Here is a 72,089-nt window from a genome sequence, read left to right as displayed (position 1 = left end):
TTCCCCCTATACCCAATGATAGTCACCTAATAGAACGACCCTGTTTTTTATCAAACCCATCGGGTCTCCTAGTTAAATTTATCGAATGCGATAAAAAATCTGTTACCTCAGCCATGCAGAAAATAAAATCCGGCTCCCCGGCTGACACTTTTCCCGCTAAATATTTCTCCATAATAGCACCCACTGTCCTTGACAGTCTGATTGCACTTTTCAACCAATCTTTGGCTGACGCGGTTTTCCCTTCTGTCTGGAAGGTAGCTAGTGTCAGACCAATTCTAAAGAAACCAACAGCTGACCCCAAGGTGCTTCTGAACTATCGTCCCATTTCATTGCTCCCATATTTTGGAAAAATACTGGAATCCAATATAAATCAGCAACTGTTAGGCCATCTGGAGAGGTATGAACTTCTGGACCCCTCTCAATCCGGTTTTTGAGCAGCAAATAGTACAGAAACGGCATTGGTTGACGTAACCGACAACATCAGACTAACCCTTGACAAACACCAATCTGCTATACTGGTCCTGCTCGACCTTTCTGCGGCTTTCGACACCATCTCCCATAAGATTCTTGAGCAAAGATTATGGGAGGTTGGTGTCAGGGGAAATGCTCTGAAGTGGTTCATCAGCTACCTATCCAAGCGCTCCACTACTGTCCAGTTGGGAAACTTTGTTTCCTGTGCGAGGCCAGTAAAAATGGGAGTTCCTCAGGGCTCCATTTTAAGTCAGACTCTTTTCAACCTTTATATGACCCCTTTAGCTGAAGTAATTAGGTCACACGGGTTTGATGTCATATCCTATGCGGATGACACGCAGATTCTGGTCACTTTTGGTCCCGACCCAAGTGATACTAAAAAGCATTTTTTTTTTTTTTTAATTTCTTTATTAGATAGAGATCACGGGTACAAAAGGGAAAAAAAAAAAAAATGAAGAAATAAAAAGAAAAAGAAAACATAACCCAACATTCCATTAGTTATACAATGCAGGTTCAATTCAGTAAATTTGAATTACAATAATATTCGGCAGATTACAGTTGAGACGGCTGATATATCTAATATCCAAAAGAAAAGGAAGTAATTCCATTATATCGTCCATTGCAGAGAAAAAGAAAACAGTTAGTTAATAAAAGACACCAAATAACTCAAGACCATCCTACTTGTCCATATATGTACATACAGCACCCCAAATTAACTGTCCCAAAGCCATTTTCCGCTTCCCCTTAACACTATATAGGTTATATTCAATATTATACGTAAACAAGAAGCGAGTTCTCCACATCTCAAATGGGGGGGCTTCACTTTGTAACCACACTGAGGCAATACAAATCCTTAACACTGCGGCTGCCATAAATATCAGGTACCTGACTTCCTTACCAGAGTCTGTACGTACTCCATCTACATCTATACCCAGTAAGATCTCACTGATTGACACTTGTATAGTGACACCTAGAATCTCGGATAAGAACCCATTTATATATCTGAGCACTTCCGATAGTTTAACACAAGTGGCAAAGATATGTACTACATCAGCGTGTAAAGTATTACACCTAAAACACTTTCCATCAGGATCTCCTCCCCACTTTGCGATTTTATCGGGCGTTCGATAAAGATAGAACAGAGTCTTATAGTGTTGTGCCTTAAGATTAGCCGACATAAATAGACGGCACGCCAGTTCAATCGATAGTTCCAACGGTATTTCAGAGCACTCCAGTCTTTCTTCCCACCTCATACGATGAGTTTCCAGGTCGTTAGGCATTGTCTCGATAATTATATTATATAATACTCCTATACGGGAACACTTTTTATTTGCCTCAATAAGGGGGTTAGACACAATCACAGTTTTCAATTTAGCAAGATACTCACGCAACTGTAAATACTTAAAAAAATGCGCAGTGGGTAACAGGTATTGTTTCTTCAATTGGGAGAAAGATTTTAGCCCATCTGGTGTATAAACATCCCCCACTTTTGTTAAGCCTCTTAAACGCCAGTTAACTACTATATAATCCCAACATATATTGGGATGCAATACCGATGCAATTAAAGGGGTATAGAAAGACACATTTTGAATATTATATAGCTTCCTTATTACTTTCCAAACCTTATATGCGGCAGCTATCACCTTAAACCTTGTACGTTTGTAGTAGTTCCAGTCTATGTTAATAAAAAGACAGTTCTTAGCATCAGTCCCTAGAAGCAAAGAGTATATAGAAGGTTGTAGTGCATACTCCACCGGTCCCTGGCCAATTAATAAAATATTCATTCGCTGCAACATACAAACATAATAATACAAAAGGAAATCAGGGACTGCCCAACCACCCAAGTGATACTAAAAAGCATTTTAAGGACTGTCTTATCAGTGTTGACGAATGGATGAGATTAAACCACCTTCAGCTAAACGGGGCCAAATCAGAGATCGTGCTTTTTGGAAAAGCCAGCAATTATTGGTCACAGGACTGGTGGCCTTCTGAGCTCGGAATCTATCCTGTTCCAAAGAAAACAGTCCGAAATCTGGGCTTTCATATAGATGATTGCCTATCCATGCGCAGCTATGTTAAGCACATTATAGGTACCTGTTTTGGTGTCATGCGCAGTCTCAGAAAGGTTTTTAGATGGCTCCCTATGGAGGCGCGTAAACCCCTGACACAAGGACTGATTACAAACAGAATAGATTATGGCAATGCGCTATTGCTATCTATAAATGAAGACCTCACCGACAAACTGCAGGTTCTACAGAACACTGCTGCAAGACTGGTTCTGGACTGCCCTTATAGATCTCCTTCGGCGGCCTGTTTGAATACCCTCCATTGGCTCCCGATCAAAAAACGAATCCGCTTTAAAGTATTATGTCTTACACATAAGTCCATTTATGGAATTGGTCCAAAATACTGGCGAAAAAAGTTGCAATGGTATCACCCGTCTAGAAGGCTACGTTCTAGTGATGCGGCATTGCTATCTCCGCTAAGAATCAACACCGTCAGACAAGGAGGTCGTTCTTTTTCCTTTCTTGCACGTCTCTCTGTAATAAACTGCCTTTCCATCTGCGTACCATAAAAGAACATGGTAGATTTCGTAAAGAGCTGAAAACCTGGCTCTATGTCAATTAGCCTGGTCTTTGCCCACTTGAGCAGTCTGCAGCGCCATGAGACTCTTGTTGAGTGATATGTGCGCTATATAAATTTTCCTTTGATTTGATTTGAAGAGCAATATTATTCGTGCCCCTGAGATGAATAATCCAATTCATCCACCCTTTATATGAGGCCTTATGAGTATCTTTCCAATTCTTGAATACCATTTTTGTGGCAGACGTGAATAAAAGGTCTAATAGGGCTTTATCAGCATCATTAAGCATGTCAACCATTAGAAAACCAGTTGTTAAAGTGGGGAATTCTCTTTTGAACTCACAATTGAATAACTTTGAGAGAAAATCAAAAACTTTGTCCCAAAAGGTCAACAAAGCTTTACAATGTAATATAAGATGGGCTAAGTCACCAGTTTCTTTATTACAATTCCAATTCAATTCAATTCAGCTTTATTCGGTACAAATTAATGTCCATAAAAGCATACACAATCACAAATACAAAATATGAACGACTTTTAGCAGACTTAATCACACATCACTAAACACTATGGTTAGTTAAAACAATAATTTACACCTTTAAAATTACATAACTACATCTAAAAACACATACTTTTCCTCAAATTGATGCATTTGTTTAAAAAAGTAGCAGTATAAAAACAGATGTCCGCAGATTGTAAGTTAAAAATCAATTTCATTGCATGCTCAACCATACGTGTACCATATTTAACAAACATGGGTTTAAGCAAGACAATACGGAAATTAGAGTACAGCTTGCAGAATAATATAAAGTGCATTGTGCTCTGCTTGGAAATCCCGTCACATCTACAAGGACCTACGGGGTATTTTCTCATTACAGGATGGGCCACCAGATGATGCACTGTTCCAAATCTCAATCTGGTCAGCACAAATGTATGTGTCGGCCTGGTGACAAGGGTTAAATAGACAGGAAATCCATCCATGGACAAATATCTGTTATAAAACATAACAGTGGACAAAGTACCAGCAATAACTGTTCTCTTCCTCTCAGCAAAAGCTAGGAAGACCCTTTTTAACTCGACCTTGGGGATCAATAAAACAGCGTTCGGATCAGTTACAATATTCAGGTTAAAAATATCCGAAAAACACACAATAATGTATTTAATCCAGGGTATTGCTATAGCTTTATCTAAACGCATACAATCCTGGATAATAGACCTAGTAAAGGACTTTTCCTCATTCAGCCAAATAGACCGCCAAACCATCAGAGGTCTAAATGACAAAAGGTCGGATAGATAGTTCACAGTTAATTCTTGGTGACATAACGCATTAGAAGCCGAAGTGGGTAAACATAAAACTTTTTTAAGGAAAGAATTCTGTTCCAGTTGCAATTCATGTACGCAACTGTAACCCCAAATTCCAGCCCCATATAATGCAATTGATACACATCTAGCCTGATATATTTTTGTCATATCTCTGGTCCTACGGTCCCCAATTTTCTGGGCAAATCTAAAAATTCCATGTGCATTTCTAGCCATTTTATTGCGTATATTATTAAATTCATGTGTCCACTTTTTGTCATCAGAAAAAGTTATACCTAAATAACAGAATTTGTCCACCTGCTGTACTTTTAACTTGTCAATAAAAAACCCTTTCGCTACATGTTTAAATTTCTTTGGGCCACAGATCATAGTGTACGTTTTGCTTTTGTTAATAACTAATTTTTTGTCGTCGATAAAGGAAGCAAAACTATCCATTAATCGTTGTAACCCTATCGGAGTTCTTGACAACAATACAGCATCGTCGGCGTATAGTAACACCGGTACTGGAACACCATTGATCATGGGAGCATCTGCGGGTACTTCCTTTAAAATTGCATCAATACTGTTTATAAATAAAATAAATAAAAGAGGAGCTAAAACACAACCCTGCCTTATACCTCGTTTTACACTAAAGTTCCGGGTACATTCTCCCTTCCTACCAAAACGTACACATGTTTTTAATCTCTCATACATCCTGGCAAGAAAATAAATTATGCCCTTTGGCGCCCCTATTTTCAACAGGGTCGGCCACAAAATAGAGTGGTCGACCATGTCGAAAGCGCTGCTTAGATCAGCAAAGCACATATATATATGGCCAAATTTGGCTTCACTATATTTCCCGATCAATAATTCTAAATTAATGCATTGATCGAGCGTACCCCTGCCTTTCCTAAAACCATATTGGCTATCTGCCAAAATACAATCTTGTTCTACCCATTCTTCCAATCTAACCAGCATAATCCTACTCATAACTTTTACGGAAGCATCCAGTAATGAAACTGGTCGGTAATTTTTTGCCTCAGACCTGGATCCTTTCTTATATATTGGTACAATTATAGACTCCTCCCACGTTGACGGAGGGTCTGTACAAACCGCGGCGTTAAAAACAACAGCCAACAAAGGTCCCCACACTTCTGGCGCATCCTTATATACATCACTTGGAACCCCGTCCGGGCCTTGGGCCTTTCCTCCCTTACTTGCCCTAATCCCCCTTTCCACTTCTTCCACAGTAATATCGAGTGGTAAAATAGGCCAGCTATCTGACCCAACATTACTATTTTTATCTGAATCGAAAATAGTTGAGAAATGGGTAATCCAGCCTTGGCAGGAGACATTTGCTGTTAACTCAGGTATATTTGTCTCCTTAAGGAATGGGGAGTTGACTGTTGCCCAAAATAATACAGAATTAAAGAGTTCTGCCGCTTGGTTAAGAGAGTCCCACGCCTGAAGCTGTAGAACCGTCTTCCTTGCTTTAATAGCATTTTTATATTCTAGCCTCAGAGTAGTTACTAATTTTTTATCCCTAGGTCTTGTTGCTAGGGCCTGCTTAAGATCGGTCAGGGCAGCAGAACAGGTTTTGTCAAACCAGACACAGCCAGGTTTTATACCACCCCTGCTACCACTTGTGAACTTTGCGTTAATGGCATTGTTGATTCCTGTAAAACTAGATAAGACCCGCTCATGATCTAATCTATTTTCTAAAATAAAAACAATGTCTGCTAAATTCTTCATAATAATGGATTCAGTCAGTTCGGATGCTTTTGCACCTATCCACCTCAACCTTACCCCATTAGCCCGGTGGGCTTCAATATTTCTAACCGTGGACCCTATCTCTCTATCATTCTCCTCCCACAAAGTCATGGACACAATAATACAGTTGTGATCACTAGTGTCCATTATTTCCATTTCCAGTGGGGCAAAACAATCGGCAATACTAGAGGATACCAACACATGATCAATTACAGACTTGGAGCGCCAATTCCTAAATGTGGGGATAGGTGAACCATTACTATCCCTGCAGCAATCCAAAATTTCCAGGTCAAGGCACCCCATTAAAGTATTCACATTTTCCCCATACATATCATGACCAAAGTGTGGGACCTCCCATCCGGCATTATTTGTAACCCCACAGGCCTTTGTAGATAGTAATTCACATAATGAGGCATTGAAATCCCCATACCAGATAATATCAAATACTACATTGGAGTCCAAACTTAGGTTATCAATAGCATTGGCCAATTCGGTTATTATTCTGCCCCTGGTGCTATCAAAAATGTTGTTATAGTAATTGATCAGGAGGATGTTACGACTTTTGCCTTCACGGATCCAGATCATCTGTACTAGATCACCCACCGGCACATACTTTATCACCAGCATCTGACGGTGGACCGATACAAGGGTGAGTAAGCCCCCCTTAGCTCTTCCCGGACCCTCTCCATATGCTGGTAGGTTATATGAAACAAACCCCTCAAAATCAATGTTATCTTTGCACCAGGTTTCCTGAAAACATAAGATATCGTACCTATTAATAAAGGATTGCCAACCAGGGTCTCTGCTTTTAGATTTCAGACCAGCTACGTTCCAGCACACCATCCTGGAACATATACCTATTCTGGTGGCAATCCCACTAGTGGAACCTCGGGCATTTCCCTCCGTATTGCCAGCCTCATTGGTTTGGCCCATTTCACATGCATTCATACCACCCTCTTGAATGTTCTCAGCCTCATTCTGGTTAGGCGCAAATCCAGGGACCAAGGTTGTTATTACAGGTATGCAATCGTCCCTACAAACATCCCTATCGGGACCCTCTTCCCTTACTGAACATATCTCCGTCTCTTTTATGCGTCAATCATTAGAGTCCAGAGTACTAAGTGCAAGAAATCTATTCTGTGTAGGGATATCAAAATAAGGTTTAAAAGTGAGCGGATAAGTAGAAATTCTAGTATTGTCCCTCCGGTTAACATTAAGGTGATTATAAAAGTAGCCTAGTGCTCGGGCACATACATTGCCATCTGAGATTGGGAGAGATGCCGCTCTTAGGAGAACGGTAGTGACATGCTGTGGGTGTTTAAAATTAATAATTACACAGTCCCCCTTTGAGCTTTTCCTATCGCTCCCGATCCATTTGACTCTCCTGGTAGTCAAAATATTATCAGAGAAATTCAATGGGAAGCCACATTGTCTATTTAGCCACGACAGACATTTGTTTTTTAAGGAATCATGGGTTTCTTGGTGACCCGTGCTATCAAGCGGCGGCACATTGGTAAGTACCACCACATAAGGAGCACACTCAGGTGGGAGATTAACAGCGCCCTTATTATAAGTTTCCTCCCACCTATTTATATTATCTATAGCAGGCAAAGCCTTGCTAGTTAAGTGCGTGCTCATTTGGGGTGTTACAGAGTTAACACTATCATTCCCTTTATTCCCTGTGGCTTTCTTAGAAGGGTCTCCCTGTGCATGACTCTTATGTTGGTTGCTAGTAGTGTCAGTTACAGCAATTGTGACAGTAGTAGCAGCAGACACCTCTCCTGGTTTGTCTAAAGCCTTACTAAGCAAACCACCCAATCTAACAACTTCTTTTGTTAATTCCTCTATTTTTAAAACCAGTGGATCTATAATGCCTCTAATCTTGATACCAATAATCTCCTCTAGGTCAGTTACAATATTATCCTCAACTCCCACCTTATTAAATTTACTCGGTACATTAGTTTCCGCGACTTTATCTGGTGAGACTGCTCGTTTCCGCCCATTACGCAGTGTCCCCTTTTTGATAGGAAATTTCCTACATGTTCTAACTGCCCGTACTTTTGGAGTCGGTAGACTTTGTTCCACCATACCAGGGCAGTCATCTGTTCTTAACTCATTGGGGGTAGTTTGTTCGGGCTCGAGATGTCCCATCTCTATTAACTCTACCGCTTCCGGGATAATAGTATCAGAGTGATTGTTCGTATCCTCCATGCTAGGGGTTGATAAACCTCTTACAGGGCTCTCTAAATGCGAAGTACTACTTTTCCCAAGCGACTGGCGCCTCTCAGAGTTTATCTTGCTAACCTTCTGGACCAAATAATTATCCATAGTGCGTGGCCCCAAAGAGGGTTTAGATCTAGACATATTATCAATCGTCACACCCCCGTCAAAGAGCTTACTGAATTGATATAACGTTAATTACTCATATATTTAAAAACTTTAAAACAATAGCTACGTCTTGGCAACCAACTCAATATCACCCCCAGTACTTTGTGTACCACATATGAACAGAACCAGCGTCTCTGGCCCAGCCCAGTCTCTTCTGGCCTCTGAGGGCCACAGAGGGCCCGCCCTTTGCCCGGGCTTAGCACGGGGCCGCCCGCGCGCGTCCCGCGACGCGGAGGAAGCCTCACAGTTTTAAGCGCCTCCGGACGCGCAGGGAAGCGGAAGCGGGAAATGCCGCTAGGGACTCTGGGGGCTGTAGTCCCCAACACGGCGTCCAGCACGGTCAATGGCGGCCCAGATGAAGATCTCAGCGTTTCCGGGCCCCGGGTGATGGAGAGTGCTCAGCGGAGCGTCCTTCAGCCAGGTAAGCTACTTCGTAATGCCCCCGCTCCACCGAGGGAGCCTCACAGTTTTAAGCGCCTCCGGGCGCGCAGGGAAGCGGAAGCGGGAAATGCCGCTAGGGACTCTGGGGGCTGTAGTCCCCAACACGGCGTCCAGCACGGTCAATGGCGGCCCAGATGAAGATCTCAGCGTTTCCGGGCCCCGGGTGATGCAGAGTGCGCAGCGGAGCGTCCTTCAGCCAGGTAAGCTACTTCGTAATGCCCCCGCTCCACCGAGGGAGCCTCACAGTTTTAAGCGCCTCCGGGCGCGCAGGGAAGCGGAAGCGGGAAATGCCGCTAGGGACTCTGGGGGCTGTAGTCCCCAACACGGCGTCCAGCACGGTCAATGGCGGCCCAGATGAAGATCTCAGCGTTTCCGGGCCCCGGGTGAGGCAGAGTGCGCAGCGGAGTGTCCTTCAGCCAGGTAAGCTACTTCGTAATGCCCCAATTCCATCAAATCGGATCGTCCCGAAGATGTTGGGAGTGCAACCGAGCCAGCGTCCAAAATGCCTTGTTAGAAGCCCAAATTTTGTTTGAGACAATACTGGGGAAATCTTGTTACGGGTTGTAGAGCTCCACACTCTAGGCCAAATAGATTCGGGCAATGGGTTAGAGTGCATCTCCCAGATAGCCACAAGCTTTTTGTTGAGATTCGAAACTTTGGGGCGAAGAAGGTTGTAAATATTATTAATCTGTGACACAAAAATTGGTAAGGATGATGTCAGTTATGTAGCTTGGCTTTGGTTAGTGCCATTCTAACTTTTAAGAAGTTTCAAAATTCAATGTTGTCTAAGTTGTATCTGAGGATTGAAGTTACGCAAACGTAATGGGATATGATGAGTGTTCTAGCTGATAGGGGAAGAATATACCCTCATTGATCCAATTATCAAAATTTAAGCTTTTCCCTTTATATAAGATATTACGATTATACCAAATAGATTCCATCTTGGATTCCTTAATGCTTGATTCGAGATTCTTATCTACCTTTAGTAGTGCTATTTTTGAAAATAGATTTGGAACTCATTTGGTACAATTGATTAGAAGTGAGCAAAACCAGGGGATTAAGATTCTCAAGAATAGATTTTTCAACTACCAACCACACCGGGGTATAGTTAATAGGAGGCGAAATCCAATAGGAACCCTGCTTTGCCAGAAATGCTGATTGATATATTTTAAAGTCGGCTAAGTTAACTCCACCTAAGGATTTATCTAGTCTCAGTTTTTACAAACCAATTCGAGCTTTCTTGCCTTGCCATAGAAATTTTGAGAGAAGGATATCTAGTTTGTGGTGAAAGTCTACTGTCAGGGTAAGCTGTAGCATAGAAATAAGATAATTAATTATGGGCGTAATCATCATCTTTATCATTTCTATTCTCCCCCACCATGTGATAAATTTTGGGGACCACTAATCAAGTAGTTTCGTAACCTTTTCCAAAGTTATCTTTTCATTATGATGGAGTGAATCAATTATATTACTACCAAATTCAATACCTTAATAATTTATATATCCCGATTGCAACGCCAGGACGGAGTTGCCTACAATTTCTTTGGTGCAATGAACATTTAAAGGTTTTACCTCCCATTTGTCTCTATTAAGCTTGTATCCTGAGTGTACAGAGTATTCCTCGATTGTAAGCATCAAAGCTTTAATTGAAGAACCCGGATCTTCAGTTATTATTAAAATATCATCCACGTAGGCAGCCAGTTTAACATGAATACTATTGAACGCTACCCCCTTTATATCTGTGTTCATCTTAATGTCTTGAATTAAGGGTTCCAACGCTAAAAGAAAAAGAGATGGTGAAAGAGGGAAGCCTTGTCTGGTGCCTTGTTGTAGAGTAAATGATTCCGAGAGCAAGCCGTTAATCGCTATACGAGCCGAAGGCGATGTATATAGGGCCATGACCATATTTATATAAGATTCCCCCAAGTTAAACGAATACATGCATTGTTTTAAAAAAAGACCATGAAACCTTGTCGAAGGCCTTTTCAGCGTCCAGGGTAATTGCTATTGTAGGATCTTGTTTAATCGCAGCATTTTCCAAAACATAACAAGTGAGTGTTGTCATTGGACAACGATTTTTAAGAAAACCAACTTGAGAATTACTCATTAAATGTGGAAGAACAGTATTAAGTCTAGTGTCTAAAAGTTTTGCGTACATTTTACAGTCAACATTGATGAGAGCTATTGGTCTGTAGTTCTTTGGTAATAGAGAATCCTTCCCTTCTTTAGGTATAACTATTATGTTAGCTTTTGTCATGGAGTCAGTCGTTCATCCTTTATTAGCTATATTATCAAACACTCTCAGCATAGTTGACTGCAATTGTTCTGAAAAAGTTTTATACGAAGTGGCAGTAAATCCATCAGGACCCGGAGCCTTGTTATCTTTTAAAGATTTCATCAAATTCGTCACTTCCAGTGCACTGATTGGTTTTCCTAGAGCTAATTTACCTGATTCGTTTAATTGGGGCAAATTCAGTCTGTTCAAATGTTGGGTACATTCATCTAATTTTAAAGTCTTGTTAGTTTTTATACAAATCCTCATAGAAGGTTTTAAAGGTGTTCAATATATCTTTTTGTTTAGTATGAGTTTGGTTATTAGTATCTTTTTTTTTTTTTTTTTATTTTTTTTTTTAAATTTTTTATTGAAACAATAAGTCAGTTACAAGCATGGGCCTACAACCACCAGGGCCGGCCGCTAGATTCAGAAAGGATCGTACATTGGTTAAGGCAGTAGGCGACTCCTGGGGCCCAGCCCCGTAAATGGCTCAGGATAGCTCGAAAGAAGCAGGAGACATACATTTAACATAAATAACAACTAAAAACAAAAGGCGAGGCATAAGGGCAAAAAGCGTGGGTCAGGCTACATCCGGGGGACTTTACTCCAAATCTTCAATTAGCTATCAACAGGAGGGAGTACTGAAAGATCGGGGGGGGGTAACGGGAGAGGAACATCTATATTCGATTATTACAACCAGTTGCAAGGAACCATCAAGGGTCAGGGGGACAAGGCAATATCGGTGTCCACTAGGGGGGGCGTACAGATACCCCCACGATACGCGTTCCATTGCCCCCAAATTCTACCCCATGCCCCGGGTTTACCGCGGGCCACATACACAGTCTTCTCCCTGAACATACACCAGTCCATGTTCTCCTTCCATACTGACACGGTGGGTGGCCGCTGGGAGCCCCAAAGCTGCGCAATATCCCTCTTGGCAATCATGTATCCCAGGGCCGCCCACCGAGTCTGAGCCGCGTTATAATCATTGGGCTCCCACACATTCAAGACACAGCGACGCACCTCCGGCAGCAGCGCAACCCCGGTGACTTGTCCCATGACCCCATGAACCCGCCGCCAGTATTCCGCCACCTCCCGGCACTCCCAAAGGATATGGAGAAAGGTGGCACTGAGCCCACACCCCCGCTTACAGAGCCCATCTTCCGAGAATCCCATCGAGACCAGACGGGGGCCCGTCACATACACCCGGTGGAGAATCTTTAGCTGGACCAGGCGGAGACGGGCTGGAATGGCTACTTCCTTGGGGGACGATAGTGCGGACTGCCAGTCCTCGTCGTCTAATTCCACCCCGTCCCCCGTCCACGTCTCCCGAAGGCGCACCAAGAGGTCAGCCCGATTATTAATAAGTTTTTTATAGATTAAAGAGATAGTACTGTCGGGGACATGACCATCGAGTATGCGGTCCTCGAGGGGCGAAGAGGCAGGGATCTTGGTCCCCTCCCCAAAGACAGAGAGCAGGGCGTGCCGAACCTGGGCGTATCGGAAGAACTCCTTTTCCGTGAGTTCGTATTCGCTCTGGAGCGCCGCGAAGGTCTTAACCGCGCCCTTCATCCATAAGTCTCCCACTCTACTGATGCCAATCGTGTCCCAACGGTCAAACCCCTTCGTTGTCCAGAGGCTTCCCAGTCGGTCGGAGGCAAATAAAGGAGTAGCACATGTTAGTCGCTCACTCCAGCCCATGGCTACATTGGCCGCCCTCCAGATCCGTACCGCGATCTTAGTAGGGCCCGTCAGGGTCCGTCCAGCCGAGCGGGAGTAAAGCGCCCTGTTATAGTTCCCACCGGGGAGCAAGAATTTATCCATCTCATACGCCGGATTCAAGCCGGGCGCATACGTGGCATGGTTAATGGCCGATAACTGCGAGGCCCAATAATACCTGCGAATGTCGGGAAGCGCGATGCCCCCATCGTACCAGGGGAGAGTAAGCTTGGCCAGGGCGATACGCGCCCGTCCGTCCCACACCAGTCTCCTCTGCAGGCTCTCCACCTCCCGAAAGTAGGCCACTGGAATGATGTCGAAGGAGTTCTGAAGTGCATAGAGGAATCTGGGAAGGGACATCATTTTAAACAATGCTGCCCGACCCAGTGGGGACAAGGGCAGCCTACACCACCGCGCCGTGTCTTCCCTCAAACGCCGAAGTGGAAGCAGGAGATTGTGCTCATAGCGAGCCACCGGGTCCAACGAGACGTGTATCCCCAGGTATTTAAAGCCGGACAGAGATATTTGAATCGGAAGCCGAGGCGGCAGGAGAGGGGGGCCACCGGAGATAGGATAGACACAGGATTTAGACCAGTTAATCGTGAGACCCGAATTTCTCCCGTAGGAAGTCAGAACATCGAAGAGAACGTTAAGCGACTGCCGCGGCGAGGTAAGATACAGGAGAATATCGTCCGCATATAACGAGACCCGATCCTCAAAGCCCGGGGCCCACCGGATCCCCCTGATCGAGGGCTCCCAGCGGAGCCAAGCAGCGAGTGGCTCCAGGGCGAGAGCAAAGAGCAGAGGGGACAACGGGCACCCCTGCCTCGTACCCCTACCGAGAGCGAAGGGCCGAGAGACCCGCCCATTAACCACCACCTGAGCCATGGGTCCCGTGTAGAGAAGCTTCACCCAGCCAAGAAACCCCTCCCCAAAGCCGAATCTGGTCAAGGCAGCCCAGAGAAATGGCCACTCGATGGTGTCGAAGGCCATCGTGGCATCTAAAGAAACCAGCACGGCCGGTTCGGAGAGGTATTCTGCCCTGGCGAGGGCGCCATGGAGACGCCGCAAGTTGAGGGCGGTGTTGCGATGCGGGATGAAGCCGCATTGATCAGGATGAATCAGATCGCAGATGACGCCCAACAAACGATTGGCAAGGACTTTAGCCAGGATTTTAGGCTCTGCATTTAGCAGTGAGATAGGCCTGTAGGAGGCACAGCGGTCCCGCGGCTTACCTTCCTTGGGGATCACGACTATCGTGGCCAGTCGCTGGTCGAGCGGAAGGGAACCGGCCTCAAGGGACTCCTGAAACATACGACGGAGGAAGGGCGCTAGTTTATCCGGGCGCAACTTATATAATTCGATAGGGAGACCGTTGGGACCCATGGCCTTGCCCGAGCGAAGGGATCGAATCGCAGTCGCTATTTCATCTACCGACAAGGGAGCGTCCAGCCGCTCACGGTCCTCGGCGGACAGGCCGGGCAAAGCAATGTCCCTCAGTAGAAGGCAAGAGTCTTCCTCATCCCTATCAGTCACCGGGGAGTACACGGTCCGGAGGTGGTCGGCAAAACATTCCACAATCTCACCAGGCTCAGTCACACACACTCCATCCGAGACACGCAACTCCGGGACCACACGATTCACTCTCTCCTTCTTGTCCAGCCACGCAATCAGCTTTCCCGCCTTGTCCCCGGCATCATACAATCGACCCTGCTGCTCCCTATACATAGTTTTGGCAGCGTCAGTGACAAGAGATCTGTATTCAAACTGTTTCAGGCTGAGGGCGTGGAGCCCGTCCGGAGTGGCACCCGCCTCCAAGGCCGACTCCAGCCCCGAGATGTCAGTCTCCAGCGTCACCACCGCCTCACTCCTGAGCTTCTTAGCCACCACTATCTGGGAGAGGGCGTGTCCGCGGATTACGGTTTTAAAGGCTTCCCACAGAGACATTGCAGACAACACCGACCCCTCGTTTTCAAGAAAGTATTGGTCCATAGCCTTAACCAGACTATCGCGAGTCGTAGGGTCTCGCAGGTACCACGGGTTAATGGGAGCGATCCGCCCTGCAGACCGCGACTCGGTGTCAAAGAGCAGCCACAGCGGGGAATGATCGGAGATACCCCTCGCCAGGTGCCTGACCTCTCGAATTCGACCCGTCTGCGCCGCGGGCATAAGGAAATAGTCTAACCTAGAAAGACTCCCATGTGCCCCAGAGTGAAAGGTGTATTGACATTGGGTCGGATGCATTAATCGCCAACTATCCACCAGGCCGAAGGTCTCCAACAGACCACCTAGCCAAGCCTGGGCAGCGGGGAGGGCCCTGGGTGGGTGACGATCCAGGTCACCCGAGACCACCGAGTTAAAGTCCCCGCCCATAAGCAAAAGACTGCCCGGAAGTTCAAGCAGCATTCGACCCAAGTCCGCGAAGGTGGAGTTCTGGAGGCCCGGGGGGACGTAAACTGAGACCAGGGCAAGGGGATGCCCCTCCCACCTCCCAGTCAGACAAACATAACGCCCTCTGTCATCTGAGACTACCCTGGTGATCTCCAACGGAAGTGAGGATCGCAGGAGAATGCCCACCCCCCTGGAGCCAGTTGTGAAACCAGAGTGAGCCATGAGGCGGTATCCCCCCCTGTTCATTGCATGGCAGACATTACCAACCAGATGCGTCTCCTGGATAAACACCACATCAGGAGTCAGACGACGCAGATACTGCAGTACTACACCCCGTTTGATACGGTCCCCCAACCCATTGACGTTCCATGACATCAGCTTCAACCCGTCCCCCCCCCATCCCCTCCAATAGATCAAAGGTCCCCCCGCAAGTAGCACAAGTCCCAAAAGTGGAAGAAAATCAATACCTCGCCCTGCAAACAAAAAACACACGACAAAACAACCCCTCCTTCCCCCCCACCCCCCCCAACACCCAACTCCCCCCACCCTGCACCCCTGCGGGCCAAACCCCCCCCCCAACTTGCAGTGTGCCTGTCGCCCAACTAACCCCAGTCTACAAAAAGACCCCGGAGGAGGAAAGGGACCCGTCCCCGCCCGCCCCCCGTACAGGTCCTAGCAAAACACACTGAACCAAAGAAGTACAACCCAGCTGAGCAGTGCAAAATGGCAAAATCAAGGACCAAGAGTCACTCCAAAGGGGACCCGTCACCGTTGGCACCTGCAGAGGGCCCGGGACGGCCACCTCTGTCCGGTAGCGAGTCCAGCCAGTCACTCACGGCCACAGGAGAGTCAAAGAAGGCAGTCCGATCCTCATGTTCCACTCGGAGTTTGGCAGGGTAGAGCATAGAGTACTTTAGGCCCAGCTCACGAAGACGACGTTTCACCCCCTGGAATCCCATCCGCTGTTTCTGGACAAGTTGAGTAAAGTCCGGATAAAAGTTAATGGATGAGTTCTCATGTCGAACCGGGCCATGGACACGTGAGGCCTGCAGAATCGCATCCCGGTCTCTGTAGTAAAACAGTTTGGCCACGATAGGCCTCGGGGGGGCCCCCGGCCGTGGCCGCCCGCCCGGAACTCGATGAGCCCGCTCAACGGCAAAGAATTTACTCAAGCCCGCAGGGGTCAGCTGTTGGAGGATGAGTTCCTCGACCAGGAGGTCAACCGGGCGGTCGTCGGAGGACTCCGGTACGCCGATGACACGGATGTTGTTGCGTCGGGCCCGTCCCTCGAAGTCCTCCAGCCGCCGGGCCATCTGATCATTGACCACCTTGATGTCACCAAGCGCGGCCTGCAGGCCCGACACATCCGCACCAAGGGTGGAGGTCCGCGCATCGAGAGTTTGAACCCTCTCGTTTGTTTTGGAGAGATCCGCCCGTATTAAATTGACATCAATCGCCACCGTATCGATCTTGCGGGCCAGGGCCTCGTATTGCGTGGCGATGGTCTCCCTGATGCCATCAATGGCGCCCATGATATCCTGTAGGGAAAGTTCCGAAGAGACGGATGTGCCCCCACCGGCGGCGTCTGAGGGGGGACCGGCCGTTCCAGGGGAGCCTCTGCCCTGAGTGTAGCGGTCCATGTTGTTGGTCTGGACCGATCCCCCACGGAGGGAGGCCTTAGTCTTACGCCCCTCGGGGCCCCCCTTGCCCCCCATGTGGTCACAGACTCCGAGGGGGACCGCCGATCAAAAGTAGCTGAGGTACAGGCCCTGGAAACCAGCGCCTCACCCGAGGCAACAATATGGCGGTGCGGGGGGACCCAAGGCGATAGGCACTCTAGTGGCAGGTGGAGACAAAGCCTTGTGCAGAGGTCGAGGAAACACCCCGCCACCTCAAGCGCTCCACCGGCCAGCCCCCTGAGGTCTGAAAGTGAAACCGAAAGTGGTCGAGCGGCCCCTGGCACCGAGCCGCAGCCGCTGTTGTTCAATTGCGACACGGCTCCACGGTTCACCTTCGCCCCGGGCACCTCCGTCGGGTGGGTCCCAAAAGTTCAAACAACGATAACTCAGGATTCCCAGGTCCGATTAAATTTCTGAAAAGAGATACGTGCTCAGCCGGTCGTCATCTCCCAGATTCCATAAACCACGTCAGGATATTGTCAGGATAAATTCCGAGGAGCAGCGAGGGTCCGGGGAGCCCTGTGCTCACGCGACCATCTTGGATGCGCGCTAGGCTCCTCCTCGGTTATTAGTATCTTTGATAGACGAAATAAAGTTTTGGTTCTGTTTAAGCTTAAAATAGGAAACCAGCAATTTACCTGCTTTATTGGCTTCACAAAGTTTAAGGACTTTGGATTTGTTAACCCATACACCCACGCGTTCACTCAGAATTTTATTATATTCATATTTCTTTTGCGTTAAGAGGTTGAGAATATTAGTATCTTTTAACGAAGTGGCATGTGCGGACTCTAGGGATTTAATTTCACGTTCTAGTCGAAGTCGGTATTTAGTTTTTTATTTATTCTTGTTTTTATTTCAATAATTATCCCCCTGATGGTTGCCTTAAGTGCATCCCAAAGGGTGTTTACTTTGGTTTCTGGAAGATCATTATGCTTAAGATAGTTTGTAATTGCCTCTTCAATTTTCTTTTTATCTTTAGGATCAGATAGAACATCATTAATAAAATGCCATCTTTTGGGTGAGGGTTCATTATGACTGCCAGCTAATTTAACACTGATACATGAATGATCAGACACTAACTTGGGCGAGTTTTCCGAGTGTTCAATTAGATGTGTAAATGGACCCTATACAAGAATATAATCTATTCTAGTATATGAGTTATGTGGGGCAGAATAGAAAGTATAGTCTCTGGAGTCTGGGTGTCGAAGGCGCCAGGTATCTTTGAGGTTAAATTTAGAACATATGTTACGGACAATACTGTGCGACCTTGTGACATGATATTGACGTGAAGATTGTCTATCAATTATCGGATCTTACGGGATGTTGAAGTCTCCACCAACTATGATGAGATCGTCCTGGGGTAGACTTTCTATAGTGTTCAAAATTCCCTCCCAAAAGTATGGGTCATCTATGTTAGGGCCGTATTATGTTGACAACATGAATAAGATCCTCTCCTTTCTTTAGATGAGTAACCAATAATCTACCATCGCTATCATGTGATTGTGATACTAGGGAAATATTTGCTTTTCTCGCTATTAAAGTAATCACACCCTTTTTTTTATGATCCTCTGGTGAACATGCAACTTGTGAAATCCAATTTTGATTAATGAAAGCAACATCTTCCCCAGATAAATTGGTTTCTTGCTAAATAATCAAAAAGTTTGACGTTTAATTGGATGAATAAGTCCTTTGACATTTAGAGAGACAATGTGGAGATCTTCTGCAATATTCTGTGACCTATTGTGAGCCATCATATTTACAGTTGAAGGCTAAATGTAGTAAACACATGAGTTATATAAAGTGTGTTGAAAACAACATAACGGATAAACTGTTTACAAAATACCCATTAGCGGCATACAGATACCTTATATTGATTACCAATATTATAAAAACCCTAACCGTATTCATCAAATAAGCAGCACATATGCGCTAGCTAAACCTTTCATAAAACGGTTTACATCCAAGTTCATTGAGGAAATCAGGCAGTATGAGACACTTAACATGGGAACCTTGTTTGGCTACAAAAGTACCAAAATAGTTGCTCCCTTTATACTCTAGGTAGCTAAGCCCTATTGAAGACATCTGTGAAGAGTGAGAGCTGCTAGGGCATGAACATTTGTAAAAAGTGCAAGTGATGCCTTCCTGTTCCAGGACTTTGGTGGGGTTTAAGCCTCTGAGCATCCGAAGTATCGCTTCTTTAGTAAAAGGTGTCATGAGCAGCTCTGTCAGTTGCGCAAAGTTCGTGCAGGGCTGTGGTGTGTGAATATCGGTCTATTGTATAGGTCTGTGTGCTCTGCTGGATGCATTCTCCGATTAGAAGAAAAGGCTGGAATGCTTGATGCTTTCCATCCTCTGATACCTGTGCTACCTCGCCTCATCTTTCATCACTGAGACCTAAGCAAGGGCATGCAACCTGTTGGCAACAATCTTTTCACCTTATTTTCACCCTCATGTTTGCATATTCCTGACTTTGCTAATATAAAAGTAACTCAGTTGTTTTCTATAGCATGTTTTTGAGCTCTCAGCGAAGTCAATGTTTGATGAACGAAGGTGCGTGCAGCTCTCTGCTTATCTTCTGTCTATTGTAATTCCTGTGTGAGTTTGAATAATAAGGCTTCCCCTGTACTGTTGAGGTGGGTGGCTACCTTTATAGAAAGTTTCCACACACTACTGACTTCTTGCTAGCCTCCTCTGTACTTTTGAGGACGATGTAATCTCTGATCTAGTTTCTGTCTGATAGCAAAGGGTCCATGAGGAAGGAGCAATTCAGTTTCATGTGTCTTCCATCTTCGCCCCATCACAGTGTGCCAAGTCCCAGCCACCGGGCCATGATCAAAGAGTGTCTGTGGACCTTGATCTACAAAGTCAAGCAAAATGAATGTGTTGGTACACTACCAAATAATCCTAGCATGTCTTTTGTGCTACTGGAAAGTTGGAGCCCCAGAAGTGAAAAATGTGCCACATATCAGTCAACTAGTCATTATTTTGCCTCAGTGGATACTGCTGGAGTGTCTTCCCTTCCTAGCTCCCGCATTCATTTGTATCGACCTATACTGCTTGGGATTCAAGACCATGTTAATTATTGCCAATAATCAATTAGCCTGAAGAAAAGGCTGATGTTTCTTGTTTCTGGTTAGGGTCACACTCATCAGAATATGGTTGACCATCCCAGGTCCCCTTGACAACTACCCAGCACCATCTTTGCCCCTTTTAATCACTGTTTTTATGAATGAGTGGTGGGAACTCCCCAGTATTCCCCCTTCCATAATGTTCCTTGAGGCCTCGATGTATTGCTTTGGGAAGAAGTGGGACAGCAGCTTTCCTTGATATTTCTCTGTAAGATGTGTCTCTTGGCAAAGCATATGTCAGCATTCAGGGTAGACATCTCTTGCAGGATAATCTGACCCTCTGCCTTAAGTTTTGGCCAACACACCAGTAGATTTAAAGGAGCTCTCGTTACCTGGCTATGGCTGGATGCCTACACATACTGCTTACCTTCCAATTCGAATATTATCTAAAGTAGTGACTCCATCTGTATTTGATACCTTTTCTCTGTGGTAGTCCTAGTCTTTCTGTTTCGCAAGGGTTAGTGCAGAAAGTTCTTGGAACAGCTGCATTTGCATGCCATAGTTTGTTTTGTTCTTCTTCATCATCTTTTTGCTGAGGAAGTGGATTGTCATCACAATATCTGTGGCAGAGTTTCTGCTTGATCATCTGTGCTACTCTGCATGCTGTATGAGCCTGATCTGGTCGCCCTCCAACTCTTTCCAGAATGGTGTTAAATACGTGTGAGACATTAGCTTGTAATGTCCCTCTTAAACATGTTGGGCTTCTCGGTTGCAGAGTGTTCCTTTATGACAAGTTTTCTAAATCATAACATTTGCATTTAAGAATCATATGATATTCTTCTAGCTGGAGCATCCATGCCTGTAGACACTCATTAATTCATTTGTCCACCTACGTTCTCCTCCAATTCATTTATTCAGTTGCCCCATTCTAAGACCTCTTTGCAAATCTACAGGTTTTGCTGGGGGTCACTTTTCACTATATTGATCTTTTATGGTAGGCCCAGGACAACTTAGATAAATAGGCCTTTGGTTCTCTTTCTGTCTCCACCCTAGGCAAATTTCTCTGAAGTTTCCAATGCATCAGTTCTTTTGGCCTTTCCCAGGGGAGCCACTTTGCTAGTTAATTTCTTGTTCGCACCCAGGTATAGCATATTCTTGATGGGTGGGGGAATCTCATCCCCTGTTGCAGAGGTCAAAAGAGTGTGTGGTGCTAGCAGGGGAAGGGCTTGTCCCACAAGTATACGTGATTACTATGATCTGTCTTACCCTGTTGTATGCCTTTAGTGAGGCTGCACTTCAAGTGAGTGTGACTAAAAACAGCTAGAAAGGTGAAGCCGAGACCCTTAGAGGCTGTAGGTGTGTGTAGCAGGGAGTCATTAACTAGGAATTGCAACCTCTTTTCCCTCCTACTACCTTCAGATTCTGCTCTTACTTGGGTGTCTGGCAGTACGGCCCACAATGCAGTCAAAAGTTTAGCCAGGGCTTCTGACCTTTGGGCCTCTTCATCACACTAATATTGTTGCTTCCAAAGCAGTCCAGAGTTGCGACAGTGGACTGCCTGAGCACACATATCCAGATTTAGCCTACCCATCAGAGATCTTTCAATCTCAGAGTGGCATTTGCTTTTGTAATGGGGCTATAATTGATCAGAGTTTGGTCGCAACATCTACTGGGCACTACCCCTGGGGTCAGTACTCACAGGTCTACTTGCTAGTCAGTTCATCCTTTAGCAGCGCCCACTGCGCTCCCCCCGCTCGGAGTTAGCACTGCACAGCGTGTATGCCATGGTGTCATTGGTGATGCCTGGGATGACAAGGTCTGCATCTTATCGTGCACGACCACATCTCCCAGTATTGCATTTTATAGAGCCACATCCATAATTCTCTCATTCTTTTCCCCTTGGTTTCTAGAATTCCATGGTGGGGCTGGGGTTGTCTTTCTCTCTAAGTAGTTTTTCAAAGCTATCTAATAACCCATTACTTATCCTACATATGCAGCACCCAGTGTTTGACTTGCGATGGCTTATAGCTTTCGGTCTCTGGTTGGCGAAGTCTATCTCCTAATGGAATCATTTGATTGCTCCTTTCCGAAAGCTATCTCCCACAATGATACAATCCCCTACCTTTTTATCTCCTAAACACTCCACTATCCAATTCAAGGGTGAAATCTGAACTGCAGTAAACTGATACTAGTGTTGATGGAAAGCTATTAAACCCTTGTTTTATTTGTATCGAAACTCACATCTACAGAGTCACCAGGATCACGAGCAATGTAGGTTTTCATCCTGTTTACCTTTAGAGCCATGTAACTACCCTGAATTTATGCCTGACAGTATGTAGTTGATTTAGCATAAAGACTTCACACTATTGAACGTGGCCTCATCTGATAATACCAAAATTGATGTTGCTTTCTTCTGGCTGTAGCATTTGTTGACCTAGGGAGATTCTGTCTGTTTCCCCCCCCGCCCCCCCTCCCTGTATGAAATTTGTTGTGTATTTTCCTTTCACTTTGGACGGGGAGTGTCCCAAAGAGATAAAAGGGTTCTTGGAACAATCAACACGTTGATGACCCCTCTTCTCCCAACCCTTGAAATCCTTAGTTTGCCAATTCTGCAGATCTTGCAAGATTGCTCCACAAAATTATGTTTACTCTGTCCCCAACGGCCCTTGGATATTGGGTTTGAGAGGAATCCCTAGGGAGTTTATTGCTGGGCAGTTAATTGCTATCTTGCTCCATCAGAGGGGGACCATTGTCCTCCCCTTGTCTTTAAAGTTTAGATTAGGAGCTTCAAACGTAGTCATATTAGCTGTCAAACCGTAGACTGCCTCATAGCCCCAGTTGGAGTGTGGGCAGTAATTCTTGAGGCTCAGTTAAGGAAATTGAGATATTAGCAAATGACGTCAATTTGAAAAAGGTATTAATCAATTTTAGAAATTGAGTTCCATGTTGACGGGTGGAACCTGTGGTCACACAGTAACCACAATTGTAGTCAGGGTAAATCACGAGCACACCCTATATTAACCTGTGCACACCGTCTGGAAGCTTGGCACAGAGCAGTCAGGCTTAACTTAAGAGACAATATGTAAAGTATTTGTGCAACACTTCAAACATTAATACAGTGAAAATAGCACAAAATGACTCCACACCAGGCTAGAAAAATAGAACTCCAATTTTATAAATAAAACAAGACCAAAACAACAAAAATCCAATAAGTAGAAGCCAATATAATCATTTTTAAAGATTAAATACGAAAATATTGCTTGGAAGCAATAAGCACCTATTTCGGATATCTGGTCGCACCAGTCCTGGACAAAGCCAAAAGTTCAGGCTGACCACCATGGAGCACGAGCCGGATACAGGGATCTCGCAAGGCCCGCTGAACAAAAGTACCTTGATCCTGGTTGCAACAGCGAAGGTGCTGGGTGCAGCCGAGCAATGTGTCGGTGTCTATCCCGCAGTCAAGGTGATGTGTCCATTTTCTCCAAGCAACAGTAGCAATGGGCTGGTTCTGAAGATGATGCAATGGTTCCGAGATGCTATGGTTCTGAAGATGATGCACCGGGTTTCTCCACACAGTCAAGGTGATTCGTTGATCGTCTCTCTGCACTGCACAGAGTGAGGGTCTCCTTCGTCAGCCTGCCTCACCACCGCATCCTCCATTGCGCCTCCATTGCGCCTGCTTTCACAACTGAAACACTATCCTGGTGGTGGATGGTAAGGCTTTACTTATCGGGCCGAGTATAGGATGGTATGTAGAGTATTGGTCCCCATACATCTCTGCTCCACCACGTAGGCGGGATCCGATCTATCCCCATACAACCAACCGTTCAGTATCAGTAAGTGCGAGGCCATTAAACCTTTCTGTTTTTTATTTCAAATACTTTATTAAATTTCCATAATCAATAAAATATACTTCGTAAGCATATACAAAACTGCACTCATGGCACGATGCTTCAACTGGGCAGCGCATAAAACTTAACAAAAATACATAAGGAAAATGAACTTTGTCAAAAAATAAACAGAAATTATTAACATAGAGCACCAATAAAAAATAGAATATTGTGCAGTTACAGATGTACATATTGAATTTATGAATAATGATAGTAATACAAAATATAAGAAGAAAGAAAGACAAAAGAAAGAGAAAGAAGAAGAAAAAGAAATAGAGATCAGGGTTTATAGAAAACAATGGAGAAGTCTACTGCTTCAGCTGGCTATTATGACCAAATCCATACATAAGAAAAAGATTTCTACAACAACCACATATAGTGAACTCCACGTAATGTGATCCAAATAATAATTATGTATCATTAAGAAAAATGTATACTGTGTGTGAAAGAATAACTGCAATAGAACTTTCTAGAGAAGTTACCCCTGAAAAGATCACGGTGGTTTATGTTTGGCAAAGTAAATATCTAAAGAATTCCACATGACTCTGGACCAGGGTTTCCATGGAGAATTCTCTATTTAGTCTGGACTAAGGGCGCGGACGCGCGCAGCGCTGCTCAAGTTCTGGGGCCGCTGCTAGGTGTTTACTCTGACTCTGGCGGTATCTCCTTCCTGTTTTTCCAGCTTGTGAAAACAAAACTTTTTGTAATAGCCATTCTTGCTCATAAGAATTTTAATATTGCTTGTTTTGCACATTCATGACAGACGCTATATTTGCACATATGTTTTAAAAATATTAAAGCTGTATACACTTACCTAACTGTTGTTCCGCCCTGTCTAGCTGCCCCTGACCCCGTTCCGTCACGGCTGGTGCCGATTGAGCGGAGGGTCGTTGGGGCTGGTACTCATTTCCGGTTGCCGCCGGAACCTGCAGGTTAGCATTTCAGCCTCGCACGCCCCTCTCTCTATTTAGTCTGGACTAAGGGCGCGGACGCGCGCCAGCAGCGCGCCAAAGGCAAGCCCGTCTGCGCCCGTCCACGCCTGACCACAGCCAGGAGCCAGGTACTGTGGTATATTTGGATAGTATTCCGCATTAGCGCCCTTATTACTTCTCTGTTCTATCTCTCTATCTCCACCATTTTAGCGCGCTGTTAGAGATATGGGTCTTATTCAATATACGAGCCAAGAGATTCAAGATTTATATTCCTATGCAGGCAGTTATACAGGCACATGGGAAACCGATCCGTCTAAGGTCCAGGACATATGGCGTTCTTCTGCACCTTTTGGTTGCAGGACCCTAAAATGTCCTCATCATTTCGGTAAACAAAACACGCCCCTTAGGGCGATTTACTTAAATGCTCGCTCTATTCCCAAACACTCAACTGAGGTATGGGATATATTAGATTCAAATAACCCTGACATATGTTTCATTACTGAAACCTGGCTCCACGCAGATGCTGGCCCAGATATATATGTCGCCTTTCCCTCGCAATATAAAATCATTCGAGTCGACAGGAAAGGAAAAAGAGGGGGTGGTATATTAGTTGCTCACAAAGACACCTTAGCAATTACAATCCTGGATAATAAAATGAATGCCCAAATGGAAATATGCGCAGTTAAGATTACTGGCCTTTCTAATGGTATTTGGAGAGCGGCTTTGGTCTATCGACCTCCCGGTGTTAAAGGTAACTTTTCTAATCAAATACTAGAATTCATTGCACCTAACGTATTAGCCTCGGATAACTTTCTCCTGATTGGCGACTTTAATCACCATGCAGAGGCGCTACTAAACTCTGATACGGATAAATTAATTACCAATATGAGTTCGCTAGGTCTTGCACAGCTGGTCGATGGCTCTACTCACCAGGCTGGGCATACACTAGACCTCCTGTTCACAAATATACCTGACATTGTTATGGAACCCCCAGAAGCACTGATCTGGACTGACCATTACCGACTGAAATTCGCTATCTCCACGGCCTTAACAGGGAAAAATAATCTGGAAAATGAAACTGTTCTGCGCAGATCCTGGCGTAAGATCACCCCCCATCTTTTTCAAGAACTTTTTGGCTCAGATCAAAAAGTTTTAGAAATTAGCACTAATCAAAGGGCGTTAAATTTGAATAAAGATATTCTGACCACTCTTGATAAAATTGCCTCTTTCAAAAAGGTCAACCCTAAGGCCAAAACCGCCCCTTGGTTTACTGATCAATTAAAAACTTGTGTAGAAGGGCCGAAAGATTATGGCGGAAAAACAGAAGCCCTGCAAATGAGGAAAGTTATAAAAAAACTGCATCATCTGTATATGAATGAAATAAAACAGGGTAAAAGATCCTATCTGGTGAACCGAATAACTAGGGCAGAGAACTCTTCAAGAGAACTCTTTCACATTTTAAAAGATTTCACTACCTCTGCAAATCTACCTACCATACCCGTATCTCAAGATTGGGCCGACTCGCTGTCAAATTTTTTCGTGGAAACAATTATGACTATTCATAAGACTTTTCCCCCTATACCCAATGATAGTCACCTAATAGAACGACCCTGTTTTTTATCAAACCCATCGGGTCTCCTAGTTAAATTTATCGAATGCGATAAAAAATCTGTTACCTCAGCCATGCAGAAAATAAAATCCGGCTCCCCGGCTGACACTTTTCCCGCTAAATATTTCTCCATAATAGCACCCACTGTCCTTGACAGTCTGATTGCACTTTTCAACCAATCTTTGGCTGACGCGGTTTTCCCTTCTGTCTGGAAGGTAGCTAGTGTCAGACCAATTCTAAAGAAACCAACAGCTGACCCCAAGGTGCTTCTGAACTATCGTCCCATTTCATTGCTCCCATATTTTGGAAAAATACTGGAATCCATTATAAATCAGCAACTGTTAGGCCATCTGGAGAGGTATGAACTTCTGGACCCCTCTCAATCCGGTTTTTGAGCAGCAAATAGTACAGAAACGGCATTGGTTGAGGTAACCGACAACATCAGACTAACCCTTGACAAACACCAATCTGCTATACTGGTCCTGCTCGACCTTTCTGCGGCTTTCGACACCATCTCCCATAAGATTCTTGAGCAAAGATTATGGGAGGTTGGTGTCAGGTGAAATGCTCTGAAGTGGTTCATCAGCTACCTATCCAAGCGCTCCACTACTGTCCAGTTGGGAAACTTTGTTTCCTGTGCGAGGCCAGTAAAAATGGGAGTTCCTCATGGCTCCATTTTAAGTCAGACTCTTTTCAACCTTTATATGACCCCTTTAGCTGAAGTAATTAGGTCACACGGGTTTGATGTCATATCCTATGCGGATGACACGCAGATTCTGGTCACTTTAGGTCCCGACCCAAGTGATACTAAAAAGCATTTTAAGGACTGTCTTATCAGTGTTGACGAATGGATGAGATTAAACCACCTTCAGCTAAACGGGGCCAAATCAGAGATCGTGCTTTTTGGAAAAGCCAGCAATTATTGGTCACAGGACTGGTGGCCTTCTGAGCTCGGAATCTGTCCTGTTCCAAAGAAAACAGTCCGAAATCTGGGCTTTCATATAGATGATTGCCTATCCATGCGCAGCTATGTTAAGCACATTATAGGTACCTGTTTTGGTGTCATGCGCAGTCTCAGAAAGGTTTTTAGATGGCTCCCTATGGAGGCGCGTAAACCCCTGACACAAGGACTGATTACAAACAGAATAGATTATGGCAATGCGCTATTGCTATCTATAAATGAAGACCTCACCGACAAACTGCAGGTTCTACAGAACACTGCTGCAAGACTGGTTCTGGACTGCCCTTATAGATCTCCTTCGGCGGCCTGTTTGAATACCCTCCATTGGCTCCCGATCAAAAAACGAATCCGCTTTAAAGTATTATGTCTTACACATAAGTTCATTTATGGAATTGGTACAAAATACTGGCGAAAAAAGTTGCAATGGTATCACCCGTCTAGAAGGCTACGTTCTAGTGATGCGGCATTGCTATCTCCGCTAAGAATCAACACCGTCAGACAAGGAGGTCGTTCGTTTTCCTTTCTTGCACGTCTCTCTGGAATAAACTGCCTTTCCATCTGCGTACCATAAAAGAACATGGTAGATTTCGTAAAGAGCTGAAAACCTGGCTCTATGTCAATTAGCCTGGTCTTTGCCCACTTGAGCAGTCTGCAGCGCCATGAGACTCTTGTTGAGTGATATGTGCGCTATATAAATTTTCCTTTGATTTGATTTGAAGAGCAATATTATTCGTGCCCCTGAGATGAATAATCCAATTCATCCACCCTTTATATGAGGCCTTATGAGTATCTTTCCAATTCTTGAATACCATTTTTGTGGCAGACGTGAATAAAAGGTCTAATAGGGCTTTATCAGCATCATTAAGCATGTCAACCATTAGAAAACCAGTTGTTAAAGTGGGGAATTCTCTTTTGAACTCACAATTGAATAACTTTGAGAGAAAATCAAAAACTTTGTCCCAAAAGGTCAACACAGCTTTACAATGTAATATAAGATGGGCTAAGTCACCAGTTTCTTTATTACAATTCCATCAAATCGGATCGTCCCGAAGATGTTGGGAGTGCAACCGAGCCAGCGTCCAAAATGCCTTGTTAGAAGCCCAAATTTTGTTTGAGACAATACTGGTGAAATCTTGTTACGGGTTGTAGAGCTCCACACTCGAGGCCAAATAGATTCGGGCAATGGGTTAGAGTGCATCTCCCAGATAGCCACAAGCTTTTTGTTGAGATTCGAAACTTTGGGGCGAAGAAGGTTGTAAATATTATTAATCTGTGACACAAAAATTGGTAAGGATGATGTCAGTTATGTAGCTTGGCTTTGGTTAGTGCCATTCTAACTTTTAAGAAGTTTCAAAATTCAATGTTGTCTAAGTTGTATCTGGATTGAAGTTACGCAAACGTAATGGGATATGATGAGTGTTCTAGCTGATAGGGGAAGAATATACCCTCATTGATCCAATTATCAAAATTTAAGCTTTTCCCTTTATATAAGATATTACGATTATACCAAATAGATTCCATCTTGGATTCCTTAATGCTTGATTCGAGATTCTTATCTACCTTTAGTAGTGCTATTTTTGAAAATAGATTTGGAACTAATTTGGTACAATTGATTAGAAGTGAGCAAAACCAGGGGATTAAGATTCTCAAGAATAGATTTTTCAACTACCAACCACACCGGGGTATAGTTAATAGGAGGCGAAATCCAATAGGAACCCTGCTTTGCCAGAAATGCTGATTGATATATTTTAAAGTCGGCTAAGTTAACTCCACCTAAGGATTTATCTAGTCTCAGTTTTTACAAACCAATTCGAGCTTTCTTGCCTTGCCATAGAAATTTTGAGAGAAGGATATCTAGTTTGTGGTGAAAGTCTACTGTCAGGGTAAGCTGTAGCATAGAAATAAGATAATTAATTATGGGCGTAATCATCATCTTTATCATTTCTATTCTCCCCCACCATGTGATAAATTTTGGGGACCACTAATCAAGTAGTTTCGTAACCTGTTCCAAAGTTATCTTTTCATTATGATGGAGTGAATCAATTATATTACTACCAAATTCAATACCTTAATAATTTATATATCCCGATTGCAACGCCAGGACGGAGTTGCCTACAATTTCTTTGGTACAATGAACATTTAAAGGTTTTACCTCCCATTTGTCTCTATTAAGCTTGTATCCTGAGTGTACAGAGTATTCCTCGATTGTAAGCATCAAAGCTTTAATTGAAGAACCTGGATCTTCAGTTATTATTAAAATATCATCCACGTAGGCAGCCAGTTTAACATGAATACTATTGAACGCTACCCCCTTTATATTTGTGTTCATCTTAATGTCTTGAATTAAGGGTTCCAACGCTAAAAGAAAAAGAGATGGTGAAAGAGGGAAGCCTTGTCTGGTGCCTTGTTGTAGAGTAAATGATTCCGAGAGCAAGCCGTTAATCGCTATACGAGCCGAAGGCGATGTATATAGGGCCATGACCATATTTATATAAGATTCCCCCAAGTTAAACGAATACATGCATTGTTTTAAAAAAAGACCATGAAACCTTGTCGAAGGCCTTTTCAGCGTCCAGGGTAATTGCTATTGTAGGATCTTGTTTAATCGCAGCATTTTCCAAAACATAACATAACAAGTGAGTGTTGTCATTGGACAACGATTTTTAAGAAAACCAACTTGAGAATTACTTATTAAATGTGGAAGAACAGTATTCAGTCTAGTGTCGAAAAGTTTTGCGTACATTTTACAGTCAACATTGATGAGAGCCCGGGTCTGATGCGTATGGGATATGCCGTGGATGGACTGTGTAAGCGTGGGTGTGGTTTGTTAGGGACCTTCATCCATATTTTGTGGGAATGCCCGGAGGTGGCGCGATTCTGGCGTGGTGTACATGCGGTGTTGCAAGCGGTCACGCATGTGGCGCTGTTTCCCGAGGCTAGGAGATGTCTGCTAAATGTGTGGGAGCCGACTGATTATACGGTGCCGCAGACGTGGTGGGTGACTCTGGGATATAAGGTGGCCAAGCGTGACATAGCACAATTGTGGGGCTCCCAGAGGTCACCAACGGTTTCGGTGTGGAAGGACAACATGGATTGGTGTATGTTTCGGGAGAAGGTAGTGTATGTGGCGAGAGGTAAGCCTGGGAAATGGGTGAAGGTGTGGGGCCCCTGGAACTCCTATCGTGGCGGGATTTGTACCCCGCCGCTGACGCCTGACTTGGCAGTGGCCCAGTCTCCCTAGTCTGCTTGTCACCTTGGTTCTGGGCATTGTGTCTACTTTGTTTCTGTCCCGGCCTGTCCCCCCCCCCTATTCTTGTGGATCGATAGGGTCCTCCCCAGGGGAGCTCATAATGCTGCTTTGACTTTTGCTGCCTTGTGGATTTGTTTGTGGTTTCTTATAAAAAATGGAACCGCCATTTGGGGGGTCCGGACGGTGTGGCCGCCAACGCTTCCCTCGACTTCTGGGACCTTTATCACTTGCCGCTTGTGTTTAATGACTGTATTTTATGCTCTCACTGTTTGCTAGCGGCCGGCCTGAAGGTTGTAGGCCCAACTTTGTATATCTTTTGCATTCTGTAATAAAGGTTTCAAAAAAAAAAAAAAAAAAAAACATTGATGAGAGCTATTGGTCTGTAGTTCTTTGGTAATAGAGATCCTTCCCTTCTTTAGGTATAACTATTATGTTAGCTTTTGTCATGGAGTCAGTCGTTCATCCTTTATTAGCTATATTATCAAACACTCTCAGCATAGTTGACTGCAATTGTTCTGAAAAAGTTTTATACGAAGTGGCAGTAAATCCATCAGGACCCGGAGCCTTGTTATCTTTTAAAGATTTAATCAAATTCGTCACTTCCAGTGCACTGATTGGTTTTCCTAGAGCTAATTTACCTGATTCGTTTAATTGGGGCAAATTCAGTCTGTTCAAATGTTGGGTACATTCATCTAATTTTAAAGTCTTGTTAGTTTTTATACAAATCCTCATAGAAGGTTTTAAAGGTGTTCAATATATCTTTTTGTTTAGTATGAGTTTGGTTATTAGTATCTTTGATAGACGAAATAAAGTTTTGGTTCTGTTTAAGCTTAAGATAGGAAACCAGCAATTTACCTGCTTTATTGGCTTCACAAAGTTTAAGGACTTTGGATTTGTTAACCCATACACCCACGCGTTCACTCAGAATTTTATTATATTCATATTTCTTTTGCGTTAAGAGGTTGAGAATATTAGTATCTTTTAACGAAGTGGCATGTGCGGACTCTAGGGATTTAATTTCACGTTCTAGTCGAAGTCGGTATTTAGTTTTTTATTTATTCTTGTTTTTATTTCAATAATTATCCCCCTGATGGTTGCCTTAAGTGCATCCCAAAGGGTGTTTACTTTGGTTTCTGGAAGATCATTATGCTTAAGATAGTTTGTAATTGCCTCTTCAATTTTCTTTTTATCTTTAGGATCAGATAGAACATCATTAATAAAATGCCATCTTTTGAGTGAGGGTTCATTATGACTGCCAGCTAATTTAACACTGATACATGAATGATCAGACACTAACTTGGGCGAGATATCCGAGTGTTCAATTAGATGTGTAAATGGACCGTATACAAGAATATAATCTATTCTAGCATATGAGTTATGTGGGGCAGAATAGAAAGTATAGTCTCTGGAGTCTGGGTGTCGAAGGCGCCAGGTATCTTTGAGGTTAAATTTAGAACATATGTTACGGACAATACTGTGCGACCTTGTGACTTGATATTGACATGAAGATTGTCTATCAATTATCGGATCTTACGAGATGTTGAAGTCTCCACCAACTATGATGAGATCGTCCTGGGGTAGACTTTCTATAGTGTTCAAAATTCCCTCCCAAAAGTATGGGTCATCTATGTTAGGGCCGTATTATGTTGACAACATGAATAAGATCCTCTCCTTTCTTTAGATGAGTAACCAATAATCTACCATCGCTATCATGTGATTGTGATACTAGGGAAATATTTGCTTTTCTCGCTATTAAAGTAATCACACCCTTTTTTTTATGATCCTCTGGTGAACATGCAACTTGTGAAATCCAATTTTGATGAATGAAAGCAACATCTTCCCCAGATAAATTGGTTTCTTGCAAAAGTATAATGTCCCCTTTAGTTTTGGCTAAATAATCAAAAAGTTTGACGTTTAATTGGATGAATAAGTCCTTTGACATTTAGAGAGACAATGTGGAGATCTTCTGCAATATTCTGTGACCTATTGTGAGCCATCATATTTACAGTTGAAGGCTAAATGTAGTAAACACATGAGTTATATAAAGTGTGTTGAAAACAACATAACGGATAAACTGTTTACAAAATACCCATTAGCGGCATACAGATACCTTATATTGATTACCAATATTATAAAAACCCTAACCGTATTCATCAAATAAGCAGCACATATGCGCTAGCTAAACCTTTCATAAAACGGTTTACATCCAAGTTCATTGAGGAAATCAGGCAGTATGAGACACTTAACATGGGAACCTTGTTTGGCTACAAAAGTACCAAAATAGTTGCTCCCTTTATACTCTAGGTAGCTAAGCCCTATTAAAGACATCTGTGAAGAGTGAGAGCTGCTAGGGCATGAACATTTGTAAAAAGTTCAAGTGATGCCTTCCTGTTCCAGGACTTTGGTGGGGTTTAAGCCTCTGAGCATCCGAAGTATCGCTTCTTTAGTAAATGGTGTCATGAGCAGCTCTGTCAGTTGCGCAAAGTTCGTGCAGGGCTGTGGTGTGTGAATATCGGTCTATTGTATAGGTCTGTGTGCTCTGCTGGATGCATTCTCTGATTAGAAGAAAAGACTGGAATGCTTGATGCTTTCCATCCTCTGATACCTGTGCTACCTCGCCTCATCTTTCATCACTGAGACCTAAGCAAGGGCATGCAACCTGTTGGCAACAATCTTTTCACCTTATTTTCACCCTCATGTTTGCATATTCCTGACTTTGCTAATATAAAAGTAACTCAGTTGTTTTCTATAGCATGTTTTTGAGCTCTCAGCGAAGTCAATGTTTGATGAACGAAGGTGCGTGCAGCTCTCTGCTTATCTTCTGTCTATTGTAATTCCTGTGTGAGTTTGAATAATAAGGCTTCCCCTGTACTCTTGAGGTGGGTGGCTACCTTTATAGAAAGTTTCCACACACTACTGACTTCTTGCTAGCCTCCTCTGTACTTTTGAGGACGATGTAATCTCTGATCTAGTTTCTGTCTGATAGCAAAGGGTCCATGAGGAAGGAGCAATTCAGTTTCATGTGTCTTCCATCTTCGCCCCATCACAGTGTGCCAAGTCCCAGCCACCGGGCCATGATCAAAAATTGTCTGTGGACCTTGATCTACAAAGTCAAGCAAAATGAATAAGTGTTGGTACACTACCAAATAATCCTACCATGTCTTTTGTGCTACTGGAAAGTTGGAGCCCCAGGAGTGAAAAATGTGCCACATATCAGTCAACTAGTCATTATTTTGCCTCAGTGGATACTGCTGGAGTGTCTTCCCTTCCTAGCTCCCGCATTCATTTGTATCGACCTATACTGCTTGGGATTCAAGACAATGTTAATTATTGCCAATAATCAATTAGCCTGAAGAAAAGGCTGATGTTTCTTGTTTCTGGTTAGGGTCACACTCATCAGAATATGGTTGACCATCCCAGGTCCCCTTGGCAACTACCCAGCACCATCTTTGCCCTTTTTAATCACTGTTTTTATGAATGAGTGGTGGGAACTCCCCAGTATTCCCCCTTCCATAATGTTCCTTGAGGCCTCTATGTATTGCTTTGGGAAGAAGTGGGACAGCAGCTTTCCTTGATATTTCTCTGTAAGATGTGTCTCTTGGCAAAGCATATGTCAGCATTCAGGGTAGACATCTCTTGCAGGATAATCTGACCCTCTGCCTTAAGTTTTGGCCAACACACCAGTAGATTTAAAGGAGCTCTCGTTACCTGGCTATGGCTTGATGCCTACACATACTGCTTACCTTCCAATTCGAATATTATCTAAAGTAGTGACTCCATCTGTATTTGATACCTTTTCTCTGTGGTAGTCTTAGTCTTTCTGTTTCGCAAGGGTTAGTGCAGAAAGTTCTTGAAACAGCTGCATTTGCATGCCATAGTTTGTTTTGTTCTTCTTCATCATCTTTTTGCTGAGGAAGTGGCTTGTCATCACAATATCTGTGGCAGAGTTTCTGCTTGATCATCTGTGCTACTCTGCATGCTGTATGAGCCTGATCTGGTCGCCCTCCAACTCTTTCCAGAATGGTGTTAAATACGTGTGAGACATTAGCTTGTAATGTCCCTCTTAAACATGTTGGGCTTCTCGGTTGCAGAGTGTTCCTTTATGACAAGTTTTCTAAATCATAACATTTGCATTTAAGAATCATATGATATTCTTCTAGCTGGAGCATCCATGCCTGTAGGCACTCATTCATTCATTTGTCCACCTACGTTCTCCTCCAATGCATTTATTCAGTTGCCCCATTCTAAGACCTCTTTGCAAATCTACAGGTCTTGCTGGGGGTCACTTTTCACTATATTGATCTTTTATGGTAGGCCCAGGACAACTTAGATAAATAGGCCTTTGGTTCTCTTTCTGTCTCCACCCTAGGCAAATTTCTCTGAAGTTTCCAATGCATCAGTTCTTTTGGCCTTTCCCAGGGGAGCCACTTTGCTAGTTAATTTCTTGTTCGCACCCAGGTATAGCATATTCTTGATGGGTGGGGGAATCTCATACCCTGTTGCAGAGGTCAAAAGAGTGTGTGGTGCTAGCAGGGGAAGGGCTTGTCCCACAAGTATACGTGATTACTATGATCTGTCTTACCCTGTTGTATGCCTTTAGTGAGGCTGCACTTCAAGTGAGTGTGACTAAAAACAGCTAGAAAGGTGAAGCCGAGACCCTTAGAGGCTGTAGGTGTGTGTAGCAGGGAGTCATTAACTAGGAATTGCAACCTCTTTTCCCTCCTACTACCTTCAGATTCTACTCTTACTTGGGTGTCTGGCAGTACGGCCCACAATGCAGTCAAAAGTTTAGCCAGGGCTTCTGACCTTTGGGCCTCTTCATCACACTAATATTGTTGCTTCCAAAGCAGTCCAGAGTTGCGACAGTGGACTGCCTGAGCACACATATCCAGATTTAGCCTACCCATCAGAGATCTTTCAATCTCAGAGTGGCATTTGCTTTTGTAATGGGGCTATAATTGATCAGAGTTTGGTCGCAACATCTACTGGGCACTACCCCTGGGGTCAGTACTCACAGGCCTACTTGCTAGTCAGTTCATCCTTTAGCAGCGCCCACTGCGCTCCCCCCGCTCGGAGTTAGCACTGCACAGCGTGTATGCCATAGTGTCATTGGTGATGCCTGGGATGACAAGGTCTGCATCTTATCGTGCACGACCACATCTCCCAGTATTGCATTTTATTGAGCCACATCCATAATTCTCTCATTCTTTTCCCCTTGGTTTCTAGAATTCCATGGTGGGGCTAGGGTTGTCTTTCTCTCTAAGTAGTTTTTCAAAGCTATCTAATAACCCATTACTTATCCTACATATGCAGCACCCAGTGTTTGACTTGCGATGGCTTATAGCTTTCGGTCTCTGGTTGGCGAAGTCTATCTCCTAATGGAATCATTTGATTGCTCCTTTCCGAAAGCTATCTCCCACAATGATACAATCCCCTACCTTTTTATCTCCTAAACACTCCACTATCCAATTCAAGGGTGAAATCTGAACTGCAGTAAACTGATACTAGTGTTGATGGAAAGCTATTAAACCCTTGTTTTATTTGTATCGAAACTCACATCTACAGAGTCACCAGGATCACGAGCAATGTAGGTTTTCATCCTGTTTACCTTTAGAGCCATGTAACTACCCTGAATTTATGCCTGACAGTATGTAGTTGATTTAGCATAAAGACTACACACTATTGAACGTGGCCTCATCTGATAATACCAAAATTGATGTTGCTTTCTTCTGGCTGTAGCATTTGTTGACCTAGGGAGATTCTGTCTGTTTCCCCCCCCCCCCCCCCCTCCCTGTATGAAATTTGTTGTGTATTTTCCTTTCACTTTGGATGGGGAGTGTCCCAAAGAGATAAAAGGGTTCTTGGAACAATCAACACGTTGATGACCCCTCTTCTCCCAACCCTTGAAATCCTTAGTTTGCCAATTCTGCAGATCTTGCAAGATTGCTCCACAAAATTATGTTTACTCTGTCCCCAACGGCCCTTGGATATTGGGTTTGAGAAGAATTCCTAGGGAGTTTATTGCTGGGCAGTTAATTGCTATCTTGCTCCATCAGAGGGGGACCATTGTCCTCCCCTTGTCTTTAAAGTTTAGATTAGGAGCTTCAAACGTAGTCATATTAGCTGTCAAACCGTAGACTGCCTCATAGTCCCAGTTGGAGTGTGGGCAGTAATTCTTGAGGCTCAGTTAAGGAAATTGAGATATTAGCAAATGACGTCAATTTGAAAAAGGTATTAATCAATTTTAGAAATTGAGTTCCATGTTGACGGGTGGAACCTGTGGTCACACAGTAACCACAATTGTAGTCAGGGTAAATCACGAGCACACCCTATATTAACCTGTGCACACCGTCTGGTAGCTTGGCACAGAGCAGTCAGGCTTAACTTAAGAGACAATATGTAAAGTATTTGTGCACACTTCAAACAGTAATACAGTGAAAATAGCTCAAAATGACTCCACACCAGGCTAGAAAAATAGAACTCCAATTTTATAAATAAAACAAGACCAAAACAACAAAAATCATCCAATAAGTAGAAGTTAATATAATCATTTTTAAAGATTAAATACGAAAATATTGCTTGGAAGCAATAAGCACCTATTTCGGATATCTGGTCGCACCAGTCCTGGACAAAGCCAAAAGTTCAGGCTGACCACCATGGAGCACGAGCCGGATACAGGGATCTCGCAAGGCCCGCTGAACAAAAGTACCTTGATCCTGGTTGCAACAGCGAAGGTGCTGGGTGCAGCCGAGCAATGTGTCGGTGTCTATCCCGCAGTCAAGGTGATGTGTCCATTTTCTCCAAGCAACAGTAGCAATGGGCTGGTTCTGAAGATGATGCAATGGTTCCGAGATGCTATGGTTCTGAAGATGATGCACCGGGTTTCTCCACACAGTCAAGGTGATTCGTTGATCGTCTCTCTGCACTTGCAGTGATGTGGTGTTTCTGATGTGGGTTGTTCAGATGTCGATGCTCTGGTTCCAAGTGAGATTTGCCAGTCCTGTTCTCGCAACAATGGCGATGTGGCGAGTCTGCTCTCAGTGCAGAGGATGCGTTGGTTCCGCTGCAGCAAGCATCTTACGCCACTTCCAGTAGTCCAGGTGCAGAAGCCCTAGTGGATGTCTGTTATGTCCTTGAGACTTCAGATCAGGAGGCTAGTCAGCTAGACCTCGGAGTCACTCCGGGTTCAGGTGATGTAGGTCCAGTCTTTACCCAGTCTGAAAGAGCAGCAGGGCAATTCAGCAAGATGCCTGTCCAGCAGAGTGGCAGTCCGTTAGCACAGCAGTTCTTCTTCCTGGCAGAGTGGTTCCAGGTTCAGAAATGTAGTGGGTTGATGGTGTTAGAGGTCCTGTACATATTCCCAGTTGTGCCTTGAAAGTGGGAGTGACTTCAAAGAGGGATATTTGAAGTGCATAGAGGTCCTCCTTTCCCCTGGCCTAGACTCAGTATAGGAGTGGGAGGAGTGCAGCCATTTGTGTGTGGACAGGACACAGTCTATTCAGGTGTAAGTGTTAGGCTGTGTAGGTGAGTTTTGCATGGTACAGCTTACAAACTACGCACAATGCTGCACATTACCCAGGATCTTACATAAAATGCGGTTTTTACAACAAACAACAATCAAAACACAACTTGTGCATTGCAGTTCTACTTCTTCCTTTCCATATTAAGTGGTGTCCAGTATGTCCTGGCTTATCTAAACATTGTACTCAACCACATTTAACAGTTTCACAATATAAGCAGTTATATCGCATCGCATCTGGGTGTTCCAGCAGGTACACTGTCAATGGTGACCAGAAGTCCTTAGGTCTGGAGGCCACAGGCAATTCCTCAGCATATATTTCCATCTGTTCTTTACAATGCACAAGATCCCTAACCCATTTTACCACAGTTGGGACCGTTCTAACCCCCCTCCCCCTGCCCAATGCATTGCAAGTTCACTTTTCGCCTGTTGCATGGCTTAAGCCTTTTTACCAGTCCCAGCAAGCAGATTTCAGGTGTACACTCAACTTTATCCAGCATCATGGCTGCTAATGCTTGCGTTACACGCTGCCAGAAGTCGTTTATAGCTTTACAATCCCAGGCAAAGTGCAAAAGATCCGCCCCATCCATGTTATGTTATCTTAGCTTGTAAAGCGCGACAGCTGCCCCAGCAAGGGGGCGTCCCGGTGCTAATGCAGGAAAGACAAACACAGCAGAGAGCAAACCGGAAACTAGGGGGCAGGGAAAAGGTAGGTCTTGATGGCATTTCTAAATGCCAAGTAGTTGTCAAGGCCACGGATCTGCACAGTGAGTGAGTTCCAAAGGGTGGCGGCTCTGTAACGAAAGGAGCAGCCACCAGCTTGAGCTCTACGGGGTTGGGGAACCACCATCAAATGCTGACCCTGTGAGCGGAGACATCGCGAGGGGACATAAGGCAACAGGAGATCAGCCGGAATGGGAGGCGTGGCCAGCTTCAAATCCTTGAAGGCGATGCATAAGGCTTTGAATTCAATGCGTCTGGCCACCGGTAACCAGCGCAGACGGCGGATAGCATTAGACACAGAGCGTAATTTGCGAAGACCTAAAAGTATTCTAGCGGCTGCATTCTGTGCCCTTTGCAACCTCAGGACCTCCGCCTTGTTGGACCCTAAATAAAGGGAGCAGGCATAGTCGAGTCTTGACAGAACCATCGCCTGAATGATGACCTGATGCATTGAGGCGTCAAAAAGGCCCAACAGGGGTCTAAGCCCCCGGAGGAGTCCAAAACATGTTCCGGACGGTTTTTTAGTTTGGACTTGATAGTTTAAGGAGGAGTCAAGCCATACCCCAAGGTTTTTTACTACCTGTTTAGGGGAGGGGGGTTTACCAAGACTGGTTGGCCACCAGAGATCACTCCCCCGACCATGGTCCCTACCCACTAACAATACCTCAGATTTGTTAGAGTTCTGTTGGAGGCAGTTGCTGTTCATCCACTCGGCCACTGCCGCAAGGTCGCCCATCCCACATCTCACGCATCTAGCATCTTCCCTGAATCCATATTTCGGCAGTTTCACAGGAGTATGATACAGTTGGTTCAAAAATTTAGAATGGATTATTCGAAGGTTGCAGTTAGCAGTAAGGTGCCCAGTCAATGCACATGTTTCCCAGTCCTCCCAGACCATAACCTCAGCCAGCTTGCTGTTCCACTTATCAAGGGAGGCAGAGCTAGACATATCGATTTCTCTTTGGGAGGCATTGTATAATCTAGTGATCAGCCCCTTACCGCCCACCCCCGGTTATCACAACTTGTAATGCTTTTAGCATCAGCGGATCGCTGGAGAACTCAGGATGTAATGTTCTGACAGCCATGCGTAATCTAGTATAAACAAACCTTGCATCGACTTGTATGATTGCCCAGCTATAAATCATCCAGGGATAGAAACTGCCCACTAATATACACGTCCCATAATTTAGTAATTCCTGCATTTTGCATAATGCTGAGTGCCCCATGTTCCTGTGCCACTGAGATATCTGGATGTGCAGCAATTGGCATAGCTGGCGTGTATAGACACCCCCTTCCTGCGCGATCACCCAGAGCCCGTCATGCTCTAACAGTGCATTTGACCGTGTCTATTACTTTCCTAGTCCCCTCTGTTCTATTGTGCGAGACCATGGCAGTCAAAGGAACTGAATAGGCAATATCCTCCTTCACGGCTAGATGCGGTAGATAGCGTTGTGGGAAGTACCAATAGTGCTCGAATTGCGCTTGCACGCACAGGTAATACAATCGCAAATCCGGGGCCTCAAACCCCCTCCCACTTTTGAATAGCAGCATTAGGGTTTCCCAGCCACATATCGGCTGATTACCCACCCACACCAATGCCAACAAACATGACTGAAGAGTATTAAATACTGCCCTGTTCAGAATTATTGGGATATTCACAAACAGATATTGCAATTTGGGGAAAATTGTCATCTTCACAACGGCTATTCTGTCTGCTAAAGACAATGAAAGACATGTCCACCTCGCAACTTGAGCCGTTATTTTGGGAATCGCTCGCCCATAGTTCATTCCGGCCACCGTATCAGGATCTCTGTGCACCCAGATACCCATGTATCTAACCGGTTCATTCGACCAAGCCAGGGAGAACATCAGCTCAAGCTCCTTAGTGCATTCTGTTACAGGAAAAACCGGACATATTCACATAATAGTGACACCATATGTATCGCAGGCTCCCTAACATATACCAACATATCGTCAGCATACAATGATATGGCAAGCGGGCGCTGCCGGAAACCCAATGCGCTATTGGCCTGGCACTGCTAGATCTTACATGCCAGTAGTTCCAGCGCCAAGGAGAACAACATCGGGGAGAGAGGACAGCCCTGCCTGGTACCCCTACATATTTCGATTGGAGGCGTGACCACTCCGTTGATATGTATCCTGGCCACCGGGCTTGTGTACAGGAGGCACACCCACTTAAATCAAGCATTGGCATAGCCAATAGTTCTCGCTTTTGGGACCTTATAAGTGTTTAGCCATGTAACACTTGATGTTGTTTAATCAAGGATATTGTGCTGGATAACTAAACACTTATAATGTCCCAAAGGCGAGACCTATCGGCTATGCTTTGGGGGGCCTTATAAGTGTTTAGGTAGAGCTATTGACTTTGCCAATGTTTCTAAGCTGTGCAGTAGAGAAGTGTGGCTGCTGTGCAGCATAGTGAGAAGTTGTAATTAAAAAGTGTAAGAAGCACTGAGTGATGCTGTGCTGTCGTTGAGTGATGCTGTGCTGGCCCCGAGTTATGCTGTGGTGGCGTTGAGTGATGCTGTGCTGGCCCTGAGTGATGGTTTGGTGGTCCTGGGTGATGCTGTGGTGGTGCTGACTGATGCTGTGGTGGTGCTGATTGATGCTGTTGCGATGCTGATTGATGCTGTGGTAACATATAGTGATGCTGTGGTCGTACTGAGTGATGCTGTGGTGAAGGTGAGTGATGCTGTGGTGGCCCTGAGTGATGATGTGGTGGTGCTGACTGATGCTGTGGTGGTGCTGAGTGATGCTGTGGTGGCCCTGAGTGATGCTGTGGTGGCCCTGAGTGATGCTGTGGTGGTGCTGACAGATGCTGTGGTGGCCCTGACTGATGCTGTGATGGGGCTGACTGATGCTGTGTTGATGCTGTGTTGATGCTGTTGCGCTTTAGAGTGATGCTGTGGTGGTACTGAGTGAAGTTGTGGTGTCCCTGAGTGATGCTGTGGTGGTGCTGAGTGTTGTTGTGGTGTAGGATAGTGATGCTGTGGTGGCCCTGAATGATGCTGTGGTGGTGCAGACTGATGCTGTGGTGGTGCTGAGCGATGCTGTGCTGGCCCTGAGTGATGATGTGGTGGTGCTGAGTGGTGGTGCTGACTGATGCTGTGGTGACGCTGAGTGATATTGTTGTGTCCCTGAGTGATGCTGTGGTGGTGCTGGGTGATGCTGTGGTGGTGCTGAGTGATGCTGTGGTGGTGCTTAGTGATCCTGTGGTGTTGCTGAGTGATAATGTGGTGTCGCTGAGTGATGCTGTGGTGGTGCTGAGTGATGCTGTGGTGGTGCTGAGTGTTGCTGTGGTGGTTCTGAGTGTTGCAGTGGTGGCGTAAAGCAATTCTGTGGTGGCGCTGAGTGATGCTGTCGTGGCCCTGAGTGATGCTGTGGTGGTGCTGACAGATGTTGTGGTGGCCCTGACTGATGCTGTGATGGGGCTGACTGATGCTGTGTTGATGCTGTGTTGATGCTGTTGCGCTTTAGAGTGATGCTGTGGTGGTACTGAGTGAAGTTGTGGTGTCCCTGAGTGATGCTGTGGTGGTGCTGAGTGTTGTTGTGGTGTAGGATAGTGATGCTGTGGTGACCCTGAATGATGCTGTGGTGGTGCAGACTGATGCTGTGGTGGTGCTGAGCGATGCTGTGCTGGCCCTGAGTGATGATGTGGTGGTGCTGAGTGGTGGTGCTGACTGATGCTGTGGTGACGCTGAGTGATATTGTTGTGTCCCTGAGTGATGCTGTGGTGGTGCTGGGTGATGCTGTGGTGGTGCTGAGTGATGCTGTGGTGGTGCTTAGTGATCCTGTGGTGTTGCTGAGTGATCCTGTGGTGTTGTTGAGTGATGCAGTGTTGGCCCTGAGTGATAATGTGGTGTCGCTGAGTGATGCTGTGGTGGTGCTGAGTGATGCTGTGGTGGTGCTGAGTGTTGCTGTGGTGGTGCTGAGTGTTGCAGTGGTGGCGTAAAGCAATTCTGTGGTGGCGCTGGGTGATGCTGTTGTGGGCTTGAGTGATGCTGTGTTGGTGCTTAGTGTTGCTGTAGTTGCACTGAGTGATGTTGTTGTGGTGCTGATTGATGTTGTGGTTTCCCCGGAGTGATGCTGTGGTGGCGCTGAGTGATGCTGTGGTGGCCCTGAGTGATGTTGTGGTGGCCATGAGTGATGTTGTGGTGGTGCTGAGTGATGCTGTGGTGGCGCTAAGTGATGCTGTGGTAGCACTGAGTGATGCTGTGGTAGCCCTGAGTGATGCTGTGGTAGCGCTGAGTGATGCTGTGGTAGCGCTGAGTGATGCTGTTGTGGTATTGAGTGATACTGTGGTGTTCCTGAGTGAGGCTGTTGTGGTGCTGAGTGATGCTGTGGTGGTGCTTGAGTGATGCTGTGGTGAAGGTGAGTGATGCTGTGGTGGCCCTGAGTGATACTGTGGTGGCCCTGAGTGATGATGTGGTGGCCCTGAGTGATGATGTGGTGGCGCTGACTGTTGCTGTGGTGGTGCTGAGTGATGCTGTGGTGACCCTGAGTGATGCTGTGGTGGTGTTGAGTGACGCTATGGTGGTGCTGAGTGATGCTGTGGTGGTGCTGACTGATGCTGTGTTGATGCTGATTGATGCTGTTGCGCTTTAGAGTGATGCTGTGGTGGTACTGAGTGATGTTGTGGTGGTACTGAGTGATGTTGTGGTGGCCCTGAGTGATGCTGTGGTGGTGCTGAGTGTTGTTGTGGTGTAGGATAGTGATGCTGTGGTGACCCTGAGTGATGCTGTGGTTGTGCAGACTGATGCTGTGGTGGTGCTGAGCGATGCTGTGCTGGCCCTGAGTGATGCTGTGGTGGTGCTGACTGATGCTGTGGTGATGCTGAGTGATATTGTTGTGTCCCTGAGTGATGCTGTGGTGGTGCTGGGCGATGCTGTGGTGGTGCTGGGTGATGCTGTGGTAGTGCTGGGTGATTCTGTGGTGTTGCTGAATGATGCAGTGTTGGCCCTGAGTGATAACGTGGTGTCGCTGAGTGATGCTGTGGTGGTGCTGAGTGTTGCTGTGGTGTCGCTGAGTGTTGCTGTGGTGGCGCTGAGTGTTGCTGTGGTGTTGCTGAGTGTTGCTGTGGTGGTGCTGAGTGTTGCTGTGGGGGCGCTGAGTGTTGTGGTGTTGGCGCTGAGTGTTGCTGTGGTGGCATAAAGCAATGCTGTGGTGGCGCTGGGTGATGCTGTTGTGGCCCTGAGCGATATTGTTGTGGGCTTGAGTGACGCTGTGTTGCTGTAGTTGCGCTGAGTGATGTTGTTGTGGCGCTGTGTTGCTGTGGTGGCGCTGAGTGTTGCTGTGGTGGCGCTGAGTGTTGCTGTGGTGGCGCTGAGTGTTGCTGTGGTGGCGCTGAGTGTTGTTGTGGTGGCGCTGAGTGTTGCTGTGGTGGCATGAAGCAATGCTGTGGTGGCGCTGAGTAATACTGTTGTGGCCCTGAGCGATATTGTTGTGGGCCTGAGTGACGCTGTGTTGCTGTAGTTGCGCTGAGTGATGTTGTTGTGGCGCTGATTGATGTTGTGGTTCCCCCGGAGTGATGCTGTGGTGGCGCTGAGTGATGCTGTGGTGGCCCTGAGTGATGCTGTGGTGGCCCTGAGTGATGCTGTGGTGGCCCTGAGTGATGTTGTGGTGGTGCTGAGTGTTGCTGTGGTGTCGCTAAGTGTTGCTGTGGTGGCGCTGAGTGTTGCTGTGATGGCGCTGAGTGTTGCTGTGGTGACGCTGAGTGTTGCTGTGGTGGCGCTGAGTGTTGTTGTGGTGGCGCTGAGTGTTGCTGTGGTGGCATAAAGCAATGCTGTGGTGGCGCTGAGTGAAACTGTTGTGGCCCTGAGCGATATTGTTGTGGGCTTGAGTGACGCTGTGTTGCTGTAGTTGCAATGAGTGATGTTGTGGTTCCCCCTGAGTGATGCTGTGGTGGTGCTGACTGATGCTGTGGTGATGCTGAGTGATATTGTTGTGTCCCTGAGTGATGCTGTGGTGGTGCTGGGTGATGCTGTGGTGATGCTGGGTGATCCTGTGGTGTTGCTGAGTGATGCAGTGTTGGCCCTGAGTGATAACGTGGTGTCGCTGAGTGATGCTGTGGTGGTGCTGAGTGTTGCTGTGGTGTCGCTGAGTGTTGCTGTGGTGGCGCTGAGTGTTGCAGTGGTGGCGCTGAGTGTTGCTGTGGTGGCGCTGAGTGTTGCTGTGGTGGCGCTGAGTGTTGTTGTGTTGGCGCTGAGTGTTGCTGTGGTGGCATAAAGCAATGCTGTGGTGGCGCTGAGTGATACTGTTGTGGCCCTGAGCGATATTGTTGTGGGCTTGAGTGACGCTGTGTTGCTGTAGTTGCGCTGAGTGATGTTGTTGTGGCGCTGTGTTGCTGTGGTGTCGCTGAGTGTTGCTGTGGTGGCGCTGAGTGTTGCTGTGGTGGCGCTGAGTGTTGCTGTGGTGGCGCTGAGTGTTGCTGTGGTGGCGCTGAGTGTTGCTGTGGTGGCGCTGAGTGTTGTTGTGTTGGCGCTGAGTGTTGCTGTGGTGGCATAAAGCAATGCTGTGGTGGCGCTGAGTGATACTGTTGTGGCCCTGAGCGATATTGTTGTGGGCTTGAGTGACGCTGTGTTGCTGTAGTTGCGCTGAGTGATGTTGTTGTGGCGCTGTGTTGCTGTGGTGTCGCTGAGTGTTGCTGTGGTGGCGCTGAGTGTTGCTGTGGTGGCGCTGAGTGTTGTTGTGTTGGCGCTGAGTGTTGCTGTGGTGGCATAAAGCAATGCTGTGGTGGCGCTGAGTGATACTGTTGTGGCCCTGAGCGATATTGTTGTGGGCTTGAGTGACGCTGTGTTGCTGTAGTTGCGCTGAGTGATGTTGTTGTGGCGCTGTGTTGCTGTGGTGGCGCTGAGTGTTGCTGTGGTGGCGCTGAGTGTTGCTGTGGTGGCGCTGAGTGTTGTTGTGGTGGCGCTGAGTGTTGCTGTGGTGGCATGAAGCAATGCTGTGGTGGCGCTGAGTAATACTGTTGTGGCCCTGAGCGATATTGTTGTGGGCCTGAGTGACGCTGTGTTGCTGTAGTTGCGCTGAGTGATGTTGTTGTGGCGCTGATTGATGTTGTGGTTCCCCCGGAGTGATGCTGTGGTGGCGCTGAGTGATGCTGTGGTGGCCCTGAGTGATGCTGTGGTGGCCCTGAGTGATGCTGTGGTGGCCCTGAGTGATGTTGTGGTGGTGCTGAGTGTTGCTGTGGTGTCGCTAAGTGTTGCTGTGGTGGCGCTGAGTGTTGCTGTGGTGGCGCTGAGTGTTGCTGTGGTGGCGCGGAGTGTTGCTGTGGTGGCGCTGAGTGTTGTTGTGGTGGCGCTGAGTGTTGCTGTGGTGACATAAAGCGATGCTGTGGTGGCGCTGAGTGAAACTGTTGTGGCCCTGAGCGATATTGTTGTGGGCTTGAGTGACGCTGTGTTGCTGTAGTTGCAATGAGTGATGTTGTGGTTCCCCCTGAGTGATGCTGTGGTGGTGCTGACTGATGCTGTGGTGATGCTGAGTGATATTGTTGTGTCCCCGAGTGATGCTGTGGTGGTGCTGGGGATGCTGTGGTGATGCTGGGTGATGCTGTGGTGGTGCTGGGTGATCCTGTGGTGTTGCTGAGTGATGCAGTGTTGGCCCTGAGTGATAACGTGGTGTCGCTGAGTGATGCTGTGGTGGTGCTGAGTGTTGCTGTGGTGTCGCTGAGTGTTGCAGTGGTGGCGCTGAGTGTTGCTGTGGTGGCGCTGAGTGTTGTTGTGCTGGCGCTGAGTGTTGCTGTGGTGGCATAAAGCAATGCTGTGGTGGCGCTGAGTGATACTGTTGTGGCCCTGAGCGATATTGTTGTGGGCTTGAGTGACGCTGTGTTGCTGTAGTTGCGCTGAGTGATGTTGTTGTGGCGCTGTGTTGCTGTGGTGTCGCTGAGTGTTGCTGTGGTGGCGCTGAGTGTTGCTGTGGTGGCGCTGAGTGTTGCTGTGGTGGCGCTGAGTGTTGCTGTGGTGGCGCTGAGTGTTGCTGTGATGGCGCTGAGTGTTGCTGTGGTGGCGCTGAGTGTTGTTGTGGTGGCGCTGAGTGTTGCTGTGGTGGCATAAAGCAATGCTGTGGTGGCGCTGAGTAATACTGTTGTGGCCCTGAGCGATATTGTTGTGGGCCTGAGTGACGCTGTGTTGCTGTAGTTGCGCTGAGTGATGTTGTTGTGGCGCTGATTGATGTTGTGGTTCCCCCGGAGTGATGCTGTGGTGGCGCTGAGTGATGCTGTGGTGGCCCTGAGTGATGCTGTGGTGGCGCTGAGTGATGTTGTGGTGGTGCTGAGTGTTGCTGTGGTGTCGCTGAGTGTTGCTGTGGTGGCGCTGAGTGTTGCTGTGGTGGCGCTGAGTGTTGCTGTGGTGGCGCTGAGTGTTGCTGTGGTGGCGCTGAGTGTTGCTGTGGTGGCGCTGAGTCTTGTTGTGGTGGTTGCTGAGTGTTGCTGTGGTGGCATAAAGCAATGCTGTGGTGGCGCTGAGTTATACTGTTGTGGCCCTGAGCGATATTGTTGTGGGCTTGAGTGACGCTGTGTTGCTGTAGTTGCGCTGAGTGATGTTGTGGTTCCCCCGGAGTGATGCTGTGGTGGCGCTGAGTGATGCTGTGGTGGCCCTGAGTGATGTTGTGGTGGTGCTGAGTGATGCTGTGGTAGCGTTGTGATGCTGTGGTGGCGTTGAGTGATGCTGTGGTAGTGCTGAGTGATGCTGTGGTAGTGCTGAGTGATGCTGTGGTGGTACTGAGTGATACTGTGGTGTTCCTGAGTGAGGCTGTTGTGGTGCTGAGTGATGCTGTGGTGTTCCTGAGTGATGATTTAATTGTTTCTGAGTGGTATAGGTGAGGTGCAAAGCAGAAAGAGTTCGCTGTCAGATTGGAGGGCCGTGTAGGGAGTTTGCTGGGTTACTGTTGTTGGGGAGCGGGGGCATACTTGGACCAGGACGGCTGGCGAGTGGCATGCTACTTTAATACAATATGGAGTTTTGTGCAACATGTGAGTTTGAACTGATTTAGAGTTCATGCGCAAACAGCCTACAGCTCTTGAGTTTTAACGCAGTGTTTTCACTCTTCCTCGGGAAAGTACCCCCATGCGCAAATACATGATTTAAGATCAAAAAGGTTGCTTAATATATGACTGCAAGGAAGACAGCCACATGCTTTAAGACCGCTCTTTTGTAGCTAATGGTAGAGTAATTCATCACAGGGGTGAGAGGCTCTCACGAGACGAATAGGCCTCATCAGCTGTAAGTAACTGGAGAACACAAGCATATGGCACTTCAAAGTCAGAAAGCATGTTGTTTATGTACAAAAGACCACCAATAACTCATGCAAAAAATCATATTTGTATCTTGGTGTCTGGTTCCCGCACACATTAGATAATGACATACCAGACAATAACGGAAATATTTTTCCGGCCTCAAGTTATAAAATATTTTGCATCTCAGACGGGCGAAAGTACAAATGGCATATTTATCAACATAAAAAGGGAAGAAAGTGCTAGATAAAGTTGACGGTGGACAGAATGTTTGATTAAATACCCATGCCATGGAATTCTGATAGTGCTCTCCAAGTGCGCTTTACTCTGATGTCAAAAGTTGTGCTCAGCTTTGTGATTGCTAGAGGTATTTCCACTGCTGCTATTTTTCATGTAAATCGCAGGACAGACCACTATTCAAATTATGTAGCAATCACCCCTCCTAAGCGGGCCATTAGACCTATCAAGCAGAGTGCAGCAGAATTATTTGCTGACATGTAAAGATACTCTAGCGCCTCAATTTCTGAGGATGCTTGTCTAGGCGCTTGCCGGGAGTCGTATGCTCTCAAAAAAGGTACTGAACTGCTCAGATAAACAAACGTGGAAAGATGGGGGCAACGGAGTTCCCAACACGGAGAAATGCTGGGCGGGAGGGGATTCGAAAAGCAGCACCCTGGAGAAGGGGCGAGGGTGTGGCGTAACGGCCAAAGCAGCCGCCTTTGGATCTGAGTAACTGCTTTCGAGTCTCGGTGTCAACTCAACATGCTGTGACTCTGGGCAATCACATTATCGTGCCTAAAAATACAAAAATGAATGGCTTATGTAATGTAATTGTATAGTGTAACTGGTGCTCATGTAAAGCGTGCTAATACCTTCGTGCCGAATACCCGCTATAAACTACTGCAAAAAAATAAAGTGTTGGTGTGAGTGGGACTATGAGACAGACGTCCCAGTGCTTAATAAGCTTGGGGTTTACCGTACAGATCGAAGTATTCCACAATTAATTTATGGTACTTTGTAGTTGTGAAATAAAATCCAGGCTTGTTTGAAACGTTCGATGTGCCGATCAATACGTGGTGCTGACTGTAGTGAGAAAGACAGTAGAAATGAAACAGTGAAGACGATCCCGTAGCTGCCTCGCTTTTGCTTTCACTGGCGCCAGGTGCTAACATGGAATGTTTTCAAGCGGCCTTGTATGTCTTACGCTCACACGCGTTCTTACAGACACAGCCACACAAGGATAACGTGGTTGGGGTGCTAGTTGGTAGTGGTGGTGGCAGTACTGATGATGTTGGGAACAGTGGTAGTAATGAAGCTGCAGTGAAGTGCGGAGTAGAGCTCTGAAGGACAGAAGGGCAGAGCAGAATCGAGGACTGCTGAATACCAGTTGAGCTGCCCCGCACGCAGGTCAAAGGAGCTACTCGGAAATCGTAATTGAAAAGAAATGAGCTGCATCAACGAGGGCAGAGCAGAAGCCGGGGCTGCTCTTTACCACCATGGAAAAAACAGAAGAAGCGGGGTCCAGCAGGAGACCTAAAAAAAATCAGCTTGTGCCTCGCGCTGAAAGTAAAAAGCAGCAGGGGAGGGGATAGAGGAGGGAGCCTGAGCCTGTTTCCCTTGCGGGAGCAAGCGAGTTAATTACAAACATATGGTTGGAAAGCTCGCTCCCGCAAGGGAATCGCCAAACGTGCACGTGTTGCCATTCAAAGCAATGCAACGCGTGCACGTTTTTTGCCCGCAAAGCTGTGCCGATTACTAAAGGTCTTTTTCCTATGCAGTGCATGTTCGCTGCGTAGGCGAGACCTAAAAAAGGGCTGTATCTCCATATGCTGCAAGAAAACAAACATATACCCCCAGTGTATTGAATCAAAGGCTTTCGCTGCGTCCAGTAGTACTGCCACGGCTGGAAGCTCGAGGTCTAACTGATGCAGCACTGCAAAAATAATACGCAGATTATGTGTGGTAGATCTTTTTGGCACAAATCCCGATTGAAACGGCAGAACCAGATTTGGGACCAGAGGTTGAAGTCTATTGGCAATAATTTTCGCCAACATTTATGTGTCTTTATTTATTAATGACAGCGGCCTGTATGATTCACATCGAATAGCTTCCTTGTCTGGCTTCAACAGCATTACAATGAGCGCTTCCCGCAGGGTAGGGCGTAGTACACCCTTTTCATATGCTTCATCAAATACCTCAAGTAGTCTCGGGGCCAGAGTATCCACATAAGTTTTGTAAAACTCACTGGGCATCCCATCCAACCCTGCCGCTTTGCCAGACGGGAGCGACATTATAGCCTCCTTGACATCCTCGACCGTCCAAGGCTGTGTCAAATATTCTCGCTGACCCTGGGACAGCCAGCCCAGCGCGATATCTTCTAAATAATTTGAGATCTCGCAATCTTGAACAGTTGACCTATGCCCTTATAGGTTAGAGAAGAACTTGATAAACACTTGATTAATCTCTGGAGTGATATTGTGTGCTACAGAATCACTGGCCATTATTTCAACGATATGCTCCTGCACCCTCAGCAATGTCAATTTATTCGCCAGAGATCTACTTGGCCTACCCCTCCCCATACAGATGCGCTCTGCACCTCCTAGATCTGTGCTGCACCTCCTGCTCGGCAACCTGATTATGCTCTGACACCAACTCCCTAATTTGGGCTAGCAGTGCGTGTGAGGGACCCTGTTCATACTTACGTTCCAGTGCACAAATCCTGTCAGCTATGTCCAGAAGTCTATTCCTCAGTGATTTTAAAATGCCTGTCTGTGCCCTAATACATTCACCCTGTATAGTGACTTTGAAAGCCTCCCACAGTGTACTAGCTTCATTTACCGTGCCTTCATTCTCCAGAAATAAATTCGTGATAACTGCCCCGATCGTGGTACGGTAGGGACGGCGGCTGCAGCCTCCACTGAAAGTCGGCTGCTTATGAGTAGGTATAGCCAACTCCAGATAGTCAGATTGTGTTTTAGCTAGGTGCTTCACTGACACTGTCCATAAACACATCTTTGGAGACTAGCCAGTAGTCCAGTCTGGACCACGATCCATGCACAGTCGACAAATGTACCCTTCCTCACAGCTGGGTTCCGGCACCGCCATGCATCCACCAACCCCTCTGCCTCCATTATTTCCCCAATCACAAGTGCAGCCTGTTTCCCGTGCCATGCCGTGTTAGCCGAGCAGTCAAGCTGCGGATCAAGATATACATTCAGGTCACCACCCCATATCACTGCGGAGGGAGGGAAAGCCGCAATGCGCCTCCAAACATCATTATAGAATGTGGGATCATCTAAGTTAGGCCCATACGTGTTTACAAATAGTATGTTTGTGCCACCCAGATTACCCTGTATCAAGAGCACCATTCCCTGCTCATCCGCTTCAGAATTAGTTAGAGTGAACGGAGTACCCCTCCTGATCAACACAAGTACCCCACGTAATACACGGAGTATAACGCTGCCACACGCACAGCAGCCCAGCGGACCCCCACCCTCTGTTCTGTGTGTTTAGTGAGATGCGTCTCTTGCAGGAATGCCACTTGGATATCCTGCCTATCCAGGTATGTTAGTACATTGCGGATTTTCTTGAGGTTGTTTAGACCTCGCACATTCCATGTTAACAATTTAATAGTACCACCTGGACATCACATTGCCTGTTCCTAGCACGCCAGTGACACTGCTGCGGAGACATCCCCAATTTGGATTGCGCTTGATATGCTACTGTATGTAGATTGCACTGTACCTGCAACATAACACAGACAACCCCCCACACCCACTTCAGCCCCCCCAACCTGCTAAAGCCATCCCAGTAAGGAATTACCATAACCCCATACACAATATTACCCAAACATGTAAGTGGGGTACACCCATCGGGGAACACGAGAGCGCAGTCATCCTCCCACTTGTCAGGGAGGTGGCTGAACTTGTCCATTAAGGTAGCATGTCAGACCTGTATATGTCCTGTGTAACTCAAGTTCACTTAAAGTCTCAGCTGCCAGCAACCTTGAAATACTCACAAACCACAGTGCTAGTGTCAAAAAAGCGAAGTCCACTATACGGCGGTGTCGCTCTTATTGTCTTCTCAATCTGCTCACCTCCACCTCCGTCTGCCGGATTCCGCATCCGCCAGGATTGCATTAACGAGGTGTCAAACACAGAGTCAAAGTTATTCCTCATTGCTCCTCTTCATCCAGGTTGGTTGCTGTGTCCCGTCGACATCGTTTTAATGATTTGGCATACTCCATGGCAGACTTTGGGTTGATGTAGATTCTGGCGGTACCGTCTGTTCCAATTCGTAAGGGGGTCAGGTAGAGCAGGGCATACGGGATGTTCTCCGCCATTAACACCTTCTTGACATGCAGGAATTTCCTGCCTCTCTGCCTGGACCGATGCAGGGAATTCCGGGTAAAAAACCAAGTCATTCCCATGATAGTTTATAGAGCCTTTCTCACGTGCAAGGCGCAGGACTGCATCGCGATCCCTATAATTGAGCAGCCGTGCGATGATCGGCCTCGGTGGGGCACCAGGAATCTGGTGCACCGCCAGCGAACGACGTGCTCTCTCCACAATCAGCATGACCTACAGGTTCTCCACCCCAAAAATCTCCTTGAGCATCTCATCCACATAGAGCTCCAGTTTACCTGTATTGGTCGACTCTGGCAGGCCCGAGATCCTCAGATTATTACGCCTCGACCTAGCCTCCAGGTCCTCATTCTTGGCCTGGATGACAGCCAAGAACTTTTCCAAGTTTAAGGCTTTGGTTGAAATATTTTGTAGGCTGTCTTCTGCGTCGGAAATGCGCTTTTCCGCTTCACCCAGCCTGGCGCCCTGTTTGTCAAGCTTCGCCGACAGAGAATCCATGCGTAAATTTAGGGCGTCTATCTTCCCATCTATCGATTGCAGACTGTTCTGCATAGCCAGGAGTGTTGTTTCCAACAATGGGGTTTCTTCCGTCGGAGTGTCTTGTTCTGAGTCCGAGAGCTGCTGCTGCTGCAATCTCCCAGGGTTCCGAATTTCGAAAGTGAGGCAGGGTTGGTTCTTTTCTGTCTTACCCGTTGTGGCCGACCGTCCAGCCATGCCATTTGGTATCGTCAACGCCCACAGTAGCAGCCCAGCTGCTACACTGCTACTGGTCTGATAAAAGCAGGATTTAGGGTCAGAAGATCTAATGAGCTTCTAACGTTCTTGTCCAGGCCTTCTACGAAACGGAGAACCCACACAGCGATTTCAGCAGCAGACAAATGTGGCACAGCTGGGTCCAGATCGACCATCCGCACTTGGTCTCCACCTTCAGGTGGTTGCTCAGCACCGTAGCTGGTGAAAGCAGATTGGGATTGTGTGCTGAGGCCCACTCTACTTACAGTTGGACGCTGGGAGCTGGAGCCCTTCCACCTGGCTCCCTAACGCCGCCAGCAAAAGCCCCAGGCAGGTAGCTAGAGTCCCGCTACACGGTTGCATCAACGTCAGCAGCCCCAGGCCTCACCGGATCCCCACCACTGCACGCTGCATTCAACAGGGTCCATGTAGGGAAGCCAGTGCAGTATATGTCTTCGCCAAGCTGGGTGAGAGCAATGCACCACATGTGCCAATCAGTCCAGGGAATGCCTTTTATAATTGACGCTTGAGCACACTTTCCTTCTCCAGTCACCCAGAAGCAGCCCAGCAGGCCTCCACACCGACTTAACTGGCCCCTCTTCCACAGCCTCAATCCGCACAGCTCACAGCCACGTAGCTCAGCTTTCCCTGCCTGCGGCCTATAGTGGAATCCCTCCGCTCCTTGGCAGCGGAGCTGCGGCATCACTCTCCCGGTTGAGGCCCCGGGACGTCCGCAGTGCACCGCTGCCTCAGTGGTCCCTTGCAGCTTGCGCACCATCAATTTCTATGGCACACAGTCTCCACAGCACCACACACAACCGCACGGACCCCTAGGGTGCCCAGGTCTCTGCGGCTCTATTTAAAATCTGGCGCCATGCTCCGTAGCGTCCGGCAGGCGATTTTCTCAGTGATTACGCCCTTCACTGCACTGCAGTGGCGCTACGATACGCCCTGGGCGCAGCAGCAGCCCCGCGTCGAGTTTTTTAGTTTTGGCTGGCACGCTTTAAGGCAGAATTTTGAACAGATATGTTTGCCCGGCAGAGCTGCACTAAGGCGCAGCCATCTTGCCGCGCTCCCTCTAGCGCCCCCGAGACATGTTAAATGGGCTACTTGAGTGGGGTGTCACAATCAGTGCTGCAGTCCTACTAGTATTAGTAGCATTTAATTTACAGGCCCATGGCATATGAAGTGTGCTTTACTAGGGACTTAATAGTATATTAAATATGCCAATTGTGGATGTATCAATTAAACCATATGTATGGGAGCGAGAGCACATGCACTTTAGCATTGGTTAGCAGTGGTAAAGTGTTCAGAGTCCTAGAACCAAAATAAAAGAATCAGGAAAATATGAGGCAAACAGGCACATTTTTGCGGGAAGACCACCCTAAGGCGGTCAGGTCAAATTGATTGCTTGGCTCAACTGATTATTGGGGATCCATTGGGCTAGATAATCACACTCTGAGGGCAAACAGCATGGGGTCTGATGGCATCTCTGTAGCGTTCTTTGACTGATTAGTAGTATTACAGATGATTGCCCATTACCCTGATCCTGGCTGTGGGGTATTTGTAGCTTGCAAACGCCCATTTTAGCGTGCATTTCCCACTTCCTGTTTACATAAATGTGTCTAGAAATTACCAACCAACACTAATGAACGTTTGCTTTTCAGCAAGACCAGTATAGCCAAATGTGTGCTTTCTGAGTTATGCGCAAGACTTTTAGCTTATATTGTGTCCTTTGCTGCTTATGAATCTAGCTTGGTCCAGGTGGCCTAGGGTCGGCATCACATAAAATAGTTTGGGAGTTATAATTTTTTTTTCTATTGTTTTGATATGTTAATGAGTGTTTTAGTATTAGGAAACCCTGCATGCAATAGGGCACTTCCTAAGTTACAGGATCACTTTGTTGCTTTATTCATCCTGGGGTGACAATTTGTTTATTCCTGTTTGTCACTTGTCGATATCCCAATAACCTTTGGACAGATTTGAGAATATCCTCCTCCTTTATCTGATCTATTACTCTCTGATTTTTTGATCTCTGCAATGAAGCTTTCTTCTAGCTTACTTGCAACTGGTTTTCTAATAATGCCTGCTTTTTAGGTCTCGCCTGACCCAGCGCATGCGCTGGTCTGGCGAGACTTTTTGAGAGGGCTCCAAAAAGTGCTACCAGGCCAGCCTAGACTTACAGTGCATGTGCGCAGCCGCGCGCGCCGCGCTTGACGTGAGTACTTTCACTTTCGCGGCCGCATGGCCGCTTTGATGTTCGATCGTGATCACTTTCGCGGCCGCACGGCCGCTTGGCATAGCCAATAGGTCTCGCTTTTGGGACCTTATAAGTATTTAGTTATGCAACTGTTGCATGGCAAAACACTTATAAGGTCCCAAAGGTGAGACCTATTGGCTATGCCAATGCTTGAAAGAATTTTTGTTTTCATTTTGTAAGAGGGTATTCTGCTTCATTTAGTTCTGTGGTCTGCAACAGACACCTTATCGCCAATACTATTGTGTCAGATCTTTTAGTGTGGTCTTTCTTTCACTTCTTGGAGGTAATAAACTGTCCTCTTAATGATAACTTTTAAAGCAATTTGAGTGATTGCTTTGCTAGCCTACTGCATGTCATTGGTGAAGAGTTATTCCTTGCTGTGTGCTGCGATGAGCTTCACAAATATTTGGTCGGTCTCCACATCTGCTCACCATGTATTTATTTATTTATATAGCGCCTGAATCGACCCCCAAAAGGGTAGCTCGGCGCTTTGGACGGCCAACAAGAAGTGAAGCTATGCAACAACATCAAAGACAGAAAAGAGTAAGCTTAAGCTGCTTTCTAAATTGTAGGAGGTCAGAACATTGTCTCAGGTGCAGAGGTAGTTTATTTCAATAGAGGGGACCAAGGTGGGAAAAAGCCTTCCCACCAAGTCTGGCTTTCCTAACTCGGGGAACTACGAGAAGGCATAAATTTTCTCAGAAAGATAGGCGGGGCCAAGGTTAAATAAAGCCTTATGGATGGTGCAGCAGACTTTGAACTTAACCCGTTCGCATATTGGAAGCCAGTGAAGCTGGTAAAGAAGAGGGCGGGAGGCAGTCCTAGTAGGGGCATTGAGGACCAATCGTGCCGCAGTGTTCTGGACTACCTGCAGTCTGCTAAATGAGGACTCATTAGCAGAAACCAACAGCCCATTGCAGTAGTCCAGACGGCTTAATATAAGTGCCTGAGTCAGGGTCTTTCGCGTTGAATCGGGAAGCAAGGGAAAGACTCGGCGCAGTAATCCCAGTGTGTGGAAACAGGAGCCAGCTGTCTGAGCAGCATGCTCCTTCAGAGTAAGGGCCTGATCCAGGCGAATGCCTAAGTCCTTAACAAGGGATTTTGGAGCAGGGGGAACACCAAGATCGACCAGCCACCATTCAGGAGTCCATAATAGAGGGGCCTCTCCGAAGAGCAAAATCTCTGTCTTCCCAACATTACATTGGAGGAAGTTACTCCTCATCCAGTTTGTGAAATAGCTCTCATGCCAGAGGAGAAGGTCGCCTGTACTGATGGAGTAAATTTATCAAAAGGAAAAAGCAGCTGTGTGTCGTCGGCGCAAGAGACGGGAATGAACCCACATGCCGTAAGGAGGTTGGCCAAGGAAGCCACATAGATACTAAACAAAGTGGGGCTCAGACAAGAGCCCTGGGGCACTCCCTTGGTCAATTCCATAGGCGCCAAACGATATGGGCCAAAAGTGATGGTCTGAGAGCGAGAAGATAAAAAACTTGTCATGCACTGGAAAGCCGAATCTCTAAGTCCGACCTCCTTCAATCTCCTGAGCAATATCTGATGTGAAACGGTGTTGAACGCGGCAGATAGGTCCAACAGCACCAGAATCATACATTGGCCCCTGTCTAGGGTCATCCTGATGTTATCTGTGACCACTAGCAGAGCTGATTCTGTGCTGTATTTGGGCCTAAAGCCTGACTGGGAGGAGTCTAAGCAACCAGCCTGTTCGACATGGTTGGAGAGATGTTTATTGATATGCTTCTCCAATTGCTTGCTCAGGAAGGGAAGGAGCGAAATAGGGCGGAGATTAGAGAAATCCGTCAGCGGAGCCTTGTTGTTCTTACGGATTGGCATAACCTGTGCTGCTTTCCATTCTGACGGAACATGACCCTCACTCAGTGAGAGATTGAGAAGACACTGAATGGAAGGAGACAGTTGACAGGCCAAGGAAGTAGCAACTTTGGCCGGGATGGTATCTAGAGGGGAACCTGATTTTACAGTGCGAAGAAGTGTTTCTACATCTGCCAGTTTCACAGGAGGGAAGCTCTCTAGCAACCGGGAGGTTACCTGTGCTGGCTGATCAGATGACATAATATCCAAAGGCTGACTTCCTGACGGGACTATTTTCTCATAAATGAGCTCTATTTTCTGTGAGAAATACTGGGCGATGTTGTTGCAAAGCATTTGCGTATGGACCTCTAGATTCTCGCAGGCCTTGGGGTTAATAAAAGACTGGAGAATGTGGTATAACATTTTTGGAGCATTGCCAGCCTGGGCTAGTTGAGATGCAATATGAGCTTTACGCACAGCCTTTGTTTCTACGGTAGCCGGACAGAGTGGCCAAGAGCCGGTCTTTATCCCTCTCATCATGGGTACTGCGCCATCGTCTTTCATGTTTCCTACAAAGATGTTTCTGAACTCGGAGCTGGGGAGAGAACCAGGCAGTCTGAGGACGTTTAGAGAGGTTGGGAAGTGACTTCAGTGGTGCAAGTTAATCAATGGCGCTGGAGGTGACCTCTTTCATAACGTCCCGGTTAAACAATGGGAGGATCAGGGGCGGTGGGAGCCCCCTCACACCCTGCTGCAACGCTTCCAGAGTCATAGGACTAGGCACGCACTGCGTGGTATACTGGGTGACGACCTCTTAGAACCACCTGAGGTCACGGAATTAACCCATGTCATTAAGGCACAAACGCCACGCAAGATTGTCTCCAATGTGTAGAAGATAGCTATGTCCCACAGGATAAGTCAGTACTCCAAGGCCCGGTTAGATTGGCAACGTGACATACAGCAACCGATCGATGATACCATGTGGGCATATTGATGCACCAATATGCGCCGTATTTCACTAAATGGTAGGCACAGACTAATCAACTTTAAGTACCTCAATAGGGCGTATTACACTCCGGAGAGATTACACAGATACGGGTTAAGGGAAACGTCCGCCTGCGATAGATGTGCGGAACCAACGGACGACTTTATGCACCTGGCCTAGTCCTGCCCAAGGATACACAAATTTGGCCCTGCTGGGATATTCTAAAAACATCTCTCGGGGGAAGCGCAGACTGGTAGATATGGGTTTACTTTTGGCAAAATGTAGAGTAGCGATCCATTGGCTCCGCGGTCCCACCCCTACTATGGCACAGTGGTCACATGACATGCTTTACTGTTGCACACAGACGGAGAATTTCAGTGAACTACTACCTCCCAGGAGCCGCCCAAAAAACTTCTGGGGACTTTATACTACATATATATCTACCAGAGGACCGGATCACTTTGAGACTGATGGCGACATGCCGCCCCAAACTCACACACCACCTGCGGTCTGATCCTCCTTGTGACTTTAACAGGCGAGCATGATGATTGTAGAGCCGGGGCCATCCCTATGTAGTGGTTACTAGAGTCCTGCTCTGGAGTGGCTCCAAACGACAACTTCACGGACACCAGTGATCTCAATGGTACTTATTTGTAATGTTGTGCTGCAATATAATTGATCTGATTGAATTCAATTGTACTCAATGTGTGCGCCATACAGTGGATAGGATGTCGCATTTTTTCTTCTTGTTTGTTCTGTAAAATCTTGAGAAATAAAGAAATGAAAAACTTTTTTTTTTTTAAATCAATGGCGCCGGAAACAGCAGAATTAAATTTGGCAAGAGCATCCTCTGTGTTGTCCGGTATGGTGTTCCAAGGCACTAAAAAGGAGGCATGAAAGCACTCCGGGGTGACTTTCTTCCATTGTCTACGGGTGTGGTAGGTGACAGGGTTAGATCCCTTCATCTCCCTTGGGCCTTGAATAGACAATTCAATTGACACATGATCTGACCATGTTAGTTGTTGCGGAAGCTCACACAGAACACTGGAAGAATTGGAAAAAATAATGTCCAGTGTGTGGCCTTGCTGTATGGGTAGGGCCTTCATTGAGCTTAGATAGGCCCAAGAGGGCGAGATCTGACAGGAGTGTCATTGGGTCAACATTGGAGGTGCATTCACTGTGAATATTGAAATCATCAAGCAATAAGAAATTGCTGCTCGAAATCACGTGGGGGGCTATTTATTCAGTGAGTTGTAATAAAAATTCGGCTAAAGGGCCTGGGGGTCGATAAACTAAGGCCCCCTTCCAACTAAGTTGGGAAGAGAGATCTATTCGAAAGACCAAAACTTCCATATTGGCATTACAACACTGTTCCAATGCAGTTACTTTAATGCAGTCTCTATGTACAATAGCAATTCCACTCCCTATCTTTAATTGTCTGTCCATCCGAATAAGCCTGTAGCCTTCGGGCAGGGCTAGGGAAATGGAAGGTACAGAATGAGGTTTAAGCCATGTTTCGGTTAAAAACCCTAGCTCAGGCTGCACTGAGGGGAGAAGAACCCAAACATCAGTGGAGTGCTTAAGCAGGGATCTAATATTGCATAACCAACTTTTCCACCCCATCTGAGGCATATGGGGGGGTTTGCCTGTATCATTACTGATAGAAGAGACAGGTTTGAGAGCAGGGGAGTGAGTATTAAGGGAGACACAGCAAGGTTCTGCATAGATTGGGCCGTTTCAACAGAGATACCTTGAAACCGGCAAACTCAACAGAAGAAAGGGCCCTCTGGGGTTGGCCAGGTCTCATGCCGACATGAAGGTATAGAGTCTGTCCTCATCTCCAGCAGCTCTTTACCAGAATATGACAGACGCGGAGTAGGGCCCTGTTTAAAGGTGAATTGATCAGGGTCCCTGGCTCCTGGCGACGTCAGGGCGCGCCCGGGCGCAGACGGGCTTGCCTTTGGCGTGCCTTTGCACGCCCGATGCGCGCGTCCGCTGTGCGGCAGGTTGAGCATCCGGTTACGGAGAGGGGGTTGGGGCACTAGAGCGCCAACCTCCCTCGTAACCAGAAATAGGTCAAGACCCCCTCCACAACAATCGAGCTAGTCTCGCGGTGGACCGGGGAGAATGCCTCGATGAAATATGCAAGAAGTAAGTGAGCAGCAAAAAGAAGCAACAGGTTTGTGAGGTTTTAAAAGTTTAAAACTGTGCAAGAGGCGCAAGATTAAAATATACCAGGTCGCGGTGAAATAAACTGAGCAGTCACTTTGCCAGCGCGCTTCCGCCTATACTGCTGACTGGGTTCCATCTCAATCACCTTATTATACGGTTATCATCTACTTCCTCTATTGTGCTCAGCAAGCACTTGTCAGATAACTTGAGATTTATCCTGACATTTGTCTTGATGGTTACTGAGTGGTAAAGTTTTTGCTTCTTCCAGGTGTCTATAACGCCATATATCAATAAAACCCATGGTATTTAGCCTTTGCATATTGCCAGGAAGCATTGCTGTTGTCCACAATATCCAAGTTATGTCTTAGCCATTATCCTGCACATGATCATGTTGAAGCCCGTGATTTTCTGACCTAATCATGAACATTATTGGGCCTTTAGGGCATTCTGTGCTAGTCTAGATTGCTAGTTTTTGGAAGACCCCCTGGCCTCTATTGGGTACATAAGTCGAGGTGAAGGAGAGGAGTTTCATAACACGTGTCATGTATAAACTCCCATTCTCTTTCTTGTCATGTCAATAACTTGAAGTGATTGACCTGTAGGACACGCACTCCTGCCATTTTGTTCAAAGACACTGCCATGACTTGCTGTGGGAAGAATTTAGGTTTAAGCTAAATATAGAGATGTAGATCCTTCACAGCGGAGATGTCTCCTGTAGGATGCATACGTCCAACCTACACATTTTCTGTAATATAGCTCCACTTGTGTGGGTATTAAGACAGCTGCCTTTTTAGGGCACTTTGTAAGGCATGTTGATATGCAAGCGTGTAGTACACTTTTGGAAAATTGTTCTGTGCTATTCTCTTTAAATTGTAACTGTTCTTCACTTTCCCTTGCCTATGTTGCAGTGTCCGGACTACCAATTAAAGCTGCCCTCTTTCCACCTTCCTTTTTCACTGTGGTCTTTTAAGTAAAATTATCCCACCTGTGACAATCTGGCAACCTAAACACAATGCCCCCATCTTGCAGCTTCTAACTAGCTGTCTCCAAAACTCCCAACCCACCAAGGGAGAAATTGAGATCATATGACATTGTCAATTTACTTAGAACCCATATATGGGAAGAGGGAAAAGATTTGTGAAGAAAAATTAACCTTCCTCCATCCTCACCGGCTTTTGCAGTGTTGGCATTGCATCCCACCACATTAGTGTTCCTCTACTCCGATCTTTCACAGTTTTGCTATCTGCTGAGATCAGACCTTTTCGCCTTATGAGTCTAATATCTTCTTGCATAGGCTGTGTTTCTGCTGCATTTTGCTTAGTGCTAATTCTCCGGATATGTTGAAGTAGGCCCTTGTTTCTTCTCTGATCTCACGTTAGGCTGAAATCTTGTTTCTTCATTTCCTTTATCCAAACCAGTTGTATTTCTCTTCCTGCTGAGCTGCAGTATATGTCTGCTTTCTTGTCTGTAAGAATTAATCATTTGTCCTTTAGGCTCTCCCTGTATGTGGTTTGTTTTACCATTGAAATGCACTTCAGTATCAACTTTGTTGTTGTGGAGCTTTTCTGTGACCATTTAGAAAGGTTTCTCCTTCTGCAGGTTGGCGGCTGAAATGTCCTTTTAGAGTTATAGCTCACATCTGAGTTTTCATTCACTGCCTGTTCTGACCTTGGACATGATTTCTTCTTTGATGTAGAAAAAGTGCATCCTTGTGATATGTCTGTGGAGATAGGTACAATTGGTTCACACCTTCACAATTGTATGAGTTTGTTCAATACACATGCTTGTCACTGGTGGTACTTAAGACCACTCCAAACACTACTTGGGTGTATGTCTTATACCTTCTGCTCCCTAGGTAATCCTCCGAACCGTTTATTATTTCTCCCTGACTTTTTATCCTTCTTGTTTTCCTTGGAAGATATGTTGTTCTTAAAGAGAAATAATGAAGGCCTATGTTTGTTTCTGTTACTTCCCTCTTTTGTCAACAGTTTACTCCACAAAGTCACTTTATTTGCACAGGTTCGAATCATCTGTGGGCTCTTCCTGAGGTCTGAAGTGACATAGCCACACTCATTCTTAATGCTTGTGAAAAAGGTCTCTATAAAGATTTTGGTGATTAATGCCTCATGTGTCTATGTTGCTTCTGTGTCATCTTCTGTATCTTCTCTCTGTGGCATATATCTACATTGGCCTTTTTACAGATACCTGACTGTACATATAAGTGCCCTTCCAATCCCTTCAGTCTCTCATTGTGACAGCAAAGGTCACTCACCTGAATTACTAGGACTTCTGCAGAAGTGATGACCTTCTTCCACTTCCCCTTGAGGTTAATCCATAGAATCAGAAGAGATGACTGATACTGGTGACTAACCCTTGAGGAGAGTAGGGGTTGGTGAGAGAGTGTGTATACAATAGTTCTGGTGTTCCGGGACCTCCTGTGAAAACAATGGTGGGTGGTTGTTAATCCTTCTGAGCACAACCCATTATGTTCTAGTGGCAAGGCATACTCCTTCATTCAGACGAGGTACTCTGTTACAAGAACGCAGTCACTCCTGACAGCCATACATGTATACTTTACAATTAGCCTGAGGTACGAGTCGCTAATGAAACATACCAAACAAGAATTACTATAAGAAAGTGCTATGAGTTAGTGCCTGGTAGTGCACTAATATGAGGTCCTTGTAATGGGCTGCAATAGCTGGAACGTTAAACAGCAAAAACATGGTCTTAGTCAAGGTGTTGGGAGCACAGCGGCTCCGGTTGATAGGCTAGGTTCATGGTTTCAAAATTGTTGATAGCTATCTTGAAGAGACGGAAATCATTAAGGGGTTTCTGGCCTCTATCTCCAGGTGATGATGTCCGGGTCATTCTTGCTGCAGTCAGCAGGGCTCTGAACCTAAGAATGGCATTGTTCAGAGACACAAGTTGAATCGACAACACTAAGCAGGGGACTGCGTTTTAAAGCTGTAGTTATATCCTGTTAATCTGGAGCCTTCTTGAAGATGACTAAGTATTGCCTGTAAATTAGAAGGCTGTCTCCAGCAGGAGACTGGGGCAGGAAATAGAATGTTGAGTAAACAAGCACATTAGGCTCTGGGGCCTTCTAGAAGATTACTTAGTGTTTCCTGTCAATTAGAAGGTGGTCTCTAGCAGGAGACTGGAGCAGGAAATGGAGGCCCTTGATTAGTTGGTTGGCAGTTGAACAGATACACAACCAAGCAAATCCAGTAACCTTCAGGCCAGCAGGAAACAGGGACATTAACCAATCTGCACTAATTCTAAGCATTTGCCCCTAGTTAAGCATATCTTGAAATAGTGCACTCAAACCAAAGTATACAGCATGCCTAAAAAAGGTACACAGTAGAGTACATGGCACCTGCTGAACTAGACAACCAAACAGCACACAGCAGAGTAAATGGTACCTGTCTGTCCAAGTAGAAAACAGTTTAAAGGGCATAGCATAGTACATGGCATCCCCCCCCCGAAAATAGTGAAAAGTACATATGAGAGTATTAGAGTATTAGAAAACAGTGACAGCAATGGGGAACAAACAGCACTGGTAAACTGGGGTATGGCAGTCCTGTTGTAAAGGCATCGTTTTGAGGAAAGATCTTGTGTGTCAGAATTGATTCTGACCCCTATTTTCAGAGTTTGTCTCAAACAACTCCTTTCATTGCTTTTTACAAGGTTGACAACTGTAAAGAATATTGGGATCGCCTATTTAGCTTCTCCTTTTTAATGCCTTGCCTCCATACTCCAGCCTAGCCTGTTCTTAATGTCTGCCTCTGAGCTTGACCCCTTGGTTTCAGAGAGTCTCATTCCTGGCGTTACTAAAAGCATTTAACTCTGTTTCTCAAGGGAAATTTGCCCTGCATCATAATTGATCACTGGGGACCCAGTGTGAGGGTACTTGCCTGTTTCCCAACTCAAATTCAGGTCTGCTCAGTTAAAAAGCACACTTATATCCTCACCTTCCATGATTTCTTTGAATTCTTACTAGCAAGACTCTTGGGAGGGGCTTGTGGCACTAGTCCAAAGTGAACCTTTCAACGTTCTATCTAGGCAGGTTCCCGTAGGGCAGTGTAAAAAGTACTGAAGGGGAATAACAAGCTTAATGCAGTCTATATTAGTTGAAGAGGAACCATTGCAGGTGCTCTTTGTTCATTAGTCTCATTTCCTCTCTTGAATTTCTTTGGTCCAGTTTCTGTTTCATATGTATGATCTGCACCCCTTTTCTCTTCAGTTCTTCATCCTCTAAGCTTTATAATATGGCAAAGCAGGCGGGTGCTAACCTTTCCACAGTACTCAACAGACCTCAGTACAAATTAGGGAAATGTCTGCATGCTGCTGCTTCCAGGGGGTACTCATGCCCTGGATTCTACTTGATAGCTGCCTGCATGGTGGCTCACCTTGCTTCTCCATCTCAAAGTGCAAACAGGTTTTCATGGATTCCTCAGCTCAGAGCTCCTGGTCTTCCCCCAATACATTGGAGGTCTGTCTTTGCCCACCCCTGACTTGAGGGTGAGCACTAAATGACTGAACTCTTCATTGCATTTGATCCCATGCTTAATCTTTTTCAGGATCTCATTCCTCTAACTAGCTTTTCTTCTCCTTCCTTTGACTCTAAATTGATGATGAGAACACCTTTGACAATGTGCCCCATTGTTTTTCCTGCTACTTCATTCCTCCGGAATGCTCTGTGTGATCTCCATATGAGGCAGACCCGTAGTGAACACCTCTATGAAGCAGACAGTGCAGAAGTGAGAGGCCACTTCAAATGCAGAATCATGGCAATCATTCTGATGATCATAATTGCTGGATTGTTAACTATTTTCCCATCTTCATCCAGGTTTGCTGGAGATGGTAAGAGAAGCTAACCAGGTCTTTTGTTCGCTGAAGGTGGCGATTGGGGCATAGCTCTTCAATCCTGTATTCCTCCATCGCGCACAATGCCTACCCCCTTATGTAAGTATTGATCATCTAACCTTAATTATTTCTTGTACTGCAAAAATGTATATGAAGTACAGCTAAAGAAAAAGAATCCTAGATAATGAAAAATGTTCTATCTCAGATAAGAATTTCCAGTTCTGTTCAGGACATGTAGGCGAGGTTTGTGCAGCATTTTCTTTACTATTTTAAATAGCAGCCAGAATATGCAATGTTAGAAATTGAAAAATAACAACAATCATGAAACTTAGTAGAATGTACTACAAAGCCTTTAGTAAACTTGAATCAATGAGAACAGTCGGCCCATATTATGCAGCAACACTAGGTTCATGCCTCTTTCTTTATAGTTTGCAGACCGAAGATACACACCTCCACATCAACCAAGAAATTAATGACATTTTTCTCCTTTTCCGGTTTCTGGTCATTATGTAAAAGGAAAAAATATAAAATTCCCCAAGTGTTATACATGCGTAATGCAAATTTTCCACAGTTTTAATGGGTAGAAAATCAAGATTTTATTAAAGACACGGAGGCTGATATTATGCATTCCTCTTTTATTTCTACTCACAGCAGCAACCAAGAACTTTAGAACAATTTAGAATCTAGCACATTAACAACATGCATAATATCCTACAGCACGCAGCCCTCTTCCTTCTTTTTTTGCTGCGAAAAAACCAAACTTCAAATGTCTCGTAAAACTCTGTCTTTGGCAATTCCCAACAAACATCTCCCTTCCAACTTCCTTTATCTTGAAACTTCTTTAACTTTGTCCTGGAAAGAAGTAATAAATGGCACTTATGAATGGGTGGGCAACATAGGGAGGGATAATATTAGCCTTTGTGTCTTTAATAAAATCTTGATTTTCTACCCATTAAATCCGTGAAAAATCTGCATTTAATGGCAAGGCATGGAGGCCAATATTATGCATGTTCAAAGCTCATCCAAAACCGTCTGAACAGAAGTTTCCACAGGTTTAAAGTCAAATATTTTACACGTTGACTCACTTGACCAATCAGCAGCCTTCATAATAGAACTTAAATTCCCACACACTACAAAAGCCTTACTTGCCAAAGCACCTCTTACTGAATGTGCCCCAAAAACAGAAACCTCAAATCCATCTTTTTTCATAACCTCCTTTACCCACCTAGCTAATGTAGGTGTTGAAACTTCTCTAAAAGGATCTTGGTAGGAAACTAACAACTGTGTATCTACCGTACTCCTCAAACTTCCAGTTCTCTTTTCATATTCCTTCAGACACCGTTCTACGCACAATGACTCATGTCCTTCCATTCTTGGATAAAAAATAGTTCTAGATATAGACTTAGTACGTTTGCGTAACACAAAACACACATCCTTCTGGTTGATAACTCCTGGCATGCACCTCCAATGCTCTTATACCTGACACCCTCCTAAAATAAACTAGACATAACAAAACTGCCATCTTCCATGACAAAATCTTTAAACTCAAAAAATAATTTTCTCCCCATCTTTCAATCTCCTTCAGTGCCAAAGACACATCCCACAATGAAGTATATCTAGCTTTTGGAGGCACCTCCAAACAAACACCCTTCAACATTGTTTTAACTAATGGATGCTGACCAATTGACTGACCATCCACCAACTCATGTCCAGCTGAAATTGCTGAACTGTGCAAGTTTACTGTACTGTAAGCCAAATCTCTCCTAAACAATTCTGACTAATAATTTACTACCTCCACTACATTTGCTGATATGGGATCCAAAGACCTCTCTGCACACCAACCAGACCATCTTCCCCATACCGACCTGTCGACTCTGGAAGTTCCTGGAGCCCAGGATTCCTTAAAAAGTTCTGTAGCCTCCTTCAATAATCCTGACACCTTGCCAAATTCGCCTGAAATCTTCCAACCCATTAACACTAGTTGTCCTCCCATAACCAGCTCGTGGCAGTTGCCTTCTGCATCCATCAGCAGCTCCTGAAAACTCGGCAACAATACCAGATCCTCTATTAACTGACTAATCACATCCGGAAACAACACCTGTGATTGCCAAAATTGTGTTATTAACACCAATTCCGCTTTCTCGCTCCTGACTTTTACGAGCACCCTCCGAATCAAAGAGAATGGAGTAAACACATACATCCTCCCGTTCCCCCAATCCTGCAGGAACGCATCGATCCCTAAAGCTTGCGGATCCAGCCTCCAACTGTAAAATCTCTCTAACTGGGTATTCAACCAGGCTGCAAATAAATCTATGTCCAAAGGACCCCATCTCTTCTCCAGATTTAAAAAATACTTCCCTGTGTAAACTCCAATCCCTCATATTCCTTGAGCCCCAATCTTCCTCCACATTGCTCTTCCCTGGAATATATTGTGCCTTTACTCCAGAACTCCTTTGCCAACTCTGCTAACCCCTTCAAACGAGGTCCTCCTAGCTTGTTGACATACTGAACTGCATAGATATAGTCCATCTTCAACAGCACGCAACACTTCACTCTGTTCCTCACAAAACGTCTCACCGCAAATGACCCCGCAATTAACTCCAAACAATTTATGTGCATCTCCTATTCCTTTTCCGACCAACGTCATCCTATTGTCACCATATCTTGCTCCCCATCCATACAGATTCGCATTCGACTAGATCGTCATCTCTGGATTCTCTCCGAAGATGGACCTTCCATTCCATGCCTCCAAGTTCAACAGCCACCAATCCAGTTCCGCCCTCGCATCCTGACTTATCTCAACCTTCTGAGAGTATTTTGCTCCCTTCCGTAATTATTCCCCTTTCAACTTTTGCAAAGCTCTGTAATGTAGAGGAGTCGGAAAAATCGCCTGAATTTACGCTGATAACAGCCCCAGCAGTCTTGCAATCTGTCGTATTGAAATCCGAACTGACACTTTCACTTTCACTCTCTTTAACTCTCTCCTTATCTTCCTCACCTTCTCCATAAGTAACCTCAACATACATTCCAACGTCTGAATCTGAAAACCTAAAAAATTCATCTCTTGAGCCGGCTTCATACATGACTTCTCCCTGTTCACCACAAATCCAAGTTCCTCCAAAGTTCTCACTGCCAACTCCGTCTGTTCCTCCACCAGACTCTTTTCCTCTCCGATAATCAACACATCGTCCAGTAACAATCAACCGAATTCCCCTTGATCTTAACCAAGTCATTACTGGTTTCATCACTTTCGTAAAGCATCATGGAGCCGACGTTGGCCCTAATGGCAAGCTCTTGAATCTCCAATGCTCTCCCTTCTGCCTGAACTGTAGATAATCCCTCTGTTCCACACACACTGGAATCGTCAGATCCAATCTCTTCAACCAATCTCCCTTCCTTAATAGATCCCTCAACATATGTATGCCTTCAATCTTGAAATGATTGTAACAAGCCCAATCGATCAACTCCCTCACATTTTTCACCGGTCTCATCCCCTCGTCCTTTTTTCCCCCTAGAAATATATTGCTTACAAAACGTCCTGTTCTTATATCTGCCTTCTCTATAGCCCCTTTTCTGTAAAGTGCCTGTACCTCCTGGGTTACTAAAACCTCCTGTTCCTTTGAAAAATGAAGCATCCTTGGCCAACACTCTTAAACTGGCTGCCCCACAAAATCTATCTGATAACCTTGCACCGTCCTTAACACCCAAGGGTCCCTTGTTATATCTCTCCATCTCGAAGCAAACTGAGCTAGTCTGCCGCTCAGCTGCAACAGAATATATATACGGTCTTCTCTTAGACTCCCCTGCTTCACTTCTTGTTCTAATTTCTCCTCTATTTCCAAGCATTCTTTCACTTTGCCTTTGCAGGGAAAAGCCTCCCTGCTCCACTCCGAGTGATCCCTTGACCATGATCATGAAAATGACCGCGTATTCTCCTGGTCCCTCCAAAAACCTTTCGGATATCCTTCTGTACTTTTTGCAATGAATTGAATGTCCCTACATACCTGGACATATCCTTCACAAACTTATCCCCAAATAGCAAACCATTGCTTTTCTCTCCAAATTCTTTATTTGCCATTTCTGCTAGTTTTGGGTCTATTTTCATCAAGATGCTTTTGCACCTTCCTATCCACAAAGCTGCATTACTGTTACCCAACAAGCAAATAGCCCTTTGTATCCACTGCTGTATTTCCCTCAAATCAACACCTGTGTTGTTAGAATGCGCTTCCTTGCACATATCAACCACTTTGGTTAATGGTCCCAGGACATCCAAGAGTCTATCTTGACATCCTTTAAGACCTTTATCCAGCCCCTTCCTTGGGTCTCTTCCACTCTTGTTAATAAAACTTAACATCTTTGCATTAAGTTCCGGAGTATAGGCTACTTTTGTTGATAATGTCGGTCTGGGACACTCTGACCTCATTTTGTTCTTACTTCCTTTGGTATTTCCTACATATACAATACGATACATATCTAGCAACATGCTCTGCCGGACTCTATTGAGGCGACAGTGGGTATTGAATTAATAGGGGATCAAACATTTCTTCACCCTGTGGATCCACAAAATCACCCAAATCCATTTTTGTCTTTTTTGTCTACTTAACTTTCTTCCTTTCTCACTTTCATCTCCAGATTCTTCAAAATCTGATGAACATGTCAAAACCAATAAAGGACGACTCATCACAAATTACCACCTTATGTTTTTTAATTTTTGCCTTTTCAGCACTCCCTTTCGCCTTTGTAGCAATTTCTGCCTCTGGAACCTTATGTACAGACCCTTTTGATTCATTATGTTTTCTTTTGTTTACGTTTTTCATATTCATTAACCTTGAACTACTTGCCACTGGTTCAATCTCTGTCGTTGAATAAAAAGTCTCTCTACACTACTCTCAATCTTCTTGTCTGATCTATCTGACAGATCATCAAAGTTTTTCTCCATATAATCCTTAATCTTTTCATCAAAACTCTTTCCCCTCTTTTCTTCCATTTGTTCCTTTAAATTTATATATTAAATTTCACACATCTTAATAGAATCCAACTTATCTCGCAATGTACACTCTTCTGTTATATCAGCTGTCTCAAATGAAGCAGGCAAATACCTCACACCACTTTCAATAAAAAACAGTGACACTATTTCCTTAGCATGTCCTCTATTTCCTTACTGAAATGACTTAAACCTTTCCCAACCTTTCATCTATAATGGCTGCCGCACGCAACTCATACAGTGGCCTCATTTGTCCAATTATTTCCTACACACACTCACATGAATGCGCTTTTTCTCCTCCAACGCGCATGAGCCAACCTCTCCTGACATTGTCACAATCTGTGTCTGACTGTCCTGAAAAGAATGTCCAGCTGCACGCAAACCCTACTCGAGCCAGTAAGCCTTATTTGAAATCTCAGTCCAACGTTTCAAAAAACGTTTCTATTACGCGAAAAATTCAAACTTCCACATTACCGGCACAATAAACTAAACATTTCTACAAAACCAAAATCTATATAAAATTTACATATCCCCCGTTAACCATAACCTGAATACCTGCGTGTCAGCAATCATTCGCTCATACCTTTGCAAAATAACTTCCCAGTAACTTCAAAACACCTAAAAATACATTCTATATTTACCATCTCTTTAAAAAAAAAAATTAAACATACCTCTCCTGTATTTAGTTAACATCAAACTTTACCACATAAGTAAACTGATAAGCTACTTATCTGGCTATGAGCAGCAGCAAAAGAAGGGAGAGGGCTGCATGTTCTAGGATATTATGCATGTTGTTAATGTTCTAGATTCTAAAGTGTTCTAAAGTTCTTGGTTGCTGCTGTGAGTAGAAATAAAAGAGGAATGCATAATATTGGCCGCCGTGCTTTGCCATAAAATCTTGATCTTCACAATGATGGTTGTGCTATAAGATGAGGCCTGGCAGATGTGAAAAGCGGTTCAGTCTGAAAGTCCTGGGGTCTACCAGCATCCCATAGCATTTTCCAGAAGAACACGAGACCAAGCTTGAGACTTCCAGGGACCTGTCACCAAAACCAAGTCTCCCTTTGTTTGCCTCAGCTGAGCCACCAGCCTTGAAATTCTCAGGAATGAACTGAAAGCATAAAGAACGTTCACTTTCCAGTGCTGGAAGAATGCATCTGTTGCCATTGCCTCTGGGTCAGGCCTCCGACTCAAAACCATTGTAGGCTGTGCATCATCATGAGGTGCAAAGTCATATTCTTCATGAACCCCAAAGTTCCATTATTCATTGGAATATCAGAGAGTTCAAGTTCCAGTTTTCTACCATTTGTGTTTATCCCAGAAGATATTCCTTATTAACTGAGTCATTCACATTTGTGCTGCAGGCTAGAAAAAAATACTGGAAACCCTTGGCTGGTTCAAACTAAAGCTAGGACCCCCCTCAAACGTTTGATGTACTGTACCACTGAGGTATTGTGAATTCACTGCAGGATACTTCAGATAGACTCCTGTTAAATGAGGCACTTGAACGGAAATGTGAACATCAGAAGTTGATGTGTTGTGACAACCAAGTTTGTCTTCAGACCACTCTCTGAGAGTGAACAGGTCGCCACACCTGGCTCCTCATCATAGGCAACTGATGCTAGAGTCTAACACAAGGCCTGGGGTAATGCCAAAGATGACTCTGCAGTTCCATGTCTCCATATG

This window comes from Triturus cristatus, chromosome 8 (genome assembly GCF_964204655.1).
Source record: "Triturus cristatus chromosome 8, aTriCri1.1, whole genome shotgun sequence".
Lineage (NCBI taxonomy): Eukaryota > Metazoa > Chordata > Amphibia > Caudata > Salamandridae > Triturus > Triturus cristatus.
The sequence above is the reverse complement of the archived record's forward strand: the minus strand, read 5'-3'. Positions refer to the sequence as shown.